Here is a 72089-nt window from a genome sequence, read left to right on the forward strand (position 1 = left end):
AATCCGTCTTTGTCTATTGAGTTCAGTTTTCTTCCAAACTGACTTACAGATAAGCTGTAGTGTTTCCAGAGGCAAATAGTACATTGATTTTTAATATAGACATTATGCAAAATAGGTAATAATGAAAAGTTTTTAAAGAGGCACAATGAACAATTGTGCACTAATATGAACAGTGTTTCCTTCCATCTTCTACTTCTAAGAGCCACTTTTTAAAACAGCAGCTCCCATGAAAAAGCTAATTCTCTTTCTACCCATGATTAAACTGTGTGGTGAGGTTTACTTTTGTTTGGCACTGAAAAATAAATGATGGAAAATTGGAGCTAACAATATGTTCTGATTATTCCTACGGTATACAATATTCTCTGAATGTGACAAACCATGTTTATCACACTAGGGAGAGTGAGTAAGGGAGAGAGAGATTCCCTGTGATTTATTGGCATGCATGGTGCTGTGAAACGGCCATTTTATTATTCTGCCTTGACATTGACAAATTTTATTTAAATTCTAGGAACTAAAATTTTTTACATGTAAAATCTTACCTAAATATTGTATTGACTATGAGAAATAAAAGTTATTTGGATTAGTAGTTAAGACCATTGGGTCCATCAAGTGTTATGTTCCACTTGTTATTCTAAATCATATGAGTTTTTATTGTTTCTATCTAATACATTTTAAGTGGTCTCTTTCCTACATTTCTGTATTTTAAAAAGTGGTACCGCAGAGTAGATCATCATTCTAGGAAGCCAGATTCTCCAGTTAAGAAAGGATACAGATTGTATACTTTTATACCCTTATTCCTATTATATTCTTAGCTTAAAAGTGATGTCAATACAAGCAGCCCTATCCAATATGTCTGGCTATCCCAACATAGGAAAAATACATATTCCATTGCATGAATGTATGCTCAGTGTTGAATTGCTAATGCCAATGAAAGAAGATATTTTTTGAATGGGGAAAGGAGAGTCAAAAGCCCATAAACACTCTCTATCCTGGTACAATTGAGATGAAAAATAAAAATTCAGATGACTGGCCAGAGTTATTGTAAAATCTGTGGTTAGAGAAGACAGTAAAGCATGACTCAACATAAGAAACTCAACTCTGTGGTCGAGTTTGTGGCAAAACACAGAACAGTATTCCAAATAATTCTAAAACTTGTAGTATTTGTTTATATCTGGTGGAATATAACCTAGGGGAGAAAAAAACAGTCTTTAGTTAATGGGTATTGTTATTTTCAGACTGTTGTGTATGAGTTATGGGATAAAAAACAAATACACAAGTATCCTGGTGCCACTGAGAACCAAGGAGTTTGGGCAAGGGATAAACAGGATATAGATATCAGAGAGAGGAGATTAAGTAAAAACTATGTAGTCTTGAATATGAATTACAAGTATCCATGATATATTAAAAAAAAAGAAAATAAATTTCCTAGCTCTGTCCACTGAAAAATCCTGGAAGCAATGATCAAATAAAATTTCTAGACCTCAAGGTGGTCTCTAAATATCATTTCTATCTAAAAGAATATGAGAATCCCTTAGGAAATGGCTGATTCCACATTTTGAGCAGAATACATACAAGATGCTCCTGGAACATTTTGTCATACCAAAGCAAAGAAACAAAGACTACCAGGGTAATAATAAAATGACTCAGGAGCCTACTTAAAGATATTGTCAATAGCCTGAACTGAGACAATCTAACACCAGTAGGTATGAACATGCAATGGATTAAAAATCACCTCAAAGATTTAAATCAATGAGCCTATGCTAATATTAAAAGAAAAACAATATATGGTTTTCCTCTAGAAGATGCTGAGAAGCCAACTCATTTTTTAAACTAGCAAATCAAATGTTGAATATGATTTTTCCATGCAATCTTCATCTAAAGGTAACAAAATAGTTGATGAGGGCAAGTTTCTCTTTATTAAATAGTCCAGTTACTTGAATACTATGAATACTAACTGTAGTATAGTCTACTAATAGAAGAAGAAATGACATAACTAAAGTATGCTTGTTTTCATAATCTATCAAAATAATGGATTTAGGCCAGAGATCAGAAAACTTTTCATGTAAGGAATCGGAAGGTAAATATTATAGGCTTTGAGGTCCATATGGTTTCTGTTTTAACTCTGCTGTTATAGCATAAAAGAAGCCATAGAGAAAACATAAATGAATAAATGTGTCTGTGTTCCAGTAAAACTTTTTTTTTTTTACCAAAAGAGGCTGCAGGACAATTTGGCCCATGGGCCATAGTTTCTTTGATGTAGATAATGATTGCTAACATCAGAGACAGAGATAACAAGAGAGTATATGCTTCCAGATAGAAGTATATAACAATACAAAACACAATTTATTAACTATTAAAAATGAACCTAAATCTGGTCAAGGTTCTAGGCCTAAATATCATGGAACAAGGCAATGTATCAACCAGTAATAATAAAAAGGTCAAGACCTTTGTAGATCCTGATTTTAAAAATGTATATTTATTTGTGTATATATGTGTATATAAGTATATATGTGTAAACATATGCACACATAAATTCACACATACTTACATATATATGAGATAGGTAGGGAAATTTGAACACTATTGGTTATATGATGATACTAATATATTTTTATTGATTGGTTTAATGAAATATGATATCGTTTTTTCAAAAATATCCTTTGATACTGAATATTTTCGTATGAAATTACATGCTACTTGAGGTTTGCTTCAAATTAATCTAGAAAAAAGATGGGAAGTGAATGAGGCATAAAACAAAATTAAATAGCAGTTGATAATTACTGAAGCTGAATGTTAACACTGGGACTCATTATACCATTTTGTCTATTTTTGTGTATGTATGAAATTTTTCAGTATGCTAAAAAAAGTAGAAGAATATACTTTGTAGTTTATATATTTCAGTTTCTTGTCTGGAATACTGGTAATTTCTATTTATTTCAGGCTTTTCCCTTCTTTGGTATTCTTTTGTATTTGTCCATTGCAAATTCATATTATTTGCCTTTGACTATCCCTTGATTTTCAAGGTCATGTAAATTTTATTTCATCCCAAGGAAAAAGCCATTCTCTTAAATTAGGGTTATTCCTCATAGTTCTTGACATAGCATGTTCATCAACACTACATTATAACTCTTAACTTATTCTAAGAAATCAATGTCCCGAATTAAATTCTGAATTCAGGTTTCTTTCTAGTTCATGATGTAGGACACAGTAACCCTACTGAGGTTAGGATGACAATTTAGATGACTTATTAGGTGGATATTACTTTATAATACTATGTACTATAATAGCACTGTACATTATTAAAAATGCATAAACTTCATCATATCAAGAATAGGATATACTCATTTTTATTATGCTTATTGATTTATAAGTACTTTTATAATCTTTGACCAATGAACATGGAAATGTAGTTACAGGAAATTTCTGAGTTTAATATGAATTGTAAAAGAAGGAACTCCAGAAAAAAGAAGCAATAAAGCTATATTTTAGGTTTTATTAAAAAAGTTAAGATTTATCAAATTATATTTCATTTCATTATATACCCAGCAAATACTCAGGTATAATTGGAAGCATTTGGATTTTTATTTCACTATATATAAAATTTTACTTGATCATTTCTCTCTTAATTTCATTTAAATTATCATTACAAAGTATCACATCTCTTTAAAGGATATTTCCTTAAGACTTCTAAATTTTGCCATCTCCATAAAATACTTGCTGCTAGCTTATGTAAATACTCTTTTCATTACTATTTTAGCCACAACAACTATTCTTTATTAATGTAAACCATGTTGCAGCTACTTTATATACATTTATTAAATTTTTAATATTCAAAATGACATTGGAGTGATGGACTTACTCCCATCACATATTAGAAAACTGAGACTTAGTAAGGACAATTAAAATTCTCGAGTTTTTGTAGTTTTAAATAAAAGAGTTGGGTTTCAAGCTCAGATGTGAGTCTTTAGGGCACACATTCTTTCTAGCACACAATGCCATGTAAGTTATCTAAAGCCATATATCAAAAACCTATAATTATTATGAAGATACCAGCCCTCCAGCCTAATGTTAAATGCATTGTTCTTTCCTATGAGTGACCACCATATACATACACACTACAGGCAAGCAAGTAGCACAGAATACAGAAGTAGAAATGATACCAACCCTCCAGAATTCCACTGAAAATGTTAAGATGATATTTTCAGTTAAAAAAGGATCAGTTTAAGGTAACTTCAAAATACATGAAAGATAAATTAATCTGATTCAAAAAATGTAACATATGAGAAAAATAAAGTCAAGAAGATAAGTGCATTATCTAAATATTGGGAAAAATTACAAATAGATTGTTTACTATGACACTGAGAAATTTTTATTTTATATAATAGGCCCCTGAAGACTGTTTTCTTAGAGTTTCATATCTTTGACATATGATATGTACATTTACCCACATAAAATGTCTTCAAAAATATATTTGTAAGGCTAAATAATCATATTTACCCCTCTATTTATAGTGATATTCCATGAAAGAAAATAACTTAGGACTTGAATTTGTGCCCAAGAGTTAAAATTTGGGTCTAATTTTCTTCTTGAAAAAAATGGTTGTAGTGAGTTCTGACAGTTCTTTTGAAATCACAAATTTTCCATAATCACAATTCAGATGAGTTGCAACTCTCCAGGACAAACCTGTATGTTTAACAGCCATTTCTTCTACAAATGGCCCTGCAGTCCTTCTTAGTGCATGGCTACATATTGTACTCTCACATTTTCCATTCAACCCATACTGAACTTGAATCTCTTCATTTCTTTATAGGTTCCATGTTACCTCTAGCTTCCAGGTAACACAAGCTGTTTTCTCTGCCTGAAACTCTCTTCTACCACTCCTCCCTGGGCTAACTCCTCCCATCTTTCAGGGATTCTTTACACTCTTCCTCCAGGAAACTTTTGCATATTTCTTGCATTTGTTTGTAGCCAATAAACGTACTTTTATCCAGGAGCATGAACCTGTTCTAACTCCTTCCAGCATGGCAAGATTTGGGTCTTCATCTTGGGATTTGACTCATTTTCTCTTTTCCAGAGAATAAGATTTAAATGTCTCTATAAATTTGCTGAAACAAAATTCCACCCACTTGTCAACAAAACACAAGAGAGAAAGTTCTTGTTTTCTAATGGGGAGGAAAATGATTGTTAACGTAGAAAATCTGTGCATGAGGAAAACTTAAGGTCCTGGCTGCAGACAAGTTAGACAACGAAAAAACTGAACAATTTCTTCCATCACCCTTGGTCCTAAATATAGTAAGAATGACAAGTAATCTCTAGAGTACACTCAAAGAAAGGGAAAACCAGAGGCTTGTCCTCTGCTGCTGTTGAAATATCTATACTGACAGCCCCAATCCCAGCTGCCCAACGTGTTTATTGGAGGCGATCAATTTTATTTATTTATTTATTTATTTATTTTTGCAGAACTTTGGGGCTTATATTCAAAATGGCTCTTGACTTTTACCCATGGGGCATCTATCTATAAAGCGATTTCTGTACCAACTGCTAGTAGCCATTATGATGAAGTCAACTATTTGCTTGATTTCAGATAACTGCAAATTTGCTAGTAGCTGCTGCAAATACCTCCCAGGTTGGAACTCTGCTAGGAATAAGGAGTTTCTAATGAGGTAAAAGAACAGATCATCTAAATTTGGCAAAATCTGTAGAAATGATAAATATTTGTTCATTTTATGTTATCAAGAAAAACCCCTGATTTTCACTTCATAATGAGGACCAGACCCATTTCTCTGGTTACAAATGGCTATGCACTAGGAAAAACAGCCCCATATGCAGCTGTCATAGATGTTTAAAACAGCAAATCTAAGCTTGTGTTTGTGCGTGCATGTATGTGTACTTAACCATTTGAAACATACCCTGAATAACACTGCATTTCCAGAGTTGGATGAGATGATCCTTCTATGTGTTCATGTAGCATCTCGTACTTCTAGCACAGAACTTCTCACACTAGGTTGACTTGCTTATTTAAATTCTCCAAAGGTAGACACTATAAATTGCTCATTTTTGTGTCTGCAGTGCCTAAAACAGCCTCAGACACAGAGTAACTGCAAGGTAAATATGAACTGAATGAAAGTTGTATCCACCATAAAAGACACAATGGATTATGAGTATCCTTTTTACCACACTCAACATATCCATGTAGATTCTTTATGTGTATGTATTTATCCCAAACATCATTAATGCAATCAAAAGCATAAAAATATAAGAAATGTATGACTCCCATATATGGTAAAGCCAAAACCGAGTTGACCTTACTGCTTGTTACCCAAAAACAAAATGTATAGAAAGAATAGAAAAGTCCAAGAACACTTTGCAGGATGCTCAATAATACATTTGTGCATTTTCAGAAGGTTGAAAACAGCAGCAAATGGATACTTTCCAATTTAATTTTAAATTAAAAGATAACTTGAACAGAGAATTCCATAGCAGAGACCATAGTCAGTATGCCCTGGTATCAAGTGTCTCAAGATTAAATCAAGGGCAGATTAAATACCCTGCTGAGTCATAACTCAGTGACAAACCCATTAGATTACATTTTCTTCCCACAGAGTCCAATGTCAGATGTAAAAGACTGAAAGGTCATTCAGTCCTTCCTGAAATGACCTGAAAGTTTTCTTTATATAATACAGTATGTAGTGTTTTCTCCAATTAGTTCTTTAGTATTAAAAGTTTTGCTCAAAATTCCACTAAAACTAACTTCAGTGAGTTTAGTTCCCTATTTCTCCTGTAAGAGTCAAAAACCTCATGGGAATTTCTGCTCCCCATTATATTACTAAGCTCTTTTATTCTTCACCATGACCACCCTTGTCATCTTGTTCTTCTTCTTTGTACAAACCAGGTATGCACCCAACTTAGGGCTTTTGCACTGGCTGTTTACTTGCCCTTATGGCACTCTTCCCACTGATGTCAATAGGGATCATCACTTTTACCAATTTCAGACCTTTAGTCAAATGTCGTCTTCTCAGTGAGGCCTTCCTCTTCTACATAGTGCTGGAAACTTGCCCTAACACCATTCATCTCCCTTGCCATCTTCTAATATCCTATGTAAGTGACTCAGTTATTATCTTCATTGTGAATTTCTCCCCACTCCTGTGTAAACTCCATGAGGAAAGATGATTTTCTGCTCTATCTCTAGCACCTAGAACAGTCTGTGCCTGAACTATCATTAGTTCACAGGACATATTTGTTGAATAAATAAATACAATAGCTATATATTTTTTTTAAAAAAATGCATAGTTTTCAAAAGGACTTAAAGATGTTGAAAAGCTTACTGAAATGTTTTTAAAACCAGAAGTGTGTATACAGTGTGATTACAATTGTGTAAAAAGAAATTTAAAAAGCAACCAACCAAAATCCCACACATGGAAATATTAAAGATGAAGAAGAATGTAAGATAAAACACACAAAAATAAAACTCTCAGAAATTGAATTTGTATGATGGAACTATGGGTGAATTTTTTCTTCCTTTTAATTTTCCATATTTCCTAAATTTATAAAGAAACATTACTTTAGCATTTAAAAAAATGTGAAGAAAAAAACAACTAAACATGTTTTCTTTTTTTTAGCTGCTCTTTAGTATTTTTTTAACTCGGTTTCTCTGTGTTGCAATCTGGACTAAATCCTTGGTGCTATCTCTTGAATCATGAATTCTCTCTTCATCTCTGTCTAAACGTTACTTTTTTCTCTTGAGATTTTTAAATTCTCTTTAAAAAGAAAACTTCAGCATTTCTAATTTATTCTTTCATGTCTACCTAATATTGTTTTTGAATTTTTTAAAAGAATTGTTTTAATTTATGATTGCTTTTTGTTTCACAGTTTCTTAGGGGTTATTTTAGCAGATAGAATTCAGTGTTTTATCTTTTTGAGATTCTCGATGTGTTTGTGAAGTTTGTGAAGTCTTTTTTTGGTAACGTTATAATTTTCATTTTTATCTACATTGAATTCATCTCCCAGCAATTGATTTTTATTTTGCCAGCTGTCTTTTGAGCATTCATTTTTAATAATCATGTTCAGACATTTCTTGGTTGGGAGTTTACTACACTCTCTCTGTCTCTGCCTTTCCTTGTCTTTCTCTTCCCTCCAGTTTTCATGTGTGAAGTTTTAAGTTGACTACATATCGCTTTCTGCCTGGGGCCTTCAGGCCAGATAATGAGCTGTCCTGGAAGAATGTTACCCCTGGGCTGCAGGGTAATTGTGAATATTTTCAATTCCAGATACTCAAGTTAGGGGTAGCTTGGCCCAGATTTTGGATGCAACGTAGAGTCCTCCCTTTTCTCAGAAATGCAGTTCAATTCATATAGGCATTGGTCCCAGTCAGTGACCTGTTACAGCTTTATACAGCTTCCTTCCTGGGTTGACGATGCCTTATTTTACTCCCCGATTTCAAGCATGTCCTTTCCTCTAGTCCTTTTACCCTTGAACATTCCTCAACTGACAGATGTGGTACTCAGACAGCCACAGCCTTTGCCCCACTTGCTGTTTTTTATTTCTCTTCTGGTTCAGTTTCACAATGAGGCTTTCTTTGCTTTTGAGTATGGTTATATCCTTCTAATTTAATCTTTTTCTGTACATAATTAATCAGAGAAGACTTCCAGAGAAAGAATCAGTTGTATGGAGAGAGAAACAGCATGTTGTTGAGTTAGTAGAAAATGAGTTAATAAATTTAGAAAAGACAGTACACATTAATAGGACCTAATGGATAGACAGAGAACAGAAGGCAGCAGAACTAAGAGGATACTTTCCCTTCCTCTGACATAAAAAGTGAGAAGAACTAAGATCTCAGTAGGAGCTGATCAAGTTGAGATAAGGATTCAGAATTTCCCATTCAGTATTCATAGATGTCTTGACAAAATGATTCTCATTTTTAAAATAATTATAGCAAGGAAATTGCATGAAAATAAAAGTATATAGCAATTTAGGTGGAGAAACTTATTATCTAGCAACAGAGCATGAGAGAACAAGGGGGAGAATGTGGCTTATTAATAAGATCTTATACTAGTCCTGCATGCTTTAAGGGTACATGTATTGCCTCTTGTGTCTCTCAGCAACTTACTTGAGTCATGTAGACCACTGGTCTTCAACTCTGACTTCACAATAAAATCACCTAGTGACATTTCAAAGAATATTGGTGCCCAGAATCTCATTCCCAAAGATTCTGATTTAATTGTTTTACTGTAGGGCCTGGCTCAAGTTATTTTTTAAAGTACCTCAGATGCTTCTAATGTGCAACTAGGGCTGAAATACTACACAGAAATACTGAATGAATAAACATCATGTAGTTGCAAATCTATATTTTTTTCTGTTCTCTAGTATATTTTCGCCACAAGGACTGAAAGTGACCTTGGACAGAGAAATGGCAGAAATCCATTCTCTTGATGAGCTGTGTAAATTGGCTTGTGAATTAGTTCCCTATTGCTGCTGTAACAAAGTATCACAATCTTAGCATTTTGAAACAACAGACATCTTTTTGGGGAGGTACATTATCCTGCCTGCCACAGTTTGGTATAGAAGTGATTGTAGCACCTTGATGATTAGATCACTCTTACCATTGTGAAGTTCATGGAGATCAGACTTGTTCAGAGGGGCTTGAGGGAAAAGATCATGGAACCAATATTGTCAAGAATTGCTATATTGCTTGAATACAAGAGGATATTTTGAAATATTACCTTAGATTGCCTTGGTTTGAAATCTGAGATGGTCATTTTCAATAATATCACTTTCTTCCCGACTTTGTTAAATACGTTAGCTCTTCTACCTCTTCCTCTACCTTCTGCCACCTTTCATATATCCTACTTTCTGTCTGTTACATTTGAATTTTTACCTCATTATTATTGTTAACATTTACGTTTGCTCTACAAGTAAAAGCAGTCTTCCTAACTCTGGCCGTGAATTTATAAGTTGAAAAACAATATAAATAATTTGCAAGGCTGGTTCAACATATGCAAATCAATAAAAGTAATCCGGCATATAAACAGAACCAAAGACAAAAACCACATGATTATCTCAATAGACGCAGAAAAGGCCTTTGACAAAATTCAACAACCCTTCATACTAAAAACTCTCAATAAATCAGGTATCGATGGGACGTATCTCAAAATAATAAAAGCTATCTATGACAAACCCATAGCCAATATCATACTGAATGGGCAAAAGCTGGAAGCATTCCCTTTGAAAACTGGCACAAGACAGGGATGCCCTCTCTCACCACTCCTATTCAACATAGTGCTGGAAGTTCTGGCCAGAGCAATCAGGCAGGAGAAGGAAATAAAGGGTATTCAATTAGGAAAAGAGGAAGTCAATCTGTCCCTGTTTGCAGATGACATGATTGTATATCTAGAAAACCCGATCGTCTCAGCCCAAAATCTCCTTAAGCTGATAAGCAACTTCAGCAAAGTCTCAGGATACAAAATCAATGTACAAAAATCACAAGCATTCTTATACACCAATCACAGACAAACAGAGAGCCAAATCATGAGTGAACTCCCATTCACAATTGCTTCAAAGAGAATAAAATACCTAGGAATCCAACTTACAAGGGACGTGAAGGACCTCTTCAAGGAGAACTACAAACCACTGCTCAATGAAATAAAAGAGGATACAAACAAATGGAAGAACATTCCATGCTCATGGGTTGGAAGAATCAATATCGTGAAAATGGCCATACTGCCCAAGGTAATTTATAGATTCAATGCCATCCCCATCAAGCTACCAATGACTTTCTTCACAGAATTGGAAAAAACTACTTTAAAGTTCATATGGAACCAAAAAAGAGCCCGCATCGCCAAGTCAATCCTAAGCCAAAAGAACAAAGCTGGAGGCATCACGCTACCTGACTTCAAACTATACTACAAGGCTACAGTAACCAAAACAGCATGGTACTGGTACCACAACAGAGACATAGATCAATGGAACAGAACAGAGCCCTCAGAAATGATGTCGCATATCTACAACTATCTGATCTTTGACAAACCTGACAAAAACAAGAAATGGGGAAAGGATTCCCTATTTAATAACTGGTGCTGGGAAAACTGGCTAGCCATATGTAGAAAGCTGAAACTGGATCCCTTCCTTACACCTTATACAAAAATTAATTCAAGATGGATTAAAGACTTAAATGTTAGACCTAAAACCATTAAAATCCTACAAGAAAACCTAGGCAATACCATTCAGGACATAGGCGTGGGCAAGGACTTCATGTCTAAAACACCTCAAGCAATGGCAACAAAAGCCAAAATTGACAAATGGGATTTAATTAAACTAAAGAGCTTCTGCACAGCAAAAGAAACTATCATCAGAGTGAACAGGCAACGTACAGAATGGGAGAAAATTTTTGCAACCTACTCATCTGACAAAGGGCTAATATCCAGAATCTACAATGAACTCAAACAAATTTACAAGAAAAAAACAAACAACCCCATCAAAAAGTGGGCAAAGGACATGAACAGACACTTCTCAAAAGAAGACATTTATGCAGCCAAAAAACACATAAAAAAATGCTCATCATCACTGGCCATCAGAGAAATGCAAATCAAAACCACAGTGAGATACCATCTCACACCAGTTAGAATGGCCATCATTAAAAAGTCAGGAAACAACAGGTGATGGAGAGGATGTGGAGAAATAGGAACACTTTTACACTGTTGGTGGGACTGTAAACTAGTTCAACCATTGTGGAAGTCAGTGTGGCGATTCCTCAGGGATCTAGAACTAGAAATACCATTTGACCCAGCCATCCCATTACTGGGTATATACCCAAAGGACTATAAATCATGCTGCTATAAAGACACATGCACATGTATGTTTATTGCGGTACTATTCACAATAGCGAAGAGTTGGAACCAACCCAAATGTCCAACAATGATAGACTGGATTAAGAAAATGTGGCACATATACACCATGGAATACTATACAGCCATAAAAAATGATGAGTTCATGTCCTTTGTAGGGACATGGATGAAACTGGAAAACATCATTCTCAGTAAACTATCGCAAGGACAAAGAAACAAACACCACATGTTCTCACTCATAGGTGGGAATTGAACAATGAGAACTCATGGACACAGGAAGGGGAACATCACATGTGTCCATGAGTTCTCATGGACACAGGAAGGGGAACATCACACTCCAGGGACTGTTGTCGGGTTGGGGGAGGGGGGAGGGACAGCATTAGGAGATATACCTAATGCTAAATGACGAGTTAATGGGTGCAGCAAAACAACATGGCACATGGATACATATGTAACAAACCTGCACATTGTGCACATGTACCCTAAAACCTAAAGTATAATAATAAAAAATAAAATAAATAAATAAATAAATAAATAAATTACATTATTATGGCTATGTAAAAATTTTTCACTGCTGAGCCAATTAGTGGGCTGGGAATATAATTTTTTTTCTCTCTTGGCCCAATGTCATGACCTGGATGACTCAATAAAAAATGTTCCTAGATTGGGCACAGTGGCTCATGCCTGTAATCCCAGCACTTTGGGAGGCTGAGGAACAGGAATCACTTGAGGCCAGGAATTCAAGACTAGCCTGGGCAACATATCAAGACCTTGTCTCTACAACAATTATTTTTAAAAATTATCTGGGCATGGTGGCACAGGCCTGTAGTTTCAGTTACTCAGGAGGCTGAGCCAGGAAGATCCCTTGAGCCCAGGAATTTAAGGTTGTAGTCAGCCTAGGTGACAGAGTGAGACTCTTTCTCAAAAAAAAAAAAAAAAAATCCCAAATTCAACAGTAAGAACACCACCAATGGATTCTCTTTTCTTATGCTATTAATACAATTACGAATTTAAATGATCATATTTTCAGTTGTCTCATATTTGGATCATGATTTTCTTCCTAGAATTTACTATCTCTACAAAACAATGCTATGGGGAAAAACTACCCCCATAAATTTTCATTTAAGCAAAATGAATAAGCTCTAGAGATATGTTATAAAACATCAGATTTATAGTGAACAATAATGTATTGTACACTTAAAAATATGTTAATGCTCATGTTGTGTTCTTATCACAATAAAATAAAATCTAAACTTGCCTTTTTTTTGAGCCATGTGTTTCTTCCAGTTTTTAATAATACCATGTAATTTATTGACTCCTTCTTTTTCCACAAAACTTCCCCCTACAGCCTTCTATCCTCTGGCTCCAGTCCTGATTAGTTGTTAACGGCATGGCTATATTCTCAAACCTCCCTTTCTGCAATTTCTGTCTCTGCCTTTCTGTTTCTCTCTGTAAATATCTTTGAGATTATCATCAAATTTCTCATTTTTAAAAAATGATTGCAAACTTATACATCTTTTTTTTACTTTCGAAATTTTTTTTCATCTTTAGATATTCTGTATATTTTGAAAAATGACACAGAAGGTAGGTAGGTCTGCTCTGGCCATTTGATAAAATGTCAAAAACAACATGCAAATTTTTCTTTGCTCATTTAAATTTTGATTATCTTTGAGTCCTATTCATGGAACACTTCAGAACACCTTCTCTTCACATTCTTCCATTTATCTATTTTTTTATCATACTGTAAGTTCTGGGATACATGTGCAGGACATGCAGGTTTGTTACATAAGCATAAACATGCCATGGTGGTTTACTGCACCCATCAACCTGTCATCTACATTAGGTATTTCTTCTAATGCTATCCCTCCCCTAGTTCCCCACCCTCTGACAGGCCCCGGTGTGTGTTTTTCCCCTCCCTGTGTCCATGTGTTCTCGTTGTTCAGCTCCAACTTATGAATGAGAAGATGAGGAGTTTGGTTTTCTGTTCCTGTGTTAGTTTACTGAGGATGATGGTTTCCAGCTTCATCCATGACCCTGCAAAGGACATGAACTCATCCGTTTTTATGGCTGCATAGTATTCCATGGTTTATATGTGCCACACTTTCTTTATCCAGTCTATCATTGATGGGCATTTGGGTTGGTTCCAAGTCTTTGCTATTGTGAATAGTGCTGCAATATACATCTTTTTAACAGGCATTTCAGGCCATTTGTTTAGAGAAGACCCAACTGCTTTCTACCTGGAGGTAAATGTTGACTACTCATGAAACCATAGGTTCATTTGACCCTTACAAAGGTTTTAATTTTGTGTCATTCCTGCATATCAGATCAGCCCTCTCCAGTAATTGCTAACTAACTCTGGTCTCTGGTTTTCTTAATAATTTCATTAACAGAAAACTGGCTTCAAACTTCTCTGCAGCTCTCCTGTGGTACATTCTAGTCTGTAGTATTCCTATTTCATCCATTCTTCTATACTTATTTCCTTTCTGTCTTTCAGAAATTTGCTGAAATCACTGGTAGATTTCTGACTCACTCCTCAAAATCTTTTCTCTCTCTCTTCCTTTCTCTTTTTTTTCTTTATTTGCATTTCTATGCATTTATTTGAGCAGAAGATGGGTTCTGGGAAGGACCAGAGTTAGTGTGTGTCTAGTAAGTGGAAGCTTATTCATATAACTTAAAGCTCATTCATATAACTTAAAGCTCATAATGAAGGATACCAAAAATTAAAAACAACCTTGGTGACTCTATTGAATTCTATATAACTATTTAAAAGTTCCGTTGATTAACAATATCTCCAACTTAACAAAAATAGTGTATTTTATCTCTGGAAAGGTAAAATAGCCATTCGTAAGAATAATTTGAAGATTTTTCTGTAGTAGAAATGATTGCATAACATGTCACATGTCCTCCTCATGACCAGTGGCACTGATAATTCTAAGTCAGCTGAAGACCTCTCATCGGGAAAGGAGCAAAATGATCTATCAGACCCTGGAGGATAGAACTGTTTTCTTTGTTGTCACTGCCTTCTGAGGTCACTATTGAACTAAGCAGAAATCAGTGGCAGAAATTCATTGACCTGAAATGTATTAAGTAAGAAAATTTATCTCTTTTTATATTCTAACAACTCTCTGGATTGTAATCCACATAATTGTAAGAAGTAGTGTATTTTAAATCAAGCATATTTGCGTCTAAATTCCCCCATCAGGTACCATGTGTAATCCTGGACAAATTATATAACATCTGTGAGTTGCAGTTTCTTCATCTGACACGTGGGATTTATAAAGAACCTCTTTCACAATGTTATTGGGAGTAGTTATGGATAGTATATATTACATGGTATACCTCAACATCCTTTCTTTTTTTAAACATTTATTTTAGATTCAGGGGTTCTCAACATCTTTTTAATAAGAAACTATTGGCCGGGCGCGGTGGCTCACGCTTGTAATCCCAGCACTTTGGGAGGCCGAGGCGGGCGGATCATGAGGTCAGGAGATCGAGACCACGGTGAAACCCCGTCTCTACTAAAAATACAAAAAAATTTAGCCGGGCGTGGTGGCGGGCGCCTGTAGTCCCAGCTACTCGGAGAGGCTGAGGCAGGAGAATGGCGTGAACCCGGGAGGCGGAGCTTGCAGTGAGCCGAGATTGCGCCACTGCACTCCAGCTGGGCGACAGAGCGAGACTCCGTCTCAAAAAAAAAAAAAAAAAAAAAAAAGAAACTATTTTCAATGTTTCAAAAGTAGCCATGAATAAAATGGGATAAAATGGGATTATTCCCTCTGTATATAACCTACAGCTAAGGATTCTTTTAAAATACACGTATCATTCCAAGGATCAATTTCATCTCTATGCACACACACATGTATGCACACACATGTACACACATACACACACACACACACACACAAAATCTCTCCTTACAAATTCTGCTTATCAAGTAATTTGGCTTTCAATATTTTACAATTTTTTTCAAAATTTATGAAAAGTAAATTCTAAGAGAAATTGTAACTAGGGCCCTTTATGAAAATATAAGGGTCAATTTTAATTCTTTTTTCCCAATATATTGAAATCTATTGATCCCTGTCTGTGTGTGTATATATATATATATATATATATATATATATTTGTGCATTTTTAGATAATGTATGAGCTTACAAATATTTAAAACATAGCATGGCAAACATAGCTTATTCCATGTATTATGCCTCCCTATTTCTCCTACTTAACAGAACATAGACATTTCCAATCTTATAAATATCCAACCAGGGAAAGAATCCCTAACTCGGCCCATGCACATGGAGCCATCCTATCTTTCCCTTCCCCCAGCTTTTTCTAGAGGAGATCCATGGACCAGGGTAAAAAAGCATCTGCAGCACACCTGTTACTTTCAGGGGACTAGACATTCTCTGCTTATTTTTCCTTCTGAGAAACCATTTATGACTCATCAATTTCCCCTCAGGAAACATTCTGTGGTTGTTGTGGCCATTGCCGTTGATGTTGCTTTCCCTCTTCTGTCTCTCACACAGTTACCTCAAAATAATCTTTTTCCCTCTTACCAATTCCTTCCATTTGTGAACACACAGAGAAACAATGACCTCAATTACGGTTCATAAGCATTCATGATACACCTATAATACAGAGTGAAGGAGAGTCTTAAATTGTGAAGTGAAATTAGACACAATCACAAGCCAGTGCCGTGCACTGCAAGAGCCCTTGAGTGTACCCACGAGTCTCCTTCAGAATTTCCACAACAGTCTCCACCCACATCCTCATCCTCCTCTAATTAAACCTGTTTTCCTCAAGCACCTGTATTTCAAAAACCGTCCTTTTCAATTTTATTATTTTCCTGTGTTGTTTGATTACTAGTCTGAAAACACCCACAATTCTTATAGGATTTTTGTGAAAATGTGAAACAATGTTGCAAAAACATTGGGAGAGGTTAGCCTGGGGTCTTAATCACCATTATAATATTGTTGCTGGAAGAAAATGCATTCTGAGTTCCACGCAAGTGACTTGCAAATGAACTTTCAGAACATAACCCATTCTGAATGAGGGGACTGCCTATATACATAGTTGGAAAATCATTGAGGCTTAATACCATTAGGCATCATAAAGTCTGCAACTTCACATGTAAATAAATCAAATTATTCACCAGCCCAAACAATTTTGCACTGAGTTACCGCTCATTTTTGAAAGTTCATTTATTTTCCCTCACCTGGCATAAATTGTTATTCAAACTGATCACTTAAACCAGAAGACAAAATTAATACTAATAGAAAAAGTGGGAAGTAGCCTAGAGAATGCAAAACCAACCAAGCTTAAGAAAAACAATAACTATATATATTATATATATATATATATAATATACACATATATAACATTTGGCCACTTACAAAATGTCTGAGGACATTTCAAAAATCAGGAAATTAAAGCATTCATAAGAAACTAGAAAATTTTTACAGAATACACCAATGAGACATTGTGTGATTTCTTGAAAGAAACCTGTGACAGTAACCTTTAATGATATCCTAATACCTCTTGTATCCAGGATCCAAACGTACAAAGAAAGAAAAAATGCTAACAAATAATTTTTCAAGATTTTTGCCACTAGCATAAGCACTGCTATTTGACCAATGGATTAAATTACAGTAGCAATACCTATGTGAATCATTTTGGATTCATTTTGATCCAGAAAAAAAATGCTGGGAACCATTATTATTTATAACTTGAGCATCATGCTGGAAAATGTCACTTGAATCTTACTTGAATTATATTTCCTATGTGAAAATGAAACAGCCCACAAGTTACTTTAAATCTATAGTGTATGTGGATGTCAGCACTCACAGAGACAGGAAAAATTTGTTTCTTTCTCTTTCCAGATGTAAAAAGCAGCAAACTTACTGATTTTTTTTCTTATTTTATCCGAGAAGAAATAATATTCTTTTCCCCCCACTCCCCCATTATGTTGCTGGCCTCAAAGGTCAATGAACACATTCATGCAGAAAGACATAGATGGCTATAGAGAACTGGCTCTTTCTTACTATAATAAAGGCTTGCATATTTCGGCCAGGAGAAATTTGCACAAGGACATTTTCTTCTACAGGTAATAGTAAGCAAATTCCTTAGGTTCAAAGGGGAATTCAGTGAAAATACGGTCTAACTGAACAATACTGTCTAGGAAGGCTTACCTGTAGTGCTGTTTGTGTTTGGTGGCAGACCTATAGAATTGCTTTTGCCACCTGTGTGCCCCTCAAATCCTGCCATTGGAAGATTAGCTTCCTTTTCTTCGGGTACAAATCCTGCAAAGGCTGATAGCTACAACTTAGAGAGGTGCCACTGGATGTGGGAGAGACATCCATTTGATCGCGACAGAACAAGGATGTTAATGGAAAGATTTATTTGTTGCTTCGAAGCATACTGATATTGTAGATGGAATTGAGAAAGTAAAAACTTTGTTTTCACCTCGTGGAATGTGGTTTCCTATAAAAATGTGCTTCCATTAAGATAATGTTGGAGTTCTAAATCTGTCTAAACAGGAGTGAATAGGAAGGCCCAACTTCAGTTTCATTTTTAAAATGTTTTTATACACTTTAGTTTCAAGCTCTACACACTATTTGGAGGTTTTAAGGAGCTAGATTTCCATTAGCTTTGCCTTTAGGCAGGTAGAGAAATAAGTTATACAAGCTCACATATGAGGAAAAGTAAAAGAGCACAAAAATTAAATTTAGAACTCTGGACTTGAGTCCAACCTCACCATCAACATTCCGTGTGCTCTTAGTTAACTCCTTGATCTAATTCCTTATCTGCTAAGTGAAGGCAATAATAGATCTTTAAGTACCTTACTGGGTAAAGATAAAATAAGACGATTTATATGAAAGCAGTTTGTAAACTTTTAGCACTGATAGCATTAGCCGACTTAAGGTTTTCTAAATTGATTGCAAAAGATCTCAAAAGAGTTTTTCAGAATTTTTATGTAATTCAATGTCCTGGTATAGTAAGTGATTCCAGCATTGTTTTGGCAAATGAATACTCTGAAGAAAATGTGACCTAAACATTAAACTCTTAAGTCCTGTCAAACCCTAGTCTGAAAATAATGATAACATATACATAATGATCCAGGTATTCCAAATCACAGAATGAAAAGAAGAAGAAAAATCAGTTTACACATACAAATCTGAGTTACCTTTCCTACTTCAGGACTGTAATTATTTATTTTACAGTTATATTTTCACTTGCAGAAGAAACTCGTTGCTCTTTACTAGTATTTTATTTAGTGAGAATAAATTAAATGCTAAAGAATGGACCATAATGCTACCTTCCTTTCATGAAGTAAAATTTTTCTCAAACTATTGAGGAAAAGAAGATGAACTTGCTTGTCCTAGTCCCTAAAAGGACTGTAATCATTAAAGGGGACTGATAACTTCCTTCAAATATATTTAGCCCGTAAGCTAGCAAAGGTGACTAGCAGGAATGGTGATTAATTTCCTAGTCAGGAAGAGAAAAATATAATAAATAATCTTCTAAACTGGTTCAATGAATCTGCATTTGCACTAGACACTCCTAAGTTCCAGAAGTATCACGTAGAAAAATCCTGTAACACGGATCCAGCGAGAGAAAGGCTCTAACTTGGAAAACAGAGAGGAAATTAGAGATGGAGACAAGCCTGAAATTAGTATTATTTAAAGAGTGCCGTTGGCACCTACGGCATGAATAAAAGTAATTAGTTCAACATTGTGTCTTGTCCTGACAGTTTTCTTTTCCTTTTTTGATGCAATCAAGCCCCTTTGCTTCACTGTCCTAAATCATCGCAGGCTTCATTAGAGCCACAAAGCACAAACTGCTGGGGACGTCTTTTCGGCGGGATACGGCTCTTTATTCAGTGACTTCCGCTCAGACTGCAGACTGCCTGCGTATTTAAGCACTGGGGACTCTAAAAGAACTAGCTCCTGTTTTATTTGTTCACATTCCGAGTGCTACATGATTCTGATTACAACGCAGACGGCTTGAAGCAGTCAAGGATAAATACAAGGGTTAAAGAATCCGGCAGTCACTGAAACTGGACCCCAGAAAGACTGAGTCTAAAAGCTTCTTTGTTAGCCTGTCACTTCAAGTGTCTTTACTCTGTATGCAAATTCCGTCCACCTTACAGGCATATAGGTGAAGTCTTTCCCTCTCTGCGGTTTGTTTTAGTTTGTGTCATTTTTCTTGATGTGGAAAATGTCTGTGTCCTGAAGAAATGCTTTCACCTGCAAGTGAGGTAAACACATTGTACACTGTTTTACCAAAAGAGGGCAATGTTGCTGTTCAGAATTTCTTCATTCTGTTTCCCAGGACCTGTTCTCTAGAATGGTAAATAATCCTTGCTGTCTCTTCCCTTTCACCATATACAAGTTTCCACATGTCTATGCGCTCTGTAGTTAATCAGGACTTTGTAACTATCTGTCTTACCTATTAACTGCATCCACTCCCAAATTGTTTAAAGGTTAACACATGTCACTCCATGCATGACTGGCACACATGAGCAAAGTGCTGTCTCTGAAATTCTAAATCCTTTTCCATTTGCCAATGATAGGCAAGAGGAGAAACAACCTGCTTTAGGAAATATTGAAAGATATTTTACTATGTCCCTATTCTCAAATATTCAATCAGTATATTATCGAACTCTGGTTCTCCTAGGTAACCGAACTAAAAACAAAAGGGAGGAAACACAGTGTTCATTTTGGGGGAATTTACTTCACAGTTATTCATCATCTTATTAGTTAAAACATGATTCAAAACTAATACCAGTATATTGATAATAATCTTGATAACTGGCACTCAATTTCTTTTGTGGGGAGTCAGGGAATGAATGCTTCATGATATGATTTTAAATGATATAACTCAGTGTGAATTCAGGACTTTATGTAAGAGTTTTCTTTAGGAGGCTCTAAATTAGTGATCTGCCTTTTCTTTAAGATGTTGCATTTTCCCCCTTGGCAGCTTATTATACTTTAATAGGTTATTTCCACCTATTTTTCATTCCTTAAGGAATTATAATCCAGTTGTTTTCTGGAAAACGCAATTTAGATTTTCAATGGAAGGTTTGTTTGAGTAGCAGAATTCCTGGAATTTTTTTTTTTGTCAAAGAAGAAACTCAGTCTGTGGAGTGCTTCTTTTGCTCTCTGAAGCAACTGGCAATGTAGCTGGACTACCAAAGGAGTGCTATCAGAGCAAACTACTCTTGAATTTAACAAGTCTACTAGCTTATTTTTTTTTACATATATATGTGTATATACATATGTGTGTGTACCTATAAATGTGTGTATGCACACACACACTGCTATTTCTGTCTGTTTTTTTTTTAGTACTGACTCATATTTAAAGTTCATTAAAAGGAAGTAATTGTAGGCAATTTTGAGCATTAAGCATTTCCTAGGGACTGCAACTAGGTGTTTTATCAGAACCAACAGTCTGAAAATATGAAAACTACATTCACTAAAATTAAAAATACATTAACAGTAAAAAGAATTTGGTGTGGAGTGGCAAATCCTTAGAGCGGGGGATAGTCTTTGATAGGCTTCTTGTTTTTTTCAGTCTCTGAAGTGCTTCATGTTCCCATATTTAACTGGGCTTGAAAGATTTAAGTGGAATCTACTGTCTCAGGGACATCAATAAAACCCATAGAAAGCTGTGTCTGCTGTAGGTGGTTGAGGAAATCCTTATTTAACATTGACTTAGTTTACTGTGGCTCATCTTTTTCATTTTTTCTGAGTTAAAGCCCGCCATCTCATTTTTGCTTCCTTCTTCTACGTCTGTCAGTATATGTACATGAGAAAGTCTACGTTATTAAAAGAATAATAACCATATTGCAGGTTTCTGAACCCAAGATTGTATTTTCTTTCTCAAATATTCATTAAAAAATATAGATTGTATTTTATTGAAAGTGCTCTTTAATGAATAGTATTCCTGTTTGCGTACAAGAAGGAGCTTCCAGTGCAATTCCCTGACAGTAATTGTGGTCTGAATTGAGAACATACAGTAACGGAGTGCAGTTAATGGCCACCCTGTGGATTGAGTGCTCCACTTTTGTCATATCTGGCTACTTTTTAAAATGCAGAAATTAGTTAGGCCAGTAAAGAGTTAATTATGTTCTTGTATCAGGAAACCCTCAATGAGCAGTCAGAAAGAGGAATTCTTTGTCTTTAATGCAAAACAGAAATTTCAAAGACCCTGGCAGATGATAGTCTATAAATAGTAACTGAGCATCTAGTTTGTGTGTGTGTGCGTGTGTGTGATGTGTGTAATGTGAGAACAAGGGAAAACCCTCCAGTAAGGCAGTCCACAATGTTAAGGAGCACTAAATGAGTCAGTGGTACCTTTTAATTTCCATAAAATTAGAATAAATAAACAGAACAAAGCACCTTTCTAGCCAAACTTCATCCTTTTACTTCTCTAATTTAATCTCTTATCACCTAATAATTACCAGCATGTAAAAAAGCATGTCTAACCAAAGAAACAGGTTCTTTGTGTGACTATGGTCAGCTCCAAAAGGTCCAGGCAAAATAGACATGTTCATAAATGGGTTAAGGATGAGAGAGATCAAGTTTGCAAAGACCAAATAGGAGATGTTGACGTTTTATAAGATTTGGGGAAATAGGAGGCTATATAATTAAATCATTTAATCTTCTGATTTCTTAGAATTTGAGGAAAAGAGTAGTTTAAAATATCTGTCTGTGAGCATACACACATTCACACAGACACATGCACATACACACTCATACACTCAGTCATCTAGATAATATACTTGCCATAGGGAATTTGCTATGAAAAGCAAAAAGCTAACATAAGCAAATGGATATTTTTTAAACCTATCCAGGCTTTTGCAAAACAGAAGATGTTATTCTCCAAAGTTGTCTTGGAAAGGGAGAAAATCCATTAAAGATGGAGCATTTGATGAAATACATTAGCTAATATTTAGGGTTTGACATCAAAGGTGAGTAGTGCATCAGACCATCAGGATTGCTGCATAGCCACCTCCACCTCACCTAAAAATGCACTGGGATTCATAGCTCTGGTTCCTGAAGATAGTCTACATCCTAGGTGGGGACCAAGGATTTATACCTCCTTGGTATGTGATGGATACTGGGTTTTGCAAAGCCATAGTGCTCAGTAGCGTATTTTGAAAAATCAGAAACTAAGGTTGTATCAAGAACCATACCATTATAACAATATGAAAAAATCCATCCAAAAAAAGTTTTTAGTACTTGGCTAAATTTTTGTTTAATTAATTTTTGCTCTCAACTGATTTTGGTATTCTTTCAGAATTGGCTAGTTTGGTTGGACAGTCAGAGTCTAAGTTTTCATGCTCAATTCAGGAGCCAACCTCAGTAATTATGATATACTTTTCTTCTTTAGGCAGCACAGATGACCTTAATAATTATGTTTGAAGTGACAAGTTAGAGGAACCTGGGCAGTTTTTATTATAATTAAAAGCAATTTGTTTAACGTTTTGAATCTATTTTAAGCATTTTTTTTCTTTTGGCCTCACTGCATTTTTATTTTGGATAAATGAATTTAACATGTAAATCAGTTGATTTTTTTTTTTTTTAGTCAGCACTGTAGAGTCAGTGTAGTACAAATTAAATTGTGTTCTCATATATCATATGCATCTTGTCCAGCTAAATTCTGATCCCTCAATCTACAGAGTTGTGAATGAAGCAGAAAGAATAACACATTATTATGTTCATGACAGTCACATTGAAAACTTAAAGAGTCTTATTTGGATCTTTCGCTACATCAGGTGTGACATACAAGCATTTGTTGTACTGGAAATGAGAAGGCATACGAAAAGGTTCACAAAAGTAACCGCACCAATCTGCCATTTCACAGTCAAATAAGTGCTTCCCAAATTCAGAGCAGCACATAGGACCAAAATACATATCAATACTGTTGACACGTTTTGAGAGACTATTGATTATAACGCAAGTGTTAAATGAGATGCAAACACCTTAAAAATGTAATTGTGATATGTTTCAAATACATTGGAGTAGGGCCTATCAATACCAACATTTTCATCTTTGATTGATAGCAAAGACGTGTATATTTTGGAGTTCATGTGAGGCAACAGTATTTTTAGGATTGAAACATGGGCATTTATACGCTTTGGTATTATTAGCTAGTGGAAGTGAAATGATTATGAAGAAAAGGGAATATTATATTTTTAAAACCAATGTAACTTGTAACTTTCCTGAGTTAAGAATAAACCATAACCTAAAGATATGCTGTTCTTAGTATGATTTAGAAGGTAACATTTCAAAAAGATGACTCAACCTAAGAGAAGAAATATATGTATGTATGCATGTATGTAAATATACAATTTTATTTTATTTCAGCTTAGTTTACTCATATCATTAGTAGTTGTGTTTGAAGCTATTTTAAAGTTATAAATACATAATTTATAATAATTTCCTCTTCCTCAATGACAAATATAATGCAAGATGCTTCAAAGTAGTATAACATAAAGACATAGTTGTTTATAGAATCCAGAGTTTTTTGTAGTGTGTACCTAATTATCCCCCAAACTTTTCTGTTAATATTTCAAAGTAATAATGTAACATTACCCTCATTCAACCAGTTGGGTTCTTGCCCCACCCCATCCCTGCCAAATAGTGTCAGTGACATCAATTCATTGTTGTTATTTTACTTTATTGTTTTTATTCTTAAACGAATAGTAATATAAAAATGGCCATGTTAATTTTGAATGCTTTGAATGTTGTATACTCATTCATGAAAGTAGAGCAAACACATTGACAACTGACAGAACTTCCCTACAGGATAACAAACTATGCCAGTTGTCCACAAATAAGTAAGTAAATAAATAAATACAAATAAGGTCTCTTGGTTAGTTAGTACTCAGTACCCCTGTTATTCTCTGCTACAGTCTCTTTGGTGAGTGTAAATAGAAATTCCTTCTGTCCAGGACAATTGCATCACAAGCAACAATAAAAATATATTTGCAGCCAGAGTTGGTGATGCCATTTTCCTAAAGATACCTTCCTCAGACATCAACTCCCAATGCTACCTTACTTCCATGTTCACAACTACCTAAAAATTCACTTTTCAAGATTCTGAACACACATCCCAAAGAAATATCTGGGCATTTGGACATTAAAAATCATTGCTAAAAAGCAGAATGACACTTAAACATATGTGTTCCCAGAATATGAATATACCAATATCTGGTACTACAGAGTTATATGAGAAACTTTTAATGAAAAGTACATAAACTTGTGATTATCTTCATTGTCAGCCATATATTAATAAGCACAATAGCATGATTCCTTATGCTGTATTGAGAGGTGACAGAGTGCTGGCAGTCCTCACAGCCCTCGCTCACTCTCGGCGCCTCCTCTGCCTGGGCTCCCACTTTGGTGGCACTTGAGGAGCCCTTCAGCCCACTGCGGCACTGTGGGAGCCCCTTTCTGGGCTGGCCAAGGTGAGAGCCGGCTCCCTCAGGTGTGGAGGGAGAGGCGCGAGTGGGAACCGGGGCTGCCTGCAGCGCTTGCGGGCCAGCTGGAGTTCCAGATGGGCGTGGGCTTGGCGGGCCCCGCACTCTGAGCAGCCAGCCGGCCCTGCCGGCCCCGGGCAATGAGGGACTTAGCACCCAGGCCAGCGACTGCGGAGGGTGTAATGGGTCCCCCAGTAGTGCCAGCCCACCGGCACTGCACTCGATTTCTCACCGGGCCTTAGCTGCCTTCCCGCCGGGCAGGCCCCGGGACTGCAGCCCGCCATGCCTGAGCCTTCCCCCGCCTCCATGGGCTCCTGTGCAGCCTGAGCCTCCCTGATGAGCACCACCCCCTGCTCCACGGCGCCCAGTCCCACCGATCACCCAAGGGCTAAGGAGTGCGAGAGCATGGCGCAGGACTGGCAGGCAGCTCCACCTGCAGCCCCAGTGCAGGATCCACTGGGTGAAGCCAGCTGGGCTCCTGAGTCTGGTGGAGATGTGGAGAACCTTTATGTCTAGCTCAGGGATTGTAAACACACCAATCAGCACCCTGTGTCTAGCTCAGGGTTTGTGAATGCACCAATCGACACTCTGTATGTAGCTACTCTGGTGGGACGTGGAGAACCTTCATGTCTAGCTCAGGGATTGTAAATACACCAGTCGGCACTCTGTATCTAGCTCAAGGTTTGTAAACACACCAATCAGCACCCTGCATCTAGCTCAGGGTTTGTGAGTGCACCAATGGACACTCTGTATCTAGCTGCTCTGGTGGGGCCTTGGAGAACCTTTGTGTCCACACTCTGTATCTAACTGATCTGATGGGGATGTGGAGAACCTTTATATCTAGCTCAGGGATTGTAAACGCACCAGTCAGCGCCCTGTCAAAACAGACCACTGGGCTCTACCAATCAGCAGGACGTGGGTGGGGCCAGATAAGAGAATAAAAGCAGGCTGCCCCAGTCAGCAGTGGCAACCGGGGTCCCCTTCCACACTGTGGAAGCTTTGTTTTGCAATAAATCTTGCTACTGCTCACTCTTTGGGTCCACACTGCTTTTATGAGCTGTAACACTCACCACAAAGTTCTGCAGCTTCACTCCTGAAGCCAGCGAGACCACGAGCCCAGCAGGAGGAACGAACAACTCCAGACGCGCCGCCTTAAGAGCTGTAACACCGTGAAGGTCTGTAGCTTCACTCCTGAGCCAGCGAGACCACGAACCCACCAGAAGGAAGAAACTCCGAACACATCCAAACATCAGAAGGAAGAAACTCCGAACACATCCGAACATCAGAAGGAACAAACTCCAGACGCGCCACCTTAAGAGCTGTAACACTCACCGCGAGGGTCCGCGGCTTCGTTCTTGAAGTCAGTGAGACCAAGAACCCACTAATTCCGGACACAGTATCTATTAGCCAGTGTGATCATTTCCTGGCTCTACTTGAAGTTCAGTTCAGAAGAATTTATAAGCTGAAAATTGAGCTCTAATTTCTTTAATTAGGCCATTATTGAAGTATAAATACAACGTTTTAAAATGTTCAGTAAAAGAGGGAATGTTCAAGAGATGTGAGCACATAAGTGAAGGTGAAGGCTTCTGTGTCCTAACCTTGTCCTGCTGCTGCCTTGCTGTGTGATGTCAAGAAGCACTCTCAACTTTTCTGTGCCTTATATCCATTAGCAAAGTTGAATTAATGCTTGCCTGTAGAACATTGCAACGGCTCTGGAAAAAGGTACAAGTAACACTGTGTACATCCTCCTCAGCTAAAACAAATATGCATTGTCAATAATATTAAAATCATAATGAAAACCAGAAGACTACTCCAGATGAAATAGAAATCACTTCCTAAAATGCTCTCTTGGATAACATTTAACCTGAAATACAAGGCTTATATAAAATAATTGAATTCCTAGTCAATGTGCTGAATAACATAGTGATTATTAACCACTCTGAGTTGGAATATCTTTATGTAGTGCTTTCTACTTTCCAAAATCTCTTCATTTACATCATCTCAACTCTATCACATATCTCAGCATCACATAAATTCTCTTACAACTTATCCATCTGGGCAGCCTAAATCACCTCCGTTGTTTCCTCAGCTTCTAAAACTGATTCCACAAACCACAAGAAAAATCCCATCTCATAACTTTACAGGCTCAACTCATATATACACTTATGGTGGGGATTTATTTCTGAGAAAATGTGTTTCCCTAACAGTTATGCAGGAAGGAAATCAAATCCTAAGGCAACCACCCACAGAGCATGGAGGCTACTTAAAGTGTTCATTTGGTTGTGGGTAGGGCTAGGCAGAGGGGCAGGAATAGGCTCTGTCCTTCAAGAAAATCAGCCACATGGTTATAAAGCTGACAACTTTTCAAACAAATCAAACAATCAAACATGCTTGTTTGTGTTTCATCTAAACACATCAGCCACCCCTTTCATTTCTTACCATAAAGGCAAACCAAAAGATCCGTCTAAAGAGATGTCATCTATGGCACCTGGAGGGAGAATTCACTCCTTTCCTTCCACTTTGGTTTCTATCATTAGCACCTGGTGAGACAACCAGAAACATGGAAACAAATGGTTACATTATACAGTTGCTAGATTTAGGTATCACTCGCTGTAGAGTTCTTGTTTGTTTTGATTTTTACATTAAAGGAAACCCGCTGACCTCTGTCATCCAAAGCAGCTCCTGAGGCATGCTCAAGTGTCTCAAAAGGAAGTATTACCCAGAACACACAAAAACGACCCAATTCCTTTCCTTTTTCCACAATTTCCTTATTTTATTCAACTTGTTTTTCTGCCTGTTTTAATAATAATTTATATATCATTAATATTTTGTAATATTGGTACCTACATCATAAAGTTGCCAGGAGGATTAAATTGGTTGATACACATAAATCACTTAGAACAGAAACGTGCACATAGCAAATGTTCAAAAATATTAAGTAGTCTTATCATAAAATCTATATTCATTCCCTAGTGCTGCTATAACAAAATATCACAAACTGGATGTCTTAAAACAAGAGAAATTTATTGTCTCACAGTTCTGGAGGCTAGAAGTCTGAAATCAAGGTAGTGACAGGGCCATGCTCCTTCCTAAGCCTCTAGAGGAGAATACTTCTTTGCTTTTCCCTAACTTTTGATGGTTTGCAGCAATCCTTGTCAGTGCTTCTTGGCTCGTAGATGCATCACCGCAATCCTCTGTCCTTATATAGTGTTCTACCTGTGCCTGCCTTTGCGAGGCCATCTTCTCACAAGGACACCAATTATATTGGATTAGGGGCCCACTACCCCAGTATGACAGCAACTCCATTTTAATTACATCTGTGATGACCACATTCTGAGCTAGTAGAAGATTTCAACAAGTGTCTCTTGAGAGGACACAACTTAACCCATAATTATATCCCATGTGCAAACTAACATTTCTGCCTGCAAATGGCCCGAAGCTGAACATGTTTTCTTCCCAAAGTCAGATCCTTATCAGCCACTTCCACCTCAAAGGATGGTACTGACCTCCATTTTATTGCCCAGGTCAGAAACCCGTTTTTTTGCCTTATCCATCCTCTTTTGTGCCCCCTTTCTCCTATCAATCATCAAGTCCTATTGAGGCTTCCTTATTCATACCTCTTCATTAGTTCTCATCTCTGCATGTCCACTGGAACTACCTTTCTCCTGAACCGCCCAGGTTTGCTAACTGATCCTCTAGCTGTTCCCTCCTCGAAACATATCCAGGAGGCTGTCAATGATCACTCCAAAAACATCAAGTCAGATCATGTCAGGTGCCTGCTTATGATATCTACTAGCTTTTGGCTGTCAAGATCAGGTCCCAAATGTATATCCATTGCATTATATGGGATCTGCTAGCTCTTTTCCTTTCTCTCTCCCCGCTGTTTCCCTCCAAATTCTCAGCCATGCTTCAATACTTGGAGTTCCTCCTCCTTCTGCTGCTTTCTCTTTCTCCCGGCCTTTGCTTAGCAACTTGCTCTTTGTGTCCTAAAATTTTTGCTCTTTCCTTTTTCTCTGACCAATTCCTTATGCCTTTTGGGGTTAAGCTTAGATATTAAATCCTCACTCAAATCATCTTTAACTAACATCTCTTAACCCCTGTCACGGCTGAATTAGATGCCACTCCTATGGGTTCCATAGAAACCCATAGCTTTTACCTAAAATATTACTTATCACATTACATTATGTTTTTCCACTTACTTGTCTGCTTCCCATTAGACTGTAAACTTCTACTGGACAGGACCTGAGTATTGCATATCATTGTATCATTATATCCCCAAGATTAGCACATTCATTCATTCAGCAACTACCCAATGCCTGCTCTGTGTCAATAACTGCATTATCCTTTGGGAACACAAACAATGAACAAGAAAAATATTTTCCTTGTACTACAAAACATTATATCCTGTGAGTAAAATATTAAATTCAATAAATAGTTAAAATATAGCCCCATACGTGCCTTGATAAGGGTACTCTAGGTTTCTGTGGTCCCAGAGAGTCAAGCATGAATACCTGCAGAGAACAGTTGAAGGATGAACTGAATTGTCCAGGTAAAGGGTAGCAGGTGTAGGGTTTCATGTGAGAGGAACAGCATGTGTGGACATCCCACTGAGAAGTGCAACAAAGGGAAAGAGGCAGATAGCAGGAAGTGAAGTAGTTTTAAAGGCATTTCAATTTATGTTAAAGTGTTTTGAATTTTTTAATGAGAAAATATCAAAGATATTCAATATTAGAATGACTCGTGGATCTATATTTTAGAAATGTCACTAGGCAATTATATAGAAAACTGAACTGGGACGAAATTGCAGCTAGGATGCCAGTTACTGTCCAGGTGAGAAGAAATAGAGGTTTGACGTAGGGCAGTGGTGGCACAATAAGGGAGAAGTTAGGCAACCTGGATGAGTAATTATGAGGCAGACAAAGGGAATGTGGTGATTGTGGTAGGAAAGACTCAAGAATGACTAAGGGATCTTTGAACTGGATGCATTTTGGTGACATTAACCAGAATAGAGAATGTTACACAAAGTGTGTATTTGGGACATGGTGAGAAATGATGATGCAGTTCTGAATGTGAGGTAAGCATCTGTTCCATGTCCAGGATGATGTAAGCTTGAAGATGTACACAGGAGGCAGCTGGTGCACAGGCCTATTTGCTCAAGAAAAACAATGCTTTACTAAAAATATTGATGTGTCTTCTTATTCATTCAACAGTATAGGTTCTGATCACCAGCTGCATATTAAAATCACCTAATCATTAAAAAAAAAAAAAAAACAAGCTATGCCTGGTCCTCATTTCCAAAGATTCTAATTTAATTGGTCACAGGCACTAGTATTTTCCAAGAGCTCCCAGAGAATTATAAAATGAAGCCTAGGTTTAAGACCACTGCTGTACAGTAAAATATACAATATATAGTATATATATAGAAATATATGATATATATTCTATATACACAGTATAATATAGTATACATACAGTAACATAGTATATAGTATAACATATGTATTATATATTCAGTAATATAATATTATATATACAACTATATAAATTATCCGGGGAAAAAAGGTCCTGGATAATTGGATGCAATTCTTCTATGATGGCTAATTTTATGTGTCAACTTGAGTGGGCTAAGGGATGGTCAAATAACTGGTAAACATTTCTGGGTATATCTGTGAAGGTGTTTCCAGAAGAGAGTAGCATTTGAACTGGTGGACTGAGTAAGGAGGATCTGCCCTCACCAATGTAGTCAGCTATTGTCTAATCTGTTGAAGGCCTGAATAGATAAAGAAAACAGAGGAAGAGTGAATTTGTTCTGTCTTCATTAGCTGGGAATCCATCTTCTCCTGCCCTCAGACACTGGCACTCCTAGTTCACAGGCTTTCTGACCCAAGACTTACCATCAGTCCTCCATCCCACTCATATTCTCAGACCTTCTGACTTGGACTGAATCACATCACCAGCTTTCCTGGGCCTCCAGCTTGCAGTTGTGGGACTTCCCATCCTCCATATCCATGTGAGGCAATTCCCATAATAAATCTCTTCATATATTCTTATTTGTTCTGTTTCTCTGGAGAATCCAGACTAATACATCTTCTTCTTCAGCCTCTTCTGCCACTTCTTGCATCCTACACATCTTGTATGTTAGCAACCCTGGTCTCCTTTCCCAAATAAGCCGACGAGTGACATACATTCATGCCTTCACTTGTGTTCCTTCCCCTGCTGAAATCCTCATCTTGGCCACCCTGCTGAATTCCCATTGAGCCTTCCAAATCCAACTCATATGTCACCTCCTCTCTGAAGCCTTACTCAACCCTCATCCAGATGTTGATTTAATCTCCCACTCTTACCACATCATAATTATTTGATTGCATTTTAACTGGATTATTAGAAACACAGTATTGTGCATTCTCAGAAATGTCAATGAAGGAAGAAAAAATGAAGAGCATAATTACAGGGTTGCTTTCTTAACTTAAAAAAAGACAACCTACATTTGCATAGCATTTTCATCTTTTTCATAGATGTTTTCTTTAATCCCACTGCAACCTTGTGGGTTAGACAAGGAAAGTATTATTCCTTTCATCAATATTAGTTATTTTAATTGTTCTCTTCACAAATAAATGATAAGTATGTGAGGCAATGCTTATATTAATTAGCTTGACTTACCCATTCCACAGGGTATACATATTTCAAAATATCATGTTGCATACACCATAAATACATCAATTTTTATTTGTCAATTAAAAATAATTTGATTGTTTTCTTTAAAATCAATTAGTGATTCTCAACCACACTTTTCAAAAGTATCACTTAAAAATTTTTTTAAATAAATTGAATTATGAGAACACATGGACACAGGGAGGGGAACATCACACACCAGGACTTGTCAGGGGGTGGGGGGTTAGAGGAGGGATAGCATTAGGAGAAATACCTAATGTAGATGATGGGTTGATGGGTGCAGCAAACCACCATGGTACGTGTATACCTACGGAACAAACCTGCATGTTCTGCACTTGTATCCCAGAACTTAAAGTATAATAAAAAAAATAGGAAAAACAAACAAAAATAAATTGAATTATGTATATTTAAGATATACAACATATTATGGGATACATATAGATAGTAAAAAGTTACTATATAATGAAGCAAATTAACATCTCCATTATTCGCAGTTACCCATTTTTTTTTCATTTTTGTAGCAAGATTAGCTAAAATCTGCTTGTTTCGCAGGAATCTCAACCACAGTAAAGTTTCATTGTCTTCATGCACATTAGATCTCTGGAATTGTTCTCCCTAGGCATCTGCTACTTTTTATCTTCTGACCTAGTCTTGCCATTTCCTTCCCACCTACACACATCGCCTACCCCCCACACCTGGTAATCACCATGTATTCTCTATTACCTTTAAAAAAAAAAAAATAAGACAGGGTATTGCTCTGTTGCCCAGGCTGGAGTGCAGTGGCACAATCATAGCTTACTGTGATCTCAAATGCCTGAGCTCAAGTGATCCCTCTACCTCCGCCTTCTAAAGTGATTATAGGTGTGAGCCACTGCACCATGCCTATTCTCTATTTTTGTATATTTAAATTTATTTTTAAGAATCCACATATAAATGAGATCATATTGTCTTTTTCTTTCTGTGTCTGTTTTATTTTACTTAGCATAATGTCCTGCAGGCTCATCCATGTTGTGACAAATAGCAAGATCTCGTTCTTTTTTGAGGCTGAATAATATTCCATTGTATCCCACAGTTTCTTTATCCGTTCAACTGTCAACAGACACTCAGATTGTTACCATATTTTGGATATTATTAATAATGCTGCAGCGAACTTGAGAATGCCATCATCAGTATGAGATGGTGATTTAATTTCCTTTGAGCATATGCCCAGAAGAGGTATTTTGGGGTCATATGGTAGTTCTATTGTTAATTTATTTAGAAACCTCCATACAGTTTTCTATAATGGCTGTACCAACCTACATTCCAACCAACAGTTCACAAGACTTTCCTTTTCTCCACACCCTTGCAAACACATTAAAATGATAATGTACATGTAAATGATATTAAAAATATCATTTAAAAAATACCTTTATAAATAGGCTTGCTGTATTTATTTTCCCATTTAGTTTACACAATGCAAAATCTAAGTGCTTGCTAGAAATTATACTTCGAATACAGTTTACAAAGGACTTCTTAAATTGAAAAAAATTTGAGCAGGCATTAGTTGCTCACGCCTGTAATCCCAGCACTTTGTGAGGCCAAGAGTTTGAAACCACTCTGGTCAATTTAGTTAGAGCTTATCTTTAAAAATAAAAATAAATAAATAAGTAAATTAAAATTACAATAATGAGGTTGAATATCTTTTCCAAAATAATTTTAAAATTTTGTTTAGCCCCCATGCTACATCTCTTCGGCTTGTGCCAACCAGTCTACTCTCAACTGTGACCCACCCTGCTCTTCGGAGGCAAAACTGTCCTGTATTGACAGTAGCAAGGAGAACCCTTGCCCTTTGGCTTAGGCATATAGGAAGCATAAGTAGATGATCAAAGGGGTGGATGAGAGTGAGGTAATGTAGGGTTTTCAAGGGAAACGGCATCCCTCATCTGAAGGTCTCCTTCAAGGCAGCCCTCAGCCCGGAGCCCCCTCCATAAATGCCTTTGCTTCTCACATCGTCAGGCATTGGGCGGCATTTAAAGTGTCGTTACTAGTTACCAGCTATTACTAGGAAGGTATACAAGTTATTGTGCTGGGGCACTATATTATCTTTTGTGGTTCCCTTAAACCCTAGACATGCCTTTCTAAAAAGTCCCTTTATTAGACTATCTTTAGTGAGTGTGCTGTTTGCTACCTCCTGAAACCCTGACTCATAGAATACCAAATTTATATTGGTTTAAATCAATGGATTTTCAGATAGAAGTACGTGTGATTTAAATATAACATACACATTTGCTAATCCTGAATTCTCTAAATTGTAATGGTTCTTGGTAAAAACTGGCATTAAATAATCACTGGATAGTTTTATGGAATACATTTTTAGATGATTAATAAGATAATTATTCTATTTATGCTTATTAAGGCCTAATCTTGTTTTAGTGGAAATAAGCCTTCAAGTATATTACTTCTCATAAGTTTTACAATATTTGAGGTTTTATATTTTAACTGCTGAATCGGTCTTAACAAATTTCAAAAGATTAAATAAAGGATATCAATTTATACTAAAAATATTTATTGCTATTTCACAATTTCTTACCTTAGACATGCTATTCCATTCTCAGGAAATATTTATATTATACTGAAAAAAGTATTAATTCATCCTTTCACTGTATTTTTTATTTTTTTCGACAGAGTCTCGCTCTTGTTGCCCAGGCTGGAGTGCAATGGCGTGATCTTGGCTCACTGAACTGCAACCCCCACCTCCCAGGTTCAAGCAATTCTCCTGCCTCAGTCTCCTGAGTAGCTGGGATTACAGGCACCTGCCACCACTCCTGGCTAATTTTTGTATTTTCAGTAGAGATGGGGTTTCACCAAGTTGGCCAGGCTGTCTTGAACTATTGACCTCAGGCGATCTGCCCGCCTCAGCGTCTCAAAGTGCTGGGATTACCTCTCACTGCATTCTTAAATAAATCTTTATTGAAGCAGGTACCATGCTATAAATAAGAAAATTCAGATGTCAACAAAAGTAGATCCAGTCCCTGACCTGCTAGACTACAGATTATGGTGTAAAGGTTATATAGTTAAGGATTATCAGAACAATTTCTTGACGTAGAAATGTTATATATTATTTATATGCTTTAAATGAAGGCATATTAAAACGATAATCAAAAATCTATAAAGGTTAAATAATTGACTTCACAAATAGTTTCTTCAGCCTGTAGTACCCCATTTTACATTTAGATAGCAGGAACTTACTTAAATAACTGAGTCAATTTATGAGGCACCTAAGCAAAGTTAACAATTATGATTAAAACTTATAACTGAGTGGTTAAGAGCATTGGCTTTGGAATCAAAGTATCTTAGTTTAAACCTAGACTCTAGCTCTGTGATCATAACAAAATAGTCAACATCTCAAACCTATTTTCTCATTTATGAGATAGGAATACTAATATTTCTTCCCTTAGGATGCTTAGAGTATTGTATGAGTTGATGCATATATAGCCTGGGGTCTAAGTGTAAAAGAAATACCTTGTTATGTTATTATTATTATCAAGACTAAGAAAAGACTTTACATGTAACCTCACTAATAGCCAAAAATATCCACACACTAAACACATTTATTAATCAGAAAGATCCATTTTTTATTTAGACAGGGTCTCGCTGTGTTTCTCAGGCTGGTGTGGCACTATTGCAGCTCAGGCAGCCTTGAACACCTGGCCTCAAGCAGTCCTCCTGCTTTTGCCTTTCCAGTAGCTGGGATTACAGCTGTGAGCCAACAAGATTGATTCTAATATAATTCAGCTTTGTTTGAATAGCAAAAAGAGAAAACATAAGAACATTAAATATATGACCTTTATATATTTATGCATATACAGTAGATATTGTAAGAGCATATTAAGGGTGTAGCAACAAAGATTGACGATATAAGCAATATTTAATTATCAACAGATGAAGCCATCTCAATCATCCTCCCGTTAATCAACTCTCCATTGCTCACCATCCTTTCAGTGAAAACTAGTGACTTTTCCCTACAACATGCTGAATATTTGTGTTAATAGGTTACCGGTGGGGATGAATCCAAAAATTTAGTTGAATGCCTACAAAGAATAAGTGATGTTTGCTCTCAAATGTGCTTATTTCCAGTGCATATTGTAATTGTATAATTTCATATGTTAAGCTAATGCAATGAATATAGAAAAACCGAGAACTGTCTCTGTTAAAACACTGAAAATGATGGAAAGATTTAATCAGAGTTCTTTTTTTAAAAAATGTGATGTCAGCTTATATATGAGTGAAAAAATAGTTTGAAAAATCATAAAAATCTAGAAGAATTCTGAATGCAAGTTGATTCACAAGTTCTCACTCCAACTTCAAGAAATCAACCTGAAAATCAATCTGAAAATCGTTTGCCCTATGGATATAATTTTTATAAGGAAGATATATCCAATAGAATACCTGTATTAAATGTACAAACTGCACTGACGATTGGCAAAAAATAAATTAGATTTTTAAGTTAAAAATCAATGTTTAATATTTATAAGTTAGCTTTTTAAAATTTCCTCTCTTTAACTCATCTTTTCAATTAACCTCTCAAACACCACTATCAATTTCACTGGAACACAAAACATTCACCATACTATTTATTTGGTCTGTATTATGTACTACTTTATTTAACTGTGCCATTATGTATACTTGATTTAACTGTGCCATTTGTCTACTGAATCTACTTCTTTCTTTTCCTGGGCACACAGCTGAACTCTATTTTCCAGCTTCCTTTACACTTTGGGATGGACCTGAGTCTAGATCTTGCCTAGCCTTTAAAGAGCAGGGATGTCTCCCTGGGATCTTTTCCCCACCAGCAGTTAGATGCAGATGACAATGAAGCCCTAGAGAACAGCGGAGTCACAAAATTATGTCATTTAAATGACCACAAGAAGGAAAGCTACTAGCTAATTAGAAATACATTTATTTGTTTTATTCATTTATTCAGCGAATATTTATTGAGAACCCACTATATGTCAGACGCTTTTCAAAGAGCCAGAAAAATATTAATGAACAAAGTAAGTCCTTATACTCAGGAAGCTAACTCAACAGGTCTCTACGGGCTATATTATCATAAACTCCAGGCCCCCTTAAAGTGCCCCTGAGCAATTTCTAAGAGTTTCTAAAGCAATGCTTTTCAAATATCTGTAGCCATAATTACCAGTCATCAGTGTATTATAAATCATGACCCAGTATACCCATGTGGAAGTTTGCAAAAACAATACTGTAGTTAGCTTGAAACATATTATGTGTACAGGCATTTTCTATTCTAGTCTAGTCCATTCTAACCTATTCTATTTTATTTTTTGATGGTGTTACCCAGGAAACTGATTGTACTCCCCATTAATGGACAGCATGTTATAGTTTGAAAACTACTATCCAAGAGGTCTGTTTCTCATGGATCTGGGCTCTGGCTTTCTTCTCATGCCCCACACTGCTCCCTTACTGAGATGTCCTTCCCTCTTGAAAATCCCTCTCTGTCATGCACAAACTTCTGCTCCAGGTGATTGTCTCAATAACGCCACTCCAATCCTGAAAAAGATACAATTTCCCCTTACTACTCTCTCTGAATGTGGACAAGTGTTTCTTTCTTCGTATTTTTTTTTTTTTTTTTTGAGACAAGGTCTTTCTCTGTCATCCAGGCTTGAGTGCAGTGGTGTGATCATAGCTCCTGGGCCCAGGTGATCCTCCTCACTCAGCCTCCTGACTAGTTAGAACTACAGACACACACCACCATCATAATTTTTCACAGCATGATACACACCGGAGACTCACTTTTGACAAAATTTTACTGAAGGCTTGTGGATAAAAAACAAAATACAACTGTCAGAAACGGCAGTTCTACTAAATATTTACAATGAGATAATAGTATGTCTAGGGTTACTTCTCTACAAATCTTGGGGTAAGGAAGATGACTGGGGTATAGATGAAACAATAGTGGCCATGAAATGAAAATGCTAAAGCTGAGTGACAGGTGCAATGGGACCTCATTTTACTTGTGATAGATATGGTTCGTAATATTTTTTAAAAAACAGAGAAAGAAAGTAAAAAAGAGAAATGAAAGAAGGAAAACAGAAAGAAGCAGAGAAAGAGAGGGAGAAAGGGAGGAAGGGAGAGAGGTGGGAAGAAAGGAAAGGAAGTGTCCTCTCATAACCCACATGCCCAAATTTGACATCAAAACAACTGAGTCAGGTCCTTACAGCTTCCACATTTCGGAACCTAGCCTTCTTCCCATCTCTAGGAATATGCATTGTCTTATATCTGCATATTTAAAGGACCACTAATATGACTCCCAGAATAAAAGAGACTTCTTACTCAAAGGTGGAGATGGATGATAACTTTCTGAAAAGCTGATTTTTCAGCTTTGAAATCTTCTAGGTTCAACATCCATGGACATATGTATATGAATATATGTAATGGCTGTTCCTTGTATATACAGATTATTTTAAAATCTTCCCTAAAAGAAGCTACTGTTTTCTGCCTCTTTTTTGAGACCATAAAGAGGAGTATGCATGTGTTTTTCTACCTCTGCCATTTTTAAACTATTGTCAAACAGTCCTTTGCAACAACCTCCTCTCTGTTTATGTGTACTCTCTACAGCCTCAGTACTATCTGTTTTGACATATAGTCTTCTATCCTCTGTGGAGATTTAGAACTGTATTTATTATTCCTATGTATGGTTGATTGTATGACAATTGGTCAACAAATGTTTTCTTCTCCTTTCCTCACCCAACCTCCAAAGGAGTATACTTCTCTAATTGACATTGAGTTTGATCATATGGGATGATGTACAAATGGGATGTCACAAGACGTGACATGATCAGAGACCCGGATAACTGCATGATCAGAGACTTGCATGACTGGGTTTGCCCTGTGGAATTCCTATATTTTTCCTCTGGTAGCCACTAGCTATATCTGACAAGGTAATACAAAACAGAGATGAACTCAGAAAATAATTGGCTGGTTTACAAGAAGAATTTAAAGAGAATATAGAGAATCCATAGATTTCAGTGTTGAAAACTGGAGTGGTTTCTCACTACATAAAATGTATAACCTTTATGGACAGCCTCAGAATTCAGGTACTGGTAGTAAAACATGGTCTCAGTGCAAAGACCAAATCAAGGGTTTGGCTATCAACACCCTTTGGTAACACCTGCGAATTAAGATATTAACAAACTTTATGTTTTCTAAATCTGGTAGTTGCTTTATACAAGGTTTCCCAGAAAGCTTAAGGAACGGTCTCACGTAAATTTGATGCACTTAAATACCATTTTTAGGACTAGAGAAAGAGATATGTCTCCAAAAGAATTGTGAGTGTGGCTTTTAGCATTTGAATTTGACTTGAATCGAACATAAGGAAAATCAGTGAGGTTTTTGAGAGAACTCTTGGCAACCACATTACCAGCATGGACTGGACAAAAAGAGTTTGAATCTGTTTGAGAGGGTCAAAAACACCTCTGGGCACCCAATTTTCTACATTCTGAAAGTGAATGAGTAAGTTGCTCACTAAAAAAGGCATATCCTTCAAAGCCTTCTGAAATTGCAAAAGAGGATGACCTTAAAGGAAGAGTGGATTCAGCAGCTATGGCATATAATGAAGTGCATAGGTGCTCCCCGGGGGATCTGGGACCTAATCAAGGCATGGCCTCTATCCTGGGGTGTGGGGGTGGGGGTGGGGGTCTGGCAATGTTAGAGACCAATAGGATTTAAAATTGTGAAGGACTACTGACTGCTACATGCGAACCAATGAGACTCTCACTATTTATCTCCCTCTGCTTTATTGTTCTTTCTCATAGTACTCATCATTATTTGAAGGCAAGTAATTTGCTTTTTGTTTGCATCATTCCCCAATTTCCATAAAAGTGCCTTGATAGCAGGGACTTTGCATTTCATTTTAGTTTTCTATTTGGCCATTCTATTTTTGGCATATGAACAATGTCTACCATATAGGTTGTGCTCATAAAGCATTTGCTATGGAGTGAATGGGACGACTATTTTTCTTGCTGAAGTATCAATAGTCCTTAGTAGTTCTCTCAGTGAAGGCCAATGAGTGGCAAATGCTGTCCTTATAAATCTGCAAGTGTGCACTTTGTGCTCACATTTAAAAGTTTAGCTGGATGGTTTGGAGATAGTATTCTATCCTCTGGCATATCTTTTTGCTAGTAAAACTGTGCTGCTGATCTATTTGTCTACTGTAAGTATTCTCCTTTTTCTTGATATGTTTAAGTATTTCTATTTATAATGTCTTATAGTTTCAGACAATGTGTCTGGGCATTTTTAAAAATCTGTGTTTATTTTTTGAATTTAGAGCTTAAGGTTTTCTTTATGGAAAATTCTCAGTCATTATCTCTTTGCTTCTTGTTTATCACTCTCTATTGTCATTCTGCTACGATGTTGCCTTTTTTGTCATATTTTTAACCTTATCTCTTGAAGTGGTGTTCTGAATAATTTTCCCATCCATCTTTCAACTTAGTAATCCTCTTTTTGGCAGTAATCTTTTTTTCATTGATTATTTACATGATTTCTACTTTGTTCCTTTTCATATGCATTCTTTCATTATTCCTAGCTGCTAACTTCTCTTTCATAATTTTCTATTTTAATGATATTCCTATCCATATTTCTTTAACTTTCTTAAACATATTTATTTTTCAATATTTTCAATGTGCTCTATTTTCTGTTTTCCCTTTGAGTGTTATCTTTCTTGGTGTTCTATTTTATTTTGTCTCTTGAAATTTTACTTTGGAAGCTCTTCTTGAGTGAGATTTTATTTTTCTCACTCAATTTCCACTCTTCTTTACATAGTATTTAGGATCTCAGAATCTTCAATTTGGACTACTGGTCTGTTTGGACTCTAGTTCTAGAGAATGTCCTGGAGGGCAGGATAGTCACAGGCCAGCCTGGGCAGCTATTGATACTTCTCAGCCAGAAAGCAACCATACTTGCTATCATCTCCTGCCTCAGATGGAGTAATGTCCATTAGATTGCACCAGTTGAATTCCCAGACTCTTCTTTCTTACTTGGGGAGACAAGCTACTTCAGCAATTACTGATTATATTTCTGACAGTTTCTGGTTCACAGAAATGTTCCTTTTGTTCTTACATCTGACTGTTTTATGAAATATTTTATCTATCATTTTTTGATGTTTGGCAGGGTGTGCAAGCATGGGGTGTGTTTCGAGTATGTTTTTTTAAAAAATTATACTTTAAGTTCTGGGATACATGTGCAGAACGTGCAGGTTTGTTACATAGGTATACACGTGCCATGGTGGTTTGCTGCACCCATCAACCCATCACCTACATTAGGTATTTCTCCTAATGCTATCCCTCCCCTATCCCCCCACCCACTGACCGGCCCCAGTGTGTGATGTTCCCCTCCCTGTGTCCACATGTTCTCATTGTTCAACTCCCACTTATAAGTGAGAACGTGCAGTGTTTGGTTTTCTGTTCCTGTGTTAGTTTGCTGAGAATGATGGTTTCCAGCTTCATCCATGTCCCTGCAAAGGACATGAACTCATTCTTTTTTATGGCTGCAGAGTATTCTATGGTTTATATGTACCACATTTTCTTTATCCAGTCTATCATTGATAGGCATATGGCTTGTGAGTTCATACATTAAAAATACATGAGCTAGCAAGAGATAGAGTATGTATTTTTAATGTATGAACTCACATGCCACCTCCATTGAAGGTCTCCTTATATGCATTCTTAAACTCAAGCCAAATCATGGCCGCCTTTATTTCCATTTCCCTTGCGCTTTTCCTATTTTTCCTATTTCAGTGACCCTGCTCTTCACTTTGCCACATGATCCTTCCCTGTTTAATCATTCTGTTCAAACCTTATTAATTTTTTCATACTTGGCTTTTAAGCCACTTCTTGAAGAAAACATTCTTTGTTCTCATCATCCATAAGTAATAGTTCTAACACTGGCATCATGTGGCATATCGTCTCTCCCTTTCTTTGAAAATTCTTTCAATATTCTTTCCAGAAATTTTCAGGGGCCTGTCTCAATACCTATGCTTGATTCTGCAGCTAACAGAGGAATAATCAAATAATCATTTGATGTCTTCTAATTATACCTAATTTATGCACATGATTTATTGTTCCTATTGAAATATAAGCTCCTTGAAGCCAAGAACTCTATGGTATTCATCCTTTCTTCCCTAGTGGCCTCTTGTGCCAAACTGATACTCGCTGCACTGATACAGATTGAATAAAGAAATAAATTAGATGATATGTTCTCCACTCCACTGGATTATTACTTACAGCACTTGACCATTTTTTTTTTTTTTTTTTTTTTTTTTTTTTGAGACGAAGTCTCGCTCTGTCGCCCAGGCTGGAGTGCAGTGGCGCAATCGTGGCTCACTGCAAGCTCCGCCTCCCGGGTTCACGCCATTCTCCTGCCTCAGCCTCTACGAGTAGCTGGGACTACAGGCGCCCGCCACCATGCCCGGCTAATTTTTTGTATTTTTTTTTTTTAGTAGAGACGGGATTTCACCGTGGTCTCGATCTCCTGACCTCGTGATCCGCCCGCCTCGGCCTCCCAAAGTGCTGGGATTACAAGCGTGAGCCACCGCACCTGGCCTAGCACTTGACCATATTTTATACTTTTTGGGTTCTCAGGGTCTAGAAAAGTGTCTGTTATGTAGCTGTGTACAAGTAACTGTGGAGGAGGATAATGGCGATATTTTGATTGTTATTTTAGTCAACTAAGGTCTTTAGAAGCTAATTGCAGTGTAAAAATACATTTTAAAGTTATCTTATTATACGTATTCTATATTCAAAATTATGAATTAAAAAGTGTATTTTATAGGAGTTCCTCTCATTTCTAAACTTGAACAACTTTTCTCCTTTCCTTCTTTTTATAATATATTTATTTTGTAAGAACTTCATCAGGATTTTAATCAATATTTCTTTTCCCTGTTGTGCTAAATTGTTTCTTATTTCATCTTTACCTTTATATAAAGCTCTCCAAAAAATTGTTTGAAGATTCTATTACTATTTTCCTTCTTCTAATTAGATTTTCCCAATTCTGATGATGCAAATTCATGTCTTCTAAATTTTCATATTTCTTACTTTAATGTTTTTATGTAGTTTTCCTCTCATTCTCTGACCATGGGATTAAATGGAAAGATGATTGTTGGTTTTAAACAATATTGGTTTAAACCCTATATAAATAGAACTTTCAGTAAGAATCAGACTCCTTTTAAGACTCCTCAGAATACTTTATTACTCTTGGTATTTTTTTTTTAGAAAAACTATTTTAAATTTTAGTGTTCTTGATTTCTTCATACTATCTGCAGAGCTAAAAAGTCACAAAAATAAGGCAACATGAAAAATTCCCAGAAATTTTCACGCTTTAAAACTACTGATTAAGTTTTGTTCAGAGGACAGGGGTATTAGAGGGTAAGGGGAATACTCAAGTAAGATAATTGAATATAGTTATCTTTATCTTTATAACACACCGCTTCCAACCTCATTGCCTTTTCTTCTTGCAGCTTCTCTGACACCAAAGCGCTTACCATTTGTTCAGTCAAAATTTAATAAAAGGAGAAAACTGCTACGTTATTTTCCCAAATGTTTACTGTGTGCATTTTTCATTTGCCAATGTTTTGATTGGCAGCTTTATATGACCCTGGGTTTTAATTTTATATGAAATTTGGTAGGAATTGTAGTTTAGAAATCATAATCAAAAATGACTGCAGCTTCCCTGTATGAATTTTTCTAAGGAAGCGTTTGTTTTTCCAAGTTGAATTTAATAGTTCTGAGACACAATTGCAGCATAAAAAGGCTTTTGCTTTGTAGAAATAAATAAGAATTCCAAGTGCATTTAAAAATTATCTTAGTGGAAATAATTTAGTGCATATTTTTTCCATTTTTTAAGTTTCCTAAATCTCCTGAATGGCCTCCTCTTTTGGTGTATTTTTCCTTTTGGGATCTAGTGAGTATCTTTTGATTAGACAGAGTATAGAGCCATGGGGGCAATGTTCAACTTTCATCATTGACCCTTGGTTGTTAATCATAAGAACCTTCTGTTCTGTGTTCTCTCAACCTGCCTACCCCAAGTGTTGTCTATCACTTGACAATTTGTTGCAAATCTCAGGCTCCACCACAGACCTACTGAATAAGAATATTCAGTTTAACAGAAACATCAGATAATTCATGTGCCTTTCAAATTTTGAGAAACATGACTCTAACAATTCTATTACATATTTTAGGACCATTTCCACATTCTTTTATCAGCTGAGTTTAAATGATTCTCATGTCCCCAACTTAGTTCCCCATGCCATGAAGTTCATGTCCTTCATTATTCCAACATAAAAGAAGGAGCTACCATTAGAGTGACGAGGGAGAGGGTCCTGATTTTCTGCTTAATGTACAGGTATCACTTTTTGCAGCACTGCTTCCTTATTTGGATGGAAAATTTCCTAAACTGTATCACATATTTCATAACCTCTGAAAATACTGTATACTGAACATAATTTAACCTTTTCTTGATAAGTACTGGTCATTATTATAAGCTTCAGTAATAACACTGCTGGAAACAAAAATGAACTTAAAAGTTAGTGAATAATGATTAATGCTTTAATAAATCCTATATGAGCTTCCACACACTACTATGTTGTTTTAATTCATTTTTTTCTAAATTTAACTAATTTCTTTCTCCTTCCTTCATAATAATGTCACTTTCTCATTAAGCTTCCCCACTCTCAGCGGATTCCTTCTTCCCATTCTTGTTACTTCTGCTCTAGTATAATTCTGCTACTCACAGCCCTTTGTTTTATCAAGGCAGATAACTCTTTCTTGTTTCTCTGTGTTTATTTTTTGCTTTTGGCTAGTATTTTTTCCTTCCTTGTTTTTGCCTTTTCCTTTCTTGCTACATATTATCCCATCCGACAACTTCAGTCTTTTAAATTGCAATATTTAGTAAATTTACAGTCATAGTAAATAATGATACATTTGGGTTTGTATTTACTATTCATCTATTTGTTTCCATTAAATTGCCTTTTATGCTACTTATATTTCTTTTCTTGTCCTTTTTCTTCATTACTCTATTTCCCCTCCATAATTTAACATTATTTTAGTGGATACCCTAGAAGATACACCCTTGATTTATTGTATATTGATTTATTATTAAAATTAATGATTTTACTACATTACCAAGAGTGCTAAAATTTTTAAATGTCTTAATTCAATTTACTTTTCTCAATTTTTATGTTATTATTGTCATGTGTTTTAGCTCTACATATATATAAAGTTCTCCAACATTACTATTATTGTTCTGTATATTCAATGCCAATCAAAATCCACTTATATTTACCCATATACTTACCCTTTTGGTTGCCCTCCATTGCTTTGTGCAATTTTATATTTGTGTTGGATACTTCTAGGTTGACAGTTATTTTCTTTCAGCATTTTACGTAATTTTATTGTCTTTATTTCCACCATTTCTGTTGAAGACTCAGCTGTCCATTTCATTGCCACTTCATTGAAAGTAACATGTCTTTTCTTCTCTGACTGCTTTTAATATTTTCTCTTTGTCTTCAATATCTAGCTATCTTTCTCTATGTGTCTAGGTGTGTTTTTCCTTATGCTCAACCTGCTTGGGTTTGTAGAATTTTTTGAATCTGATACACTTTTTAAATTTTGAAAAATCTTAACATTCTTTCTTCACATATGACTTCCACCCCATTCTTTTTTTATACTCTTTCTGAGATTCCAGTAACATATGTAAGACATTTTCATTTTGTCCTGCATATCAAGGGATTGGTCCTGGATGGGTTAGAGTAGTCTGCAGCAGATTTGTGCTGCTACAAAGAACAGTTAGAATAATTTGATACAATTCAGAGAACATTGGGTTAAGAGCATTGATGATCTGATGAGGCAATGAAATTGAAAGAGTTAATGTGAGAAAACGGTACTTCAGATAAATGAGATGACATCTACAGCTACTTTTACCCAGTATTTTCAGGTTCTTGACTAAGAGTCTTGAGTTAAAATTTTCCATAGGGCCAGGCATGGGGGCTCATATCTGTAATCCCAGCACTTTGGGAAGCCAAGATGGGAGGAGTTAGAGACTAGCCTGAACAACATAGCAAGACCTCATCTCTGCAAAAAAAAAAAAAAAAAAAAAAAAAAAATTCTTAAGCCAGGCCTGGTAGTGCACCTATAGTCCCAGCTACTCAGGAGGCTGAGGCAGGAGGGTCACTTGAGCCCAGGAGTTCCAGGCTGCAGTAAGCTATGATCATACCACTGAACTCCAGCCTGAGTGACAGAGAAAGACCTTGCTTCTTAAAAAATTAAATAAATAAATAAATACAGTGTTTTCACCTTTCACACATTTTATAGGTTGCTAAATCAAAGAACAGAAAAGTTAATTTTTTTGGAAGCATGGTCATATCTCATGCCTCTCACAATTACTATTTTCATTAGGAATATTACCTTAGAGTTTGGAATCCTAGCCAGTTAAAATCATTACTCATTAAGGGCAGGGAAAGGAATGTGTGTAAGTTTAGTTGGAACAAAACTCAACAAGAAACTCATTGTCTTGTTATGCATACTGAATTTGCTGAAAACTCTTTAGGGAAATTCATACTATTCTTTAAAAGCTATATTGCAACTAATCTTAATGTCAGACTTATACATTTATCCCAAATGTACATGAAAATATCTATTGAAGAATTTTTCTAAATGTTCATAGAATATCAACTTCATATTTGGTAGTCTTCTATTTCTATTATGAAATGTTTGCCTGAATCTCTTTTTTCAGTGGCAAATTTTAAAAAATGTGTTACTATTATAAAACTGTTGCTCCTTGAAACTGCAATTCTAATTCACTCACTTATTCACACTAAATCATCATATTGGTAAGGAAACTTCCCTTTGCATTTCTGCTATGTCCATTGTTTTCAATTGAAAAATCTCACACTCATACTGTGAAATGGGTTAATAGTGTACTTATGCTTTTAAAAATGTGTCAAAATAACAATTCTGTGAAATAAGACCCTAGCCATATAAAATAGGAAATATGAAATTATCAATGGGAGCTCTGAATGTGTGAGTAAGACAGTCTATTTATTCATTATGCATTTCCAACCCTGTAAATGTTTACCTTAACTTCCAATGAAAGAATCCTCAGAACCCAGGTAAAGCCAACTTGAAGTCAAGGCTCACTCACAAGTTTGTGAGACTTCCTAGAATATAAAGATTCAAAACACAATTGCCACTTATCTGATGGCCTTTCCAAAACCTTAGCTGTTAGATGTGTTACATGTGCACAATCAGATTTTTTTGAGAAGTGTACAAATGGAATCTATGGGCCATTTCTCTATATCTCCACATTATATTTATAGCATTCTATGTTAACTAAACGTGTTCTTTTCACAAATTCTCTCTTCTGTCACTTGCACATTTGGGCAGCAGCCATTACCGTAAGCTGGTTTCAGGAAACTCAAATATGTGAAACGTAAAGGATAAAAAATCTGGCCACTTTTTCCGGGCTCAGGTTTTAAGCGTGTGAACTTAATCCTTGTGTTCTCTGGGTTCTCCTCCTTCTGCCAGTCACAATTTCTAATTAGCTTTCCCAATGGAGGAAGAAGATGAATTATATTTTAATATCTAGAGACTAAAATTAGTTTATATTTTAGCAAGTTAGCACTTCTTAGCAGTTGATTTACTCTTGAAGCTGAAAAATCTGTGAGCTTGCAATTAATCATACGTTGGTCATTTTCTTTCAAAAATGTTCAGTTTGGCTGTCTGTATCATAATAGGGAAAACATGTAATTTATGCAGTTTAGAAATTATAGCCTTGTGTTTAACTATGTCATAGTATATTTTCTCACCCGCTCATTGTTCTTAACAGTATAAAAGAATGTCATTTCACTGGGATTTATTTAAGCAAAACCTTTAAAGTGAGAACTCTGGCAAAACAGTAACCTCTTGGAGCTGTGCTTTAGTTTTCTTTAAATGGATGCTTTCAGGACTTGTTTTGACCACTCTTGATTTTGAGGCAACTTTTAAAAATAATTTTTTAAACAGAGGATCATATTCTTGGCTTTCTTTTTGCAATAGGAGTACTTTATCTTCTTAAAATGGTCTTTAATATTCTCATGTGCATAACACATGTAAAAGTATTCTGTTAATATGCACAGAATACACAAAGCAACTCCCCAGTGGCAGTGTGATAATTTAAAGGCACTATAAATTCAAACGAACAGATATCTTTTAATTCACTGAATATTTAAAAAAACAGGCACCTAGTTGAAAATCAAAAACAGTACATATTTTAAGCAGTTTCCCCAACTAACCTCTGCCAGAAAATTAACCCAAAAACTGTTTGACATCCTTGAATAGTATATCAATGTTGCCAGCATACTGATAGCTCACTGTGCTCTGAAACAAATCAATTAGCTTGCCAATTGTGTTCATTAGAATTCATTCATATCTCTATAAAAAGTTAATTAAGAGTGAGAAAGAAATCATGCCTAACATTCTTATTAAAACCAAATCACCAAAGTAATTTCAAATCTAAATCAACAATCATTACTAACATTCTCCCTCCAAAAGGTACAATATACCTGAAAAAATAAGTGAGAACCTATAACTCTTTGATAAAGATTTCCAGATTAAGGTGCCTATTCTATTATTGTTGTTATTATTCTGTTATTTTAAAATTAATATTTTATTTTATTGCTAATTGTCTTTGACTATGAAAGATGCCTCTTTTTTGGCTAAATGCCTGAATTTTGCTAGCACAGGTGAATGCTAAAACTAGCACTGTACCTCATTTTTCAAGAAACTCAGCTTAATATAGCATCTTAAAATGAATGGCAACACAGAATAACCAGAGGAACATAGCATTCTAAGCCAAAAGAAATTATCTTGATATAAGGACCATAGCATATAGAAACCAGCTGCCAAAACAGAAACCAGGCGACAAGCCGCAGCTTTCTGATTCAGAAAAGAGACTCTACTCCTAACATAATATCTAAATGCCTCTGGTAGAGCTGTTAAAAGCAGAAAGTGTTTGAATGTGAAATGTTCTGATTATAACATGAAGCACTCTCCCAGCCTCTCTATTTCCTCCATGTTGGGTAAGGTATCCATTTCTTTTGTTCCAGAGTCCAAAATGAGAGCCCATGTGAGGGTAGAAGAATCTTCCTGACAAGCCACGGAAAGCTTTAGACTAATTTCATATTCAGTTCTTGGCACTGAGGTCTGGGTGGAGGTGGGCAGGTCCACCCTGCCTTTCAGTCTCATTAATCATTTGGCTTTCCCTGGCTGCTCGCAGCATCTTCTGAAGGAACCCTTCTCTTTATTCATTCAGACAACCCTTTGGATTAAACAGAGCCAGCTAAATGTCAAAGCAAATCTGAGTCTCGATGCAGATAATCATTTCAATAATATTTCTCCATTTGTGCCCAAACACCAGGGGAATAAAGCTTTTCTGCTGTCAGGTACTGTAAGACTACAGTTGGTGTAAATGCTTGACACTGAGCCAGATGGCTTAGCCGTGCCTCAAACATATGTTCAACAAGCAGGCTTGCACACATTGGAATTTTATTATTTTGAACTGGTGGGGCTTGCATATTTATTTACTTGACCCCCTTTGGTGTCACTTTGGTATTAAAACAATCAGTTATAAGCTTCTCCAAGCAATAGGGTAGGGCTAGTTTATAAACTACTTGTCAGTTTCATATCACCACCTGCAGTGAAGTATTCCTCATCTTGTGGTCTCCTCTTGATAATTTAAAGAAAAAAGATGGCGAGGGCCATGTGGCTGAAAGAAGAAGAAAATGGGAATTGAAGGAGAGAATGCTGGTTTACCCCAAAGATAAAGATGAATGTGCCCTTTTTTAACCAACTCTTTACATGACCTGGGGACAAGTAATTTTCTCATGTATTGCCATGTATTTAATATATATTCACTCAGAAAATCTTGTCTGGGCTTTAAGGAAATCAGCCATTAAAATATACAACTGCATGTACCTTTCAAGATATCAGCTGTAAATCAACCTCTCTCTATATATGTATACACATATATACACACAAATATAGGTATATAGGTATACACATATCTATGTGTATATGTGTATATACATGATTATACATTATGTACGTATGCACACGCATTCACACCCACTATCATATATATGTGTATGTTTATGTATGGGTTAAAAATAAAAACTCATGGCACTGGACTTGTCAGGGAAGAGTTTGCAATCATTACAAATATTCGTCATGCTGCTAGTATATTCATCAAAATAAAACTAAAGTGGTTTTACATTTAGTGGAAAATATATTTACAGAAAAATTAATTTCATATTATTTCATAGGTTTTAATTTAGTGTTTAAAAAAAAAAGACCAGAAAACAGGCATCGAAAGCTATGAGCACAGCAAATGTAATATGAAGGTTTCATTGTATAGATACTATCCTATGGAAATTTCTGCCTATAATGACATGGTGTCTAAAAAATTTTAGAGTTCATCAAGTCCAATCCTCTCATTTAATAGAAGAAAAATTCAGGCCCAGGGACATCTACTGACTCACCCCAAATCACCCAGCAAGTAAGTGTGCATGAGAACAAAAACCCAAGGCACACTACCCCACATTTTTCTGTGTTACGTACATTTGCCCTTCTACCAAAGTAAACATTTGCTGAACAATTGGCTATATTACAAGTGACCTGCTGGGAGACATAAATCTACCTGATACAGAATGCTCCTAGGACAGTGGTTGTCAACACTATCAGACCCAACATACTCCATATTATAATAAATATGATGTAATGCCCCATTATTATCCTAAACTAAAATTCACAGGTAACTGAACTTACCTACACAAATAATTTTTAAATGTCAATTCAATACCCTAAGACATCGATTATAATATAAAAAATAAATGAGAAGAAAGGAGTTTATGGAATGTGTGTGTGTTTGTATGTATGTGTGTGTATGCATGTGTGGGTTTGTATGTATGTGTGTGCATGTATTCCAATATGTTGAACACTTGGAAACAATTACTAGATAATAGTGACCTCATTAGATATTTGCTCTAAGAAAAACTGCCATTAATACACAGCTGTAAAACTCAGAGTATTTACTCATCACTGGATGTTACTGATGATTGACAGGATTTTCCAAAATGGTGAGCTAAAGCTTACCAAATTATATGCACTGAATTTTTTGTATTATTTTGATTACTCATATATGTTTTCTGTATTTGTAGAAAATTTTGCACATATTAAAATGATGCCAATGTACTTTGTTTTAATATATAATTGAGATAAATCCTAGACTCAGATTTTCAATAAGATTTTCTACTTCCAAAATGTCTACCTGGAGGAATATTTAAAGGTCATGCAGTATTCAGGATGGTTCTTCATTGTAAGGACTGCCTATGCAGTGCAAGATATCTAAAATCCTGCCTTCTGTCTAATAAATGCCATTAGATCTTCTCAATAACTGCAACGACCAACAATGTTCCCATTGTTTTCAGGATGACCCAGAGTAGAATCATTATCATAGAACACTGCATGTGGGCTCTCTTTAGCATAAGAATCAAGACAACCAATATCAAAACCATAAAAAAGTTATGTATAAACAGTATACAATTTAAAATGAATTATTCATTTTAAACATTATATTTCCTTGAATTTATAGTCTTTGTACATTTTCATGGAAAAATTTAATTTTAAAATGCTAAGCTTTAGATTGTGTCTTTGCAAACAGATAACACAATTTCAAAATCAGAAATCCTAAACTAACATTAATATAAAATATAGCTTAATTTAAAATGTAACTCATGTTATATTTAATATTGGTTTAATTATATTTTATAATAACCAAATTCTTAAAAATAACATTAATTTTTTTTGCAAAAGCAACATGTTCTTTTTATGTAGATATGGATATTAAATAAACACTATTTACTCATAATATTGAGTTTACATGAGGTTTTTGTGTCAGTCTAGGGAAGCAGTACAAGTATCTTTGGAAATGAAAGATAATACCTACACAATTGCATCTTTATATTGGCCTATGATTTATTTAAATCAGATGCAATAATTCTAGACTTTCTGAATTCTTAATTGACCAGGATGCTGAGAATTCCTCTTATATGTGATCAATTTCTATTATGATCACATAATAGAAATGTGGATGAATTTTATTAATTCACCTCTGTATCAGCAACCTGTCTCACAATTCTTTAGAGACTATCTCACTATATATGCAGTTCTGACACATCACAAACTATAATATATATTATTTGTCCATCTCATTTTTTGGATTGTTTAACTGTCAGTTGCAATATCCTTCCATAAAAGAACATAAAGACATCATCTGGCTCTTATTCTCACAAACAGTTACATATTTACTGTGTGTGAAAGATCTCTACCATGTTCAGGAGCCAAATAGGCACAGTTAAAGAATAGTCCATTTCTATGTCATGATGATTCTGTACTGAAATGTACAGGATAGCTTTTTCCTTTGAAAAATCACTTCATGTCACTTGGCCAGTCAAGGACTGCAAAACACAATGGAAAATTACAAAATACAAGAGCATTCATAGTACGGTATTTTGCCAAGGCTCCAGCAAAGCATTTTCTAACCAAACTAACAATAAAATCACTGTGATTTCGAATAGGAACAAGTTGTAGAAACATCTTTTACTTCCTACTGTAGTGTAGAATAGATTATGCTTTTTTTAAAGAGTTGAGGTCTCTCTCCATCTCCTAGCCTAGAGTGCAGGGGTGCGGTCATGGCTCCCTGCTGCCTCAAATTCCTGGGCTCAAGTGATGCCCCCACCTTAGCCTCCTGAGTTGCTGGGATTACATGTGTGAGTCACCATGCCAGGCTCTAGATTATCATTTTTCTGAGGTTCTTCTTGTAATAATATGCCCAATCCTACAAATGAAACTTGTCTCTCCCAATCAAAATCGCAGCCTTCACACAAGAAATACCCACTTGCAGTAGGAGAAAAGGGATTAAATTTAAAAGAGGCTTTGTTGCTGGGGCAGCAGTAGTTTAGTAAGAGTTGCATTAATAAGCATGTCTAATTCATTCTCTGCCTAGTAGGTAGGTAAGTAGAAGAAGATGATTTTGAAATGTGGAAATCGAAAATGACGGAGAGAAGCCTCTAGTCTATTGTTTCCTAAACACAGTCCTCTCCTTTTCACTCACAGTCAAATTGTCAGGATGAATACCCAAACCCAAAGTGCTGAGAGGAGAGATCAGAAAAATCACTGCAATGTGAATATGTACGTAAACACAAACAGCTGCTACCAGGTGATGCAGTCCTCCCTCTGATGTTAGCAGAATCCATGGGGGTGGTATTTTATGCAACCACATGATCAGAAAGAACATATAGATGAGATTTCAGAGGACATGGAGCTGGTGCCGACCCTTTAGTGCAGTGCTTCTCATTTATGTATGTGCTATTTATTCAAAGATCTGGCTAAAAATACAGATTCTGGTTCAGCAAGTCTGTGGTGTGGCTGAGATTCTGCTTTTCTAACAAGCTCCCAGGTAATCTTGATGCTGCTTATCTGTAGACCATACTATATGCAGCAAAGCTTTAGAAAGCCTCAGAAACCTTAACACCTTTCCTTAGGATTGGGAAACTGATGGAAAAAATGTAACATTGTGAAGTACATTCAAAGAGAAACTCATGAAGGGAATGATGGTGAGCACAAAGAAACAGACCTTGTAAGGTTAACATCATACATCAAGAACAAAATGCAACAGGTAAATAAAAGTCACCATCCTCCTGCCTAAACAGAAAAATAAAAACCATCCAGCAGTTTGATGCAGTGCATAAATGTGCAAATGCAGTGACACAGGGCAAGATGAAAGATGGGAGCAGAAGAATAACAGTTAAGACAGAATGCCTTTGTCATATACTTTCTAAACCTCGCCTAAAAAATTTCACAAAAAGTAGACAATATTATTACAAAAGTAGGTGAGTAATTTGTGGGTGATGAGTATGAAACAAAGGCAAATATATACACACACATATATATGCAAACATACAAACAAAGGCAAATATATACATATATAGTACATACATATATGTATGTGCCTTTGGTTCACACTCATCATCCACATATAGACATATACGTATGTGTAGACATATACCTGTAATATGTATATATGTATATACATATGTGTATACATATACATATATAAATACATATAAGCATGTATGTTTATATATATGTATGCATACACACATGTATATAAAATGTATATATATAAGAATATACCATTGCCATATAAATATATGCATATATTGCTATATATATGCATAGTTTATATGTAACATATATGTGTATATATACACACACATATGTATAAAAATGTATATATGTATATACATAAAAACTAAGTTTCTACTGTAGGCTCTAATGGCTAAAAGATTTTATCTATCTCTAGAGAGGAATCATTGCCAGGTAAATGAAAATTCACCCCATGATAGCATATAAAATAGATTAGTTTTATAGATGCCTAAGATAATGCCCTATAATAGTCCTGCTGCATTTAAATACTTTATCTTCAAATGGTAATATTCAAAGTTCTAAGTTTAAGGAAACTTTCAATCAATGTTAGAAGAAAATATCTGAACAAGCAATATGAGACTTCACTAGACAATTTTAAAAATTGCATTTGCCTACTCACCAGTCATACCAAGGTTTTTGAGGGAACAGTTTTCAAATGAAGTTTATTGGCTACTCAGACTATAGAAAAATGCATCACTTCTGACCAAGATTTTCCACTAATCACGATTTGAAAGGATGTCATACCAAATAATATATGGCTTAAGTAGGACTGAGACCTTAGACATAATTAGGCACTGCAAAATTTTATCATAGTTTTTACTCTAAAGGAAAGTAATGGGCTGGGTGTGGTGGCTCACGCCTGTAATTCCAGCACTTTGGGAGGCCGAAGCGGGCGGATTACCTGAGGTCGGGAGTTTGGGACCAGCCTGGCCAGCATGGCAAAACCCCATCCCTACTAAAAATATGAAAATTAGCCAGGCATGGTGGCAAGTGCCTGTAATCCCAGCTACTTGTGAGACTGAGGTGGGAGAATCTCTTGAACCTGGGAGGCGGAGGTTGCAGTAAGCTGAGATTGTGCCACTGCATTCCAGTCTGAGCAACAGAGTGAGACTCTGTCTCAAAAAAAAAAAAAAAAGTAATGAATTTTGAAAGCCCCTGAAATCTGAGTTTGAGTTCATCTGTGAAATAATTAGGATATGGTTTTAAAACAACAACATTAGTAATTAGTTTTAATGCTAGGTCCATATCTCGTTAGCCACTTATATGTAGAAAATATTTCTGAATGAGGCAATAACATGCACAATGATATATAGATAAATATTTTTTATGATAAAACAACACCAATTTTGCATTGGTTAGAATTGCATTCTTATTATCATTTTAATACAGGAGGGCATCCCTTATGTTCTTTGGTGAATACAATTCTTTAGTTTACAAAATATTTGGCTGTGATCTGAAAAAATTATAAATGAGTTAGTAATTGGGTAAGATTCCAATTTGTGGTGGATAAAACTACATTATTTAACATTTACAAACAAAAAAAATCTTGTAATATACATTTTTAAGTTAACCTTAAATTTTACTCAATAAATCACTCACAAGTTGAGAAAATCTAGCACATATACTTTGACTCACCTACATAATGCTCAGGAAAAACTAAAATAAGTGGGGGGGAAAGGGCATGTTTTTAAAAAGAACAGGGAGCAAAGAGTTCTTTCTGAGATTGAAATAAACTGTTCTCCCAAAATGCACGAAGCCATTCTTTCTCACTAACTCTCATTGAATCTAGGAAAAATTATGAAACTACTTATGTTAACAGCTAGATAATCCTCTCAATTTAGCTTTCTTATTTCTTTATTGATGTTTGGAACCTTTATTGATGTTTGCAACCCATACTGGCTTTCTTTTTTTTTTTTTTTTTTTTTTTTTTTGAGACAGACTCTCGCTGTCTTGCCCAGGCCAGAGCACAGTGTTGGGATCTCGGCTCACTTTAACCTCTGCCTCCTGGGTTCAAGCGATTCTGCTGTCTCAGCCTCCCGAGTAGCTGGAATTACAGCCTTGCACCACCAAGCCCAGCTAATTTTTGTATTTTTAGTAGGGATGGGGTTTCCCCATGCTGGCCAGGCTGGTCACCAATTCCTCACCTCAAGTGATCCACCCACCTAGGGCCTCCCAAAGTGCTGGGATTACAGGCGTGGGCCACCACGCCTGGCCCTGGCTTTCTTTATTGGTTTTGTAATTGTATGAAACGACAATTGCAACCTAAGGGATTAAACAGTAACTAACTGTAGCCTTTCAAGGTCTGTGTTTGTTTGTTTTTAGTACATACGGTTTGGCTCTTGGTCTCTACCTAAATATCATCTTGTAGCTCTCATAATTCTCACCTGTGGGGACTTGGTGGGAGATAATTGAATCATGGGGGCAGGTCTTTCCCATGCTGTTCTCATGAGAGTGTATGGGTCTCACGAGATCTGATGGTTTTACAAACGGGAGTTTCTCTGCGCAAGGTCTCTACTTGCCTGCTGCCATTCACGTAAAATGTGACTTGCTCCTCCTCACCTTCCACCATGATTGTGAGGCCTCCCCAGCCATGTGGAACTGTAAGTCCAATAAACCTCTTTCTTTTGTAAATTGTCCAGTCTTGGATATGTCTTTATCAGCAGCATGAAAATGGACTAATACAGTAAATTGGTATCAGTAGAGTGGGGTGCTGCTGAAAAGATACCCCAAAATGTGGAGGCAACTTTGGAACTGGGTAACAGGTAGAGGTTGAAACAGTTTGGAATGCTCAGAAGAAGACAGGAAAATGTGGGAAAGTTTGGAACTTCCTAGATACTTGTTGAATGGCTTTGCCCAAAATGCTGATAGTAATATGGACAATGAAATCCAGTCTGAGGTGGTCTTAGATGGAGACGAGGAACTTTTTCGGAACTGGAGCCAAGGTGACTCTTGTTATGTTTTAGCAAAGAGACTGGTGGCATTTGGCCCCTGCCCTAGAGATTTGTGGAACTTTGAACTTGAGGGAAATGATTTACGGTATCTGGCAGAAGAAATTTCTAAGCAGCAAAGCATTCAAGAGGTAACTTGGGTGCTGTTAAAGGCATTCAGTTTTATTAGAGGAAACAGCATAAAAGTTCAGAAAAATTTGCAGCCTGACAATGCAATAGAAAAGGAAATCCTGGCTAGAAGCAGTGGCTCATGCCTATAATCCCAGCACTTTGGAAGGCCGAGGCGGGTGGACCACTTTAGATCAGGAGTTCAAGACCAGCCTGGCCAATGTGGTGAAACCCCGTCTTTACTAAAAATACAAAAATTAGCCAGGCATGGTGGTGCATGCATGTAGTCCCAGCTACTTGGGAGGCTGACACAGGAGAATTGCTTGAACCTGGGAGTCGAGGTTGCAATGAGCTGAGATCATGCCACTGCACTCCAGCCTGAGCGAGAGAGTGAGACTCTGTCTCAAAAAAAAAAAAAAAAAAAAGAGAGAGTGAGAGAAAAGAAAATCCCATATTCTGAGGAGAAATTCAAGCCAAGTGGCTGCAGAAATTTGCATAAGTAATGAGGAGCCATATGTTAATCCCCGGGAAAATGGCAACCGCTCTTATCACAGGCCCAGAGTCCTAGGAGAAAAAAGTGGTTTTGTGGGACAGACCCAGGATCCCTGTGCTGTGTGCAGCCTATGGACTTGGTGCCCTACATCCTAGCTGATCCAGCTGTCACTGAAAGGGACCAACGTAGAGCTCAGGCCATGGCTTCAGAGGGCACAAGCCCCAAGCAGCTTCCACATGATGTTGAGCCTCCCAGTGGACAGAAGTCAAGAATTGGGGTTGGGGAACCTCTACTTAGATTTCAGAGGATGTATGGATGGGGTTTCGCCTTGCTGGCCAGGCAGAAATTTGCTGCAGGGGCAAGGCCTTCATGGAAAACCTCTGCTAGTGCAGTGCAGAAGGGAAATGTGGGGTTGGAGCTCCCACACAGAGTCCCTACTGGGACACTGCCTAGTGAAGCTATGAGAAGAGGCCACTATTCTCCAGACCCCAGAATGGTAGATCCACTGACAGCTTGCACCATGCGCCTGCAAAAGCCGCAGACATACAATGCCAGCCTGTGATAGCAGCTGGAAGGGAGGCTGTACTGTGCAAAGCCACAGGGGTGGAGCTGCCGAAGATTATGGGAACCTACCTCCTTCTTACATCAGTGTGACATGGATGTGAAACATGGAGTCAAAGGAGATCATTTTGGAGCTTTAAGATTTGATTGCCCTGATGGAATTTGGACGTGCTCGGGGCCAGTAGCCGCTTTGTTTTGGCCAATTTCTCCCATTTTGGATGGCTGTATTTGCCCAATGCCTATATTCCCATTGTATCTAGGAAGTAACTAATGTGCTTTTGATTGTACAGGCTCATTGGCAGAAGGGATTTGCTTTGTCTCAGATGAGGCTTTGGACTGTGGACTTTTGAGTTAATGCTGAAATGAGTTGACACTTTGGGAGACTGTTGGGAAGGCATGATTGGTTTTGAAATGTGAAGATATGAGATTTGAGAGGGGCCGGAGCAGGATCATATGGTTTGGCTCTCTGTCCCCACCCAAATCTCATCTTTTAGCTCCCATAATTCCCACATGTTGTGGGAGGGACCCAGAGGAGATGATTGAATTGTGGGAGCAGGTCTTTCCTAGGCTGCTCTCGTGATAGCAAATGGTTCTCACGAGATCTGATGGTTTTAGAAACGGGAGTTTCTCCACACAAGCTCTCTCTTTGCCTGCTGACAGCCATGTAAGATGTGAATGTGACTTACTCCTCCTTGCCTTCTGGCATGATTGTGAGGCCTCTGCAGCCATGTGGAACTGTATGTCCAATAAACCTCTTTCTTTTGTAAATTGCCCAGTCTCGGATATGTCTTTATCAGCAGCATGAAAATACAGTAGACAAGTTGTTTTACTGATATGAGTATCATGATCATATAAAAGCAAGCACTCATGGCTTTAGGAAAAACAATTAAAAACCTTCAGCCCATGAAAATATTGCTACCCTGTGTAAATGTTATAGGGATAAAAAAAGCCTATGGACCAACTCCTGTAACTCAGGTTTGATCCAGCTCTCAATGGCATTCCACAGGCAGTATATTTACACAGCCAGAATCTTTTACAGTACGTTTTGGGTTGCTGGATTGTTCAAGACTACTCTGAAACATCTTCCCCAAAAGTAGTACATGTGTAACTATAGCAAATACATCTCAAATCATTATACCTCAATTGTTTCTAATATTCAGTCCTTTATTTAGACGTAACCAAAGCTTTAGATTCTAAGATGCTGACTTGAAACACTGTGAGTCATGACCAAGGAGATGACAGGACAAGAGATATGGGGCGAAATGGGTGTGGCCTTTTGGGAAGAGATCCTAAGGGAGGGGCTGATGTGTATTAGGGATGCTGTCCTTTGTTTCTGATACATTTTTGGGGGTACTTGCATTTTTCTGTGAATTTAAATATAACTTTTTCTCTGCTGGGGAAGTAGCTATGATTTGCAGTTAAAATAAGAAGTAACATTAAAAGGAAATTCACAGTCTTGATAAACTTGTTTATCTTTCTATTATCTAATTTTACTGGTGGTATTTCATTTGTGTAATACATAACTTTCTAAAATAATTTGTTTCCATTTTACCTAAAAGGAGTATATTAATAAGGAATCTTTCCTCAAGAAAATTTTTAAATTTTTTTCCATTGAAAAATAACTAGGAAGTAAAATTCCAAATCAATAGTATACTCTTACCATAGAATTATAAACGTTAATATAATCGTGTGCTCATTTAAAATATATGTAAATGAAAGTAATATTTTAGAATTTCTCTCTCAAGAGAAAGCCAGCTTCTAATTAAGATTACAGATGAATAGGCTCTGCTATCACCACATCTCCCAATAGACCACGCATGTTCTGTTATTGTTCCCTCTTCCTTGCTTCCCTTACCAATTCGTGTACCTTATTCTATCAAGGCTTCTTTCTCAGTGTATCTGGAATCCACCCATTCTCCTTAATTCTCACACTATAACCTACCTGATGTTCTTTGAACACCCTCAATCTAGACTACTGCAATAGTTTCCTAATGAGTTCTCAATGGTTTACCCCCTTCCAAAGTTCTTTAGAGTTGATTTCATTTTATGATTCCCACTGAGTAATCCTATCTTGAGGATAAACCTGATAGCTCTTATCCTGGCATTAAGGGACTAACACAGTCTAGATCCAAAACACCCTTCCAATTTATCTTCTAGTATTTGTTTTATTTGCTCTTGCCATATTCCATATAGCTAAAATATAACATAGGCATTCATACTTTCATAATTTAGTTCATGGATGTGTGTGTGTGTGTAGGTGTGGAGAATTTCCTCCCCCAATCATTTGTGATCCTTTGAAATCAGAAAAGATTGACTTATTTTCCAGTTCATCCATAATGTCTTATTCATCTCCCCTATATATTGTGCTCTCTCTTTTTTGTAAAGTCCCATTACAAGGCTATTTGTAAATTATTTACTATCTGGGATTATCACTCACTGATTTTCCACTGAAAGTTTTTCTTTAGCCAACAAAATTAAAAGTTTGAAGTCAAGGGTGGTGTATCTTATTTACCTGCCTAGTACTTAACTTTGTTATGCATATAGTAGCTACTCAATAAACATACATTTGAATCGTGAGGCAAAATGGCAGAGAAAAAGCCTTTGATTCAACTGTATCAATTTTTCAAGAGATGTTTGCTATAAAACTGACTACACTGAGCAGATATCTTCATATTCGATTATATTTTTAAATATGCCATAAAACATATGTTAAAGTGAATGGCACTTTGGTAATATGCTTAAATGCCTACTGAATTATATACTTTTAAAGTTTAGATGTTCATATTTCATCATTGGTAATATACCTATTATTTATTTGGTAAGAGTAAACTAATTGGGAGAAAAGTTTTCTGTAAGCCAAATAAAAATAATACCAAATTTACAGTATAAATATTAAAAATAAGAAACTGTCATAATTACAAGTAAAAGAGAATACTTAAATCAGACCATATCAGTAGAAGCTAAGTAATAAAATAATGTTTATGAATTTAGCATACTGTTTCACTTACAGTATTTTTCAAAAATATGTCAAGGTATGTGCTCTGTGTTTCAATAGGGAGCTTCATGTTCTTCATAGAAAATCACTATATTGACAAATATAACATGGCTCCTGTAAATATTGCTTTGTTCCCAAGCACTTACTATTTGCTTGCCATTTGGTCCTTGCTGTTGTTACTGTTCTTACTATTTTCTTTTACTTTTTAACTTTTCTTTTAGGTTTAGGGGTACATGTGCAGGTTTGTTATATAAGTAAATTCGTGTCACGGGCATTTGTTGCACAGATTATTTCATCACCCAGGTTTTAGGCCTAGTACCCAATAGTTATTTTTTCTGCTCCTCCCCCTCCTCCTACCCTTCACCCTCAAGTAGGCTCCACTGCCTGTTGTTCCTCTCTTTGTGTTCTTGAGTTCTCATCATTTAGCTCCCACTTATAAGTGAGAATATGCGGTATTTGGTTTTCTATTCCTGCAATAGTTTGCTGAGGATAATAGCCTCCAGCTCCATCCATGTTCCTGCAAAAGTCACGATCTTGTTCGTTTTTATGGCTGCATAGTATTTCTTATTGTATATGTCACATTTTCTTTATCCAGTCTGTCACTGATGCGCATTTAGGTTGATTCCATGTCTTTGCTATTGTGAGTAGTGCTATTTTCAATCTTTATTATTTTACTTAGAAGTTTTTGCAATTCGTAAAACAGTTCATCATATAAAGCTAGTTATAACTCTATTATCTAATTAATATATACTATAAGACATCATCCATCCAGAAGTGAAGGATTTTTACTCTGTTTTATTCCTGGCCTCTTATTTCAGAAAGATATATGTGTTATATTTAACTATCAAATCACAGTTAATGTCTAGAGAATAGTTACTCCCATAGTAACTAATTGGATTTCCAGATGATTTTACTGTTAAGACTTATCTACTTCTAGCTTAAATAGACATTCCATCTTGAATTTAACAGTAAATATGGAAGTGCTGACTGCTGTGAGGTGCACAATATGAGATATTAAACTCATTCGACAATGGTTGCAAATGATTTCCATGAACAGGTTGCAGCATGAAGTGGGGATGTTCTGACTAGAAATCAAAGGATCTAGGTGCAGCTCTTCCCTCCCATTCTAGAGGACCTTGGGCAGCTTTGAGACAGGATGTTATGTATGAAATGGCAACTGAGTACCAGGATATGAAAAATATGAAATTCCAGAAGCAGGGCCTCACCTTATGAGCAATTGTCAAGAGCTATTTCAGGTCTCTTGAAATTCCTCACCCACTCTGAAAATAAGAAAGCATCGAGAGTGGATTTCAAGAGGGTGATTCTTTAGCAGGAGATGCTGCCAAGCTCTGGTTCTCATTGGGAGTGGGCTGAGTTGTCTGCCTTTTACTTTTTATCTAGGGGGAAAAAAAAGGCTTCACTAGGAGCGTTCAGAGATTTTAATGGGGTCTCCAGCAGCTTGGGGCCTAGTAGGAGGCTGCTATCTGACATATATTGAGAAATCTTAAGATAAGCAGCTGTGTTAAAGCCCTGAGGTTGTGAACTGGAGAAAAATGGAGGCCATTTGGGGTAGAAAATGCCTCCTACCCATGACGACCACAGAATGTATGAATGTTTCTCACTCATTGAGCCAAAAAGGATTAAGAACTGACCTGAGCCACTTCAAATTCTGTCTGGCGTGCCACTTAGAACTTAACATGGAGAGGCTCATGGAAAGACCAGAGCCTAAAGAAATGGCTGCTGAGGCTACAACTGAAAGGCCTGGCATAAGGAGACCCCGAAGAACCCACAGAAGTTCTCAGGCAGAAAATCATTTATGAATAGGACCAAGAATCAAAGAGTGTGAAACAATCTTACATAATCTGTTCCTTCTTTTACTTTCTGTGCCTTCTTTTACTTTCTCCCTCTCTGCATACTGTCTTTGGAAGAGCCAGAAACTGCTTTGCAAATGGAGGGTGAAGAAGCAGAAAATGAAAGAAGATACCAAGTGTGCCCAATCTGCACGTGTCAACATCTATCTAAAATCATCTCCAATTAAAAGATTCAAAAAGATTTAATTCTCAGTCAACTTGGGAACTCGGTGTTCTAATGTCAAACTGAGGCTGTTTTGTGAGTTAAAGGGAGCATAGAGCTTATCATTGACTATAAAAATTATGAAGTCCCCAAAATTTTCATCCAGTAGTAGAAGAAATATATGTCCCGTACTTTGAAAGGAGAGTGAGAAAAATAAAATGAATTTTGATTACATTTCCCCAGTTGTGCCAGCTCAACACACAAGTCACACTACTTAATTTGTCTCTAGCTCTCAGCTTCCTTATGTATAAGAGAAGTGTGGAGAAGCTGTTTTAAGAATTAAATATTTTATATCACAGATGTCTGTCTTTTCTGGGAGGTGGGAAGGGAGGACGAGGTGCAAAATCACATTTCATGAAATTAGTTCAACCCTGATAGCAAAGCCTGATTTAAAAAGCCTTGTGCACACACACAACTGAACACCACAAATCAAAATTTTATTAATGACATAAAGATAAACATCCTAAGTAAATAACAGTAAATTGAATTCAAAAGTATATTTAAAAATAAGCCATGATAAGTTACATTTTATTATGTAATTGCAAAGATCAATCAACAAAAATAGATTTGCTAATATATCATATAAATTAGATGCTATTAAAAATTTTATAAAAGTAAACCAAGATGTCTGATTTTAAAATAAGTAAATATTCTATAATGTAAGTGAAAAGATTTCTTTTTAGAACATTAAATATTATCTATCTAATACTGCAGACAACGTCATATGTATTGTTAAGTCTCAAAAGAATTACTATGAGGCCAAGTGTGGTGGCTCACGCCTGTAATTTCAACACTTTGGGAGGCTAAGGCAGGTGGATCACCTGAGGTCAGGAGTTCAAGACCAGCCTGGCCAACATGGCAAAACCCCGTCTCTACTAAAAACACAAAAATCATCCGAGTGTGGTGGTGCACGCCTGTCATTCCAGCTATTCGGGAGATTGAGGCACTAGAATCACTTGAACCCAGGAGGTGGAGGCTGCAGTGAGCCAAGATCGTGCCACTGCACTCCAGCCTGGGTAATGAAGTGAGACTCTTCCCAAAAAAAAAAAAAAAAAGAATTACTATGAGTCAGAGGAATAGATAAGAGTTTCTGTTATCAATTCAACATTCTCTGTTGCTCTGGCAGTTCTAGGCAATGCTATAAAAAAAATACAGGCACATCTCAGAGATATTGCAGGTTTGGTTCTGTACTGCTGAAATAAGGTGAGTTGCACAATTTTTTTTGTTTTTTAGTGCATATAAAAGTTATGTTTATACTATACTATAGACTATTAAGTGTGCAACAGCTTAACAATGTCTAAAGGAAAAATGTACATTCTTTCATTAAGAATACTTTATTGCTAAAAATTGCTAACAATCATTGGAGACTTCAACTAGTCATAATCTTCTTTCTGATGAAGGAGCTTGCCCTCATGCTGATGGCTACTGACCGATCAGGGTGGTGATTGTTGAATGCTGGGGTACCTGTGGCAACATATTAAAATAAGACAAGAATAAAGTTTGCCACATCAGTTGACTCTTCCTTTCACAAAGGATTTTTCTGTGGCATGTGATGCTGTTTGACAGCATTTTTCCCACAGTAGAACTTCCTTCAAAATTGGAGTCAATCCTCTCACACTGTGCTGCTGCTTTGTGAAATAACTTTATGTAGTATTCTAGATTCTTTGTTGTCATTTCAGCAATGTTCACAGCATCTTCACTAGGAGTAGATTCTATCTAAAGAAACTACTGTCTTTGCTCATCCATAAGAAACAACTTCTCATCCATTCAAGATTTTATCATGACACTGCAGCAATTCAGTTACATCTTCAGGCTTCACTTGTAATTTTAGTTCTTCTGCTATTTCTGCCACATCTGCAGTTACTTCCTCAAAATAAGTCTTGAAACCCTATCAAAGTCATCCAGGAGCATTGGAATCAACTTATTTTAAACTCCTGTTAATGTTAATATTTGTCCCCTCCCATGCATCACAAATGTTCTTAACAGCATCTAGTATGGTAGTGAATCCTTTTCATAAGGTTTTCAATTTGCTTTGCCTGGATCCATCAGAGAAATCACTATCTATGGCAGTGATAGCCTTACAAAATGTATTTCTTAAATAATAAGACTTGAAGGTCAAAATTACTTCTTGATCATGGGCTACAGAATGGATGTTGTGTTAACAGACATAAAAAACAACATTAATCTCCTTGTACAGCTTCATCAGAGCTCCTGGGTGACCAAATGCATTGTCCGTGAGCAGTCATATTTTGAAAGTTATCTTTTGTTTTTTTCCTGAGCAGTAGGTCTCAATAGTGAGCTTAAAATATTCAGTAAATCCTGCTATAAACAGATGTGCTGTCATCGAGGCTTTGTTGTTTCATCTATAAAGCACAGGCCATGTAGATTTAGCACAATTCTTAAGGGTCTTAGGATTTTTGGAACGGTAAATGAGCATTGGCTTCAATTTAAAGTCACCAGCTACATTAGTGCCTAACAAAAGAGTCAACCTGTCTTTGAAGCTTTGAAGCCAGGCATTGACTTCTCTTCTCTAGCTATGAAAGTCCTAAATGGCATCTTCTTTTAACATAAGGCTGTTTCATCTACTTGGAAAATCTGTTGTTTAGTGTAGCCACCTTCATCAATGATCTTAGCTAGATCTTGTGAGTAATCTGCTGCAGCTTCTACATGGCACTTACTGCCTCACCTTGCACTTTTTTTTTTTTTTTCTGAGACAGAGTCTCACACTGTCACCCAGGCTGGAGGGCAGTAGCATGGTCTCGGCTCACTGCAACCCCCACCTCCCAAATTCAAGTGATTCTCCTGCTTCAGCCTCCCAAGTAGCTGGGACTACAGGCACACACCACCACACCTGGCCAAGTTTTGTATTTTTTAGTAGAGGGGGGTTTTGCCATGTTAGCTGGTCTCGAACTGCTGGTACCAAGTGATCCACCTGTCTCGGCCTACCAAGGTGCTGGGATTACAGGCATGAGCCGCTGCCCCCAACCACCTTGCTCTTTTATGTTATGGAGATGGCTTCTTTCCTTAAATCTCATGAACCAACTTCCGCTAGCTTCAAACATTTCTTTTGCATCTTCTGACTTCTCTCAGCATGCATAGAATTGAAGAGAATTAGAGACTTGCTCTGGATTAGGCTTTGGCTTAAGGAATGTTGAGGCCGGTTTAATCTTCTTTCCAGACCACTCAAGCTTTCTTCGCATCGGCAGTAAGCTGCTTCGCTTTCTTATCTTCACATTTTCACTGGAGTAGCATTGTTAATTTCCTTCATGAACTTTTTATTGCATTCACAACTTGGCTGTTTGGCACAAGAGGTCTAACTTTTGGCCCATCTTGGTTTTTGATTATTTGTTTGTTTTTTGAGACAGGGTTTCACTTTGTCACCCCGGCTGGAGTGCAGTGGTGCGATCTCGGCTCACTGTAACCTCCACCTCCCAGGTTCAAGAGATTCTAGTGCCTCAGCCTCCCAAGTAACTGGGATTACAGGCACATGCCACCATACCCAGCTAATTATTGTATTTTTAGCAGAGACAAGGTTTCACCATGTTGGCCAGGCTAGTCTTGAACTCCTGACCTCAAGTGATCTGCCTGCCTTGGCCTCCCAAAGTGCTGGAATTACAGGCGTGAGCCCATCTTGGTTTTTGGCATGTCTCCCTCACTAAGTTTATTATTATTATTTTTTGAGACAGAGTCTTGCTTCCTTACCCAGACTGGAGTGCAGTGGCCCAATCACAGCTCACTGCAGCCTTGACCTCCTGGGCTCAAGCAATCCTCCTACCTCAGTCTCCCAAGTAGCTAGGACTACAAGGATGCACCACCATGCTTGGTGAATTTTCATTATTATTATTATTATTATTATTATTATTTGTAGAGACAAGGTCTCCCTGTGCTTCCCAGGCAGGTCTTGAACTCCTGGGCTCAAGCAATCCATGCTTCAACCTCAAAAATTGCTGAGATTACAAGTGTGAGCCACTGCACCCAGCCAGTTTAATTATTTTTAATTTTTGATTAAAAGTGAGAGGCATACAACTCTTTCTTTCTCTTGAACACTTAGAGGCCATTGTAGGGTTATTTATTGGCCTAATTTCAATATTATTGTGTCTTAGGAAATAGGGATACCTGAGGAGAGGCAAAGAAACAGGGAAATGGCCTGTTGGTGGAGCAGTCAGAACACACACATTTATCAGTTAAGTTCTCCATCTTATGCAGACACAGTGACACCCCAAAATAATTACAATAATAACATCAAAGATCACTGATCACAGATCACCATAGCAGATATAATAATAATAATAAAGCTTGAAATATTGTGAGAATTACCAAAATGTGACACAGACACAAAGTGAGCACATACTTTTGGAAAAATTATACCTATAGACTTGCTCAATGCAGGTTTGCTACAAACCTTCAATTTGTAAAACAATGCAATATCTTCAAAGCACAATAAAGCAATAGAATAAGGTTTGCCTGTAAATATATGGGTTGGTGCAAATGTAATAATTAGCTATAAACAGAAAAAAATTATCATTACATTCAGTTATTCTTTTTTCTTTGATATCATTATTTAAAAGATCACTCATCCAATTATTATTAAGATAGTTGTTTACGTATCTGAAAATTGTAATGTCTCAGAAATGTATTCTAGAGGTAGTTATTGATCTAAATTTCATCCAAAGAGAGCAAGAATATTCATTGAATATTCATCTTTCCCTCTCACTAATTCAAAACTCCACCTATCACATACAAAATGTTGCCTACATATCCTTGAATCCATTTCTGGACTCTGTGTTCTCTTCCAAATGATCTGCTTCATTCTGAGTCAGCATTGATGTATGTTAGTTATTGTAGATTTGTAACTTGATAAGAAAATATGCCCATCCCTGAGAGCACTCTTCCTATTTGACCCAATAACTATTTCAAAGTTTTGCATTTTACTAATTGTCATAGGAGATTATTTGTTCTATTTATTGTTGCTAAATTCTGCTCAAATAATGTCTACAGTCCTGTTCATATTTAGGGCACTTACTGAAGATATGTAAATGTTCCATGGATTCTTAAAAGAATTTTCTGTAGGATGCAAATTTAATCAGCATCATTATCATTCCAATTTCCCATATCCTTATTTATTTTTAAATCTCTCAGATTTTCATTTTATTTTTAATAGTGTCTGTTTTATATGTGTGTGAGTTTTTTCACATCTACAACTCAGGGGTGTAAGAAATATAACTTTATTTTTTCCTAACTGAAATTAATTTTGCTCTCAAGTCTTCACTTTCCCTGATGCTGAAAACCTGCCAATTTAGGGGAATGCAGGCTCCTCCAGGTTAAACTCAAATTCTCCGGAATAAGGAAAATTATTTCTCTCTTCTCAATTTATTTTTTCCCTTCTCTTTTTTTTCCTGGGGGATTTGAGCTCCCAAAGACTTGCATATTTTTTTTTGCTCTAGTGGGTGGCATCTGGGCTTTGCCATTCTCTGTTTTCAGGGTCCACCACTGGGCTGGCTTGTTCTTCCTATCAACACTGGCTCCCGGGCTGAAGCCAGTCTCTGGCTCACATTCGCATACCTCTTGACATGTAACTTGTAAAATTTCTTCAAGCATGTGATATAAACAACTTCTCTCAAGCTCTTTGGGGAACAAGAAAACTTTGGAGAGTCTGCGAAGCTTGCCTGAGGCTATTTATGTGAACTCTCATTCAGACACTGTTATTCTGCTCTGTTATCACAGTGACCCAGGATTCAAGTCTCCCAGCCACACTTCAACAATTTCAAGGTTCAGCCTAAAAGCAGGGGCAACAACTGGTCACTCTTCAGAGGCCATAGGTGCCCCAGCTATTGTCCCATTCCCTCTGAATCTTCTCTTCCCATCTAGCGTTTGAATCCTTAGTAACTTTTAGGTAGAAAAATAACTAAAAATGCATCATGTGTTTATCTCAACCCAGTGGTTTCTGAAATAAACTCTATGATCCAGCCTTTTGCACTTAGTATGCAATGTTGTATTTTGAGTATGGCAACCAAACACTTTCTTTTTCAAACAGCCCAGCTGTGGCAAATTTCAAGTGACGACTTTCAAGAATATTGGCTCAGCCAATGATTTACAAAAGTCTATTTAGCAGCTTTACTATTTATCATAAAGTGGTAGTTTTGTAATATATTTTAAAATTTGATGTGCTCTCCTTTTCACAGCAAAAATGTATTTCTACATGGTAAAACTTGAAATGTCATTTAAACTGATGTGATTAAAAACTGAGCAAAACGAAAACTACAGCTCTACTGACTTCTCTGAATTGTCACTCCAGAAACTTCCTCCAAGTAATATACTCTTCTCTAAACTTACTAACTTAAATTGTTTGACTTCTACCAACTTGATACCTTTTCTAAAACAATGTAGTCTACTTAATACCTCCTCTTCTAATATAATTTTCTCAGATTAAGAGATTAACACAACTAAATAAATAGCAAAGGAAGGGCAAATGATTTTGCAAAGCACACAAAGGGAAATATCTTGGTATACTTAATATTTCCAAAACTAATCCTTTCACATATATTACATTGCTGTGTTATTACACACACACACACACACACACAATTATGACCATTATATCTTTTTGTCACAGCATTCGTTTTGACAAAATAAGATTAATCTCAACCCGTTTAGTTTTTAATTTTGAAAATGTGGATTTGCTGTATACTATTTCTGTTACGGCTTTCTATTTGATTCTATTTGCCCGACATATCTTTTTCTTCTTTATTTTTTAATTTCTCTCATTTTGTTTTAGATGTTTGTCTCACACATGAGTCTTTGTTTCTGGATAGGAGGTTTAAGTGATTCATTTACAGTGTCATGTTCTTTATTTTTTTTTTATTTTAGTTTCATGGATACATGTGCAGGTTTGTTATATAGGTAAATTGTGTGTCCCGGGGGTTTGGCGTACACCTTATTTCATCATCCAGGTAATAAGCATAGTACCTAATGGGTAGTTTTTCAGTCCTCACCCTCCTCCCACCCTTCACCCTCAAGCCCCAGTGTCTGTTGTTCCTTTCTTTGTGTCTATGTGTACTCAATGTTTAGCTCCCACTTACAAATGAGAACATGCAGTATTTGGTTTTCTGTTTCTGAGTTAGTTCACTTAGGATAATGGCCTCCAGCTTCATTCATGTTGCTGCAAAGGACATGATCTTGTTTCTTTTTATGACTGTGTATTATTCCGTGCTGTATATGTACCATGTTTTCTTTATCCAGTCTACTGGTGATGAGCATTTAGGTTGATTCCATGTCTTTGCTATTGTGAATAGTGCTGCAATAAACACATGTCTGCATGTGTCTTTATGATGAACCGTTTACATTCCTTTGGCTATATACCCAATAGTTAATCTCATTTGCCAATTTTCTTGTTTAGAAAATGTTTTCTTTGCTTTCCACCTATCGGTAAATATGTTATACTTTATTTGCCTTTCTTCTCTGGAGATCAAAATATATTGAATGTAATTACTTTGGAGAGTATCTTTATAGTTTTTAATATGCTTGTGTATATATAATTTTATCAATAATAAAACAGTGGTTTATTGATTCCTTCCTTAGTAAAATAAAGAATAAACATAATTCTAATTTCCTTCATAATTTATCTGAAAGCATTTGTAATTTGTTGCTATTACCTAAGGTTTTAGACCCAGAATATAATTAATAAGTATTGATTTTATACAATGTATCTTAGTTTTTCAGAAATGTTTCATATATATATGACTTGTAAGAACGTTTGCCATGGTTGTTTAAATGTGATTCAGTAATTTTTAGTCAAACTATACCATAGCTTCTTTTTCTTGAGATCTTCAATTTGATTTAATTAAATCCAAGTTTTTCAAGTTGGTGTATATCTGACATCTTTCCTAAGCTTTTTAGGAAAGGAACATAAGAGAGATATATTTCTATTTTTCCAGGTAAAGTAGATGGCAAGTGTAATTGTATGTAAAATTTTAGAATGGCACATTGGAAGCTGGAAATTCTGGATGCTGGAAGAAGCAAGGCTCTTTTGCCATGGTTTGTATGCATGAATTTTGGTGGCATTGCTTTTTCTTCTCAAGAATTTATTGATATTGCTCCCTTAACTTCTGATGATTACTAGGGCAGAGAAATCTAAGGCTAAAATGATTTTTTGTGCCTTTCCTATAATCTTTTTTTCTATCTAAATGTTTATAGAATGTTTTTTAACATTGGTATGTTGTAATTCCCCCATATGTTGTAACATAACATTGTTATATTGTTATATTATAATTCCCCCATATCCATGGGGGACACATTCCAAGACTCCCAGTGGATCTTGAACTGGAATGCCTGAAACCATGGATAGAACTGAACCATGTATACGGCTCACTAACACTGGTTTGGTAAGAAAACAAATTTGCCAGGAGTTGTCTAAACATTGCCTTCTCTTGAAGCCTCTTTCCCTGAACAGTCCCATTAATTTCCAGACTAAAGTCTTTTCTCACAGGAGGAGAGTTATCTTCTCTGATATTGTTTTTATTTCATTTGTTTCTGTATACTGATTTTTTTTTTCATTTGTTTTTGTTTCTCCTTCAGGGATACCAATTATTTGATTCTATTTGATCGAACTTGACTGACATATATTTGTCTTCCTTATTTGATCTTTTTTCTATATTTTTCACCTTTTTCTATATTTTTATAGCTATCATCTTCTCTCAAAATTTTTAATTTTTAATAAGATTCTGTGCTTTCTGAAAAAATGTTTTGTGTTATGTACAACACAAACTTTCTACTTGTGCAATATGGTTTTTGTTCTCTATTGCTTCCAAAGTAGATTTTAGCTGTGCTAGTGCTTTTCTCTGTGGTTTCTT

Source organism: Hylobates moloch, unplaced genomic scaffold, assembly GCF_009828535.3.
Source record: "Hylobates moloch isolate HMO894 unplaced genomic scaffold, HMol_V3 SCAFFOLD_1, whole genome shotgun sequence".
Classification (NCBI taxonomy): domain Eukaryota; kingdom Metazoa; phylum Chordata; class Mammalia; order Primates; family Hylobatidae; genus Hylobates; species Hylobates moloch.